The sequence below is a fragment of the Arachis stenosperma genome, chromosome 4 (assembly GCF_014773155.1).
Source record: "Arachis stenosperma cultivar V10309 chromosome 4, arast.V10309.gnm1.PFL2, whole genome shotgun sequence".
Classification (NCBI taxonomy): domain Eukaryota; kingdom Viridiplantae; phylum Streptophyta; class Magnoliopsida; order Fabales; family Fabaceae; genus Arachis; species Arachis stenosperma.
The window spans coordinates 39,341,535-39,413,623 of NC_080380.1; positions in this window are offsets into that span (position 1 = coordinate 39,341,535).

Sequence of the window (72,089 nt, forward strand, 5' to 3'; positions counted from 1 at the left end):
GTGGTGCAGAAAGAGGTCACTAAATTACTAGAGGCTGGGATCATTTATCCTATTTCTGATAGCCCCTGGGTGAGCCCTGTCCAAGTTGTTCCCAAAAAGGGAGGCATGACAGTGGTTCATAATGAAAAAAATGAACTGGTCCCCACAAGGACAGTCACAGGGTGGCGCATGTGTATTGACTACAGAAGGCTCAATACAGCCACCAGAAAGGATCATTTTCCTTTACCATTCATAGACCAAATGCTAGAAAGACTAGCTGGCCATGATTATTACTGCTTTTTGGATGGCTATTCAGGCTACAACCAAATTGCAGTAGACCCTCAGGACCAAGAAAACAGCATTCACCTGCCCTTCAGGCGTGTTTGCCTATAGGAGAATGCCTTTTGGTCTGTGCAATGCACCTGCAACCTTTCAGAGGTGCATGCTCTCTATCTTTTCAGATATGGTAGAGAAATTTCTGGAAGTCTTCATGGATGACTTTTCAGTATATGGAGACTCATTCAGCTCCTGTCTTAACCACCTATCACTTGTCCTGAAAAGATGCCAAGAGACTAACCTGGTTTTAAACTGGGAGAAATGTCACTTTATGGTGACTGAAGGAATTGTCCTTGGGCACAAAATTTCAAGCAGGGAATAGAGGTGGATAAGGCAAAGGTAGAGGTAATTGAAAAATTACCACCACCTGCCAATGTTAAGGCAATCAGAAGCTTTCTGGGACATGCAGGATTTTACAGAAGGTTTATCAAGGATTTTTCGAAAATTGCCAAACCTCTGAGTAATCTGCTAGCTGCTGACACTCCATTTATCTTTGATAATGAGTGTCTGCAGGCATTTGAGACCCTGAAAGCTAAGCTGGTCACAGCACCAGTTATCTCTGCACCAGATTGGGCATTACCATTTGAATTAATGTGTGATGCCAGTGATCATGCCATTGGTGCAGTGTTGGGACAGAGGCATAACAAACTTCTGCATGTCATTTATTATGCCAGCCGTGTTCTAAATGATGCACAGAAGAATTACACAACCACAGAAAAAGAATTACTTGCAGTGGTTTATGCCATTGACAAGTTTAGATCCTACCTAGTAGGATCCAAAGTGATTGTGTACACTGACCATGCTGCTCTTAAATACTTACTCACAAAGCAGGATTCAAAACCCAGGCTTATCAGATGGGTGTTGCTTCTGCAAGAGTTTGATATAGAAATAAGAGACAGAAAAGGGACAGAGAATCAGGTAGCTGACCATCTGTCCAGAATAGAGCCAGTAGTTGGGGCGTCCCTCCCTTCTACTGAGATTTCTGAGACTTTCCCAGATGAGCAATTATTTGCCATTCAGGAAGCTCCATGGTTTGCAGACATTGCAAACTATAAAGCTGTGAGGTTCATACCCAAAGAGTACAGTTACATGCAGAAAAAGAAATTAATTGCAGATGCCAAGTACTACCTTTGGGATGAACCATATCTCTTTAAGAGATGTGCTGACGGAGTGATCCGCAGGTGTGTACCCAGAGAAGAAGCACAGAGGATCCTATGGCACTGCCATGGATCACAGTATGGAGGACATTTTGGAAGTGAGCGAACAGCCACTAAAGTCCTCCAATGTGGCTTCTACTGGCCTACTCTCTATAAAGATTCCCGAGAGTTTGTGCGTAACTGTGACAGTTGCCAAAGAGCTGGTAACCTGCCTCATGGATATGCCATGCCTCAACAAGGGATATTAGAGATAGAGCTGTTTGATGTATGGGGAATTGACTTCATGGGGCCATTCCCACCATCATACTCAAACACTTACATTCTGGTGGCAGTGGACTATGTATCTAAGTGGGTAGAAGCAATTGCTACACCCACTAATGATACCAAGACCGTGCTGAAATTCCTCCAGAAAAACATTTTCAGCAGGTTTGGCGTCCCCAGAGTGCTAATCAGTGATGGGGGCACTCATTTCTGCAATAAACAGCTATACTCTGCTATGGTTAGATATGGAATTAGCCACAAAGTGGCAACTCCGTATCATCCACAGACAAATGAGCAAGCAGAAGTCTCTAACAGAGAGCTAAAAAGAATCCTAGAACGGACTGTAATGTCCCGAAGAAAGGATTGGGCAAGGAGCTTGGATGATGCTCTGTGGGCATACAGAACAGCATTCAAGACTCCTATAGGTACCTCCCCATACCAATTGGTGTATGGGAAGGCCTGTCATTTGCCTGTGGAACTGGAACATAAAGCCTATTGGGCAACCAGATTCCTAAACATGGATGCACAGTTAGCTGGTGAGAAAAGACTGCTCCAGCTAAATGAGCTAGAAGAGTTCAGACTCAATGCCTTTGAAAATGCAAAAATTTATAAGGAAAAGGCAAAGAAGTGGCATGACAAGAGATTGTCAACCAGAGTCTTTGAGCCAGGACAAAAAGTTCTGCTCTTCAACTCTAGGCTCAAACTGTTTCCAGGAAAGCTCAAATCCCGGTGGAGGGGTCCGTACGTGATTACAGGAGTATCACCATATGGATATGTTGAGCTTCAAGATATTGATTCTGACAAGAAGTTCATTGTTAATGGACAAAGAATCAAGCACTATCTTGAAGGAAATTTTGAGCAGGAATGCTCAAAACTGAGACTTGAGTGATTCTCAGTGAAAGTCCAGCTAAAGACAGTAAAGAAGCGCTTGCTGGGAGGCAACCCAGTCATTAGAAAGTTGTATGATTAGTTCTTACAGAGGCAAGTATCAAAAATGAAGGAATTCACAGAGTTACAGAAGGATTCAGCTCAAAAAGCAGAGAAAATGAGCTTACTGGCGAAAAAACGCCAGTAAGGGGCATTTTGGGCGTTAAACGCCAGAATGGGTACCATTCTGGGCGTTTAACGCCAGGAATGGTGCCATTTTGGGCGTTAAACGCCAGAATGGGCACCATTCTGGGCGTTTAACGCCAGGTGTGCAGCATCACTGGGCGTTCAGAAAAACGCCCAGTGAGGAAGGTTTTCTGGCGTTTAACGCCAGCCAGGGTACCTGGCTGGGCGTTAAACGCCCAAAAAGGGTGACAAGTGGGCGTTAAACGCCAGAATGGGTGCCATTCTGGGCGTTTAACGCCAGAAAGGTGGGGGGACCACATTTTTGTTTTCAACTCAAATTTTTTTAAACTTTCCTCTTTTTACCCATAATCTTCTACATAAATGCACTTCAACCTTTCATCATTCACTTTCAAATCTTCACAAATCAAAACCATTCTTCAAATCTATTTCAAAATAATCTCAAATCTTCTTCAAAAACTCACCCTTTTCTCAAATTTTTTTCAAAATCTTTTCAAATTTCCTTTCAAATCTCTCTTTTGTTTTCGAAATTCTAATCCCCCCCACTCTATAAATGAACGTTCCTCACCCCTCCTTCCTCACACCATTCGAATTTCCTCTCTCTCTTTCTCTCTCTTCTCTTCTTTCTTTTCTTTTTGCTTGAGGACAAGCAAAACCTCTAAGTTTGGTGTGCTTTTCCGTGATCACTAAGCCAAAATCTATCAAGATCATGGCTCCCAAGGGAAAACAAACCAACTCAAGAGGAAAGAAAGAGACTAATCCAAAGAATCTTTGGAATGAAGAGAAGTTCTTAACCAAAGAACATGAAGACCATTATCACAAAATAATGGGTCTGAGGTCAGTGATCCCGGAAGTTAAATTTGATCTGAAAGAAGATGAATATCCGGAGATCCAAGAGCAAATTCGAAACATAGGTTGGGAAGTTCTGACCAATCCTGAGACAAAGGTTGGAAGGAACATGGTTCAGGAATTCTACTCAAATCTGTGGCTAACAGATAAGCAAAGAATGACTGGAACCGCTTACCATACCCACAGAACCATGGTCAGAGGGAAAGTTATGTACTTCCATCTGGACAAAATAAGAGAAATCTTCAAACTACCTCAACTACAAGATGATCCTGATTCCTTCAATAGGAGGATGGTGAGAGTAGATAAGGGGTTGGATCAAGTTCTAGAGGACATATGCCTCCCTGGAACTAAGTGGATAACCAATTCTAAGGGTGTCCCAAACCAACTCAAGAGGGGAGACCTCAAACCAATTGCAAGAGGTTGGCTAGACTTTATTGGGCGTTCCATATTGCCCACTAGCAACCGTTCTGAGGTCACCATCAAGAGAGCAGTGATGATTCATTGCATTATGCTTGGAAAAGAAGTGGAGGTTCATCATATGATTGCCTGTGAGATCTACACAATTGCAAATAGGAATTCCACTGTAACCAAATTGGCTTACCCAAGCTTGATCTCCTTGCTCTGTAAAGAGGCTGGGGTGAAGATAGAAGAAGATGAATTCATACCCATTGAACATCCAATCACCAAGAAGACAATGGAAGGAACAAGAGAAGCAGGGGCGTGAACTCCAAGAGGTTAAACGCCAAAAGCTCTCCTCTCAAGCTGAGGGAGCATCCACTTCTCAAAATCAAGGTTGTTGAGTTCTAACTCTGTGAAAACCTCTATCATTAGGAGCCTCTGTTTTTTTCGTTTTTTTATTTTCCTCTATTTTGTTTTTATTTTTCGTTTTTCTAGTCTCATTCTATATCTATTTTTGAGTCTTGTTTTTAATTCATAATTAATAAAATTAAAGTTATGCCTTAAAGTTATGAATGTCCTATGAATCCATCACCTCTCTTAAAAGAAAAAATGCTTTAATCACAAAAGAACAAGAAGTACAGGATTTCGAAATTTATCTCTGAAACTAGTTGAATTAGTTTGATGTGGTGACAATACTTTTTGTTTTCTGAATGAATGCTTGAACAGTGCATATGTCTCTTGAATTTGTTGTTTTTAAGAATGTTAAATTTGTTGGCTCTTGAAAGAATGAGGAAAAAGAGAACTGTTATTGAGGATCTGAAAAATCATCAAATTGATTCTTGAAGCAAGAAAAGCAGTGAAAAAAAAAATTATTTCGAAAAAAAAAGAAAGAAAAAAAGAAGAAAAGAAAAAAAAAAGAGAAGGAAATAAAGTTGTGATCCAAGGCAAAAGAGTGTGCTTAAGAACCCTGGACACCTCTAATTGGGGACTTTAGCAAAGCTGAGTCACAATCTAAAAAGGTTCACCCAATTATGTGTCTGTGGCATGTATGTATCCGGTGGTAATACTGGAAGACAGAGTGCTTTGGGCCACAGCCAAGACTCATACACTGGCTATGTTCAAGAATCAACATACTTAACTAGGAGAATCAATAACACTATCTGAGTTCTGAGTTCTTATAGATGCTAATCATTCTGAACTTCAAAGGATAGAGTGAGATGCCAAAACTGTTCGGAGGTAAAAAGCTACTAGTCCCGCTCATCTAATTGGAACTATGTTTCTTTGATATTTTGGAGTCTATAGTATATTCTCTTCTTTTCATCCTATTTTGATTTTCAGTTGCTTGGGGACAAGCAACAATTTAAGTTTGGTGTTGTGATGAGCGGATAATTTATATGCTTTTTGGCATTGTTTTTAGTATGTTTTTGGTAGTTTTAGTTGAGTTTTTATTATATTTTTATTAGTTTTTAGTTAAAATTCACTTTTCTGGACTTTACTATGAGTTTGTGTGTTTTTCTGTGATTTCAGGTATTTTCTGACTGAAATTGAAGGTTCTGAGCAAAAATCTGATTCAGAGACTGAAAAGGACTGCAGATGTTGTTGGATTCTGACCTCCCTGCACTCGAAGTGGATTTTCTGGAGCTACAGAAGCCCAATTGGCGCGCTCTCAACGGCATTGGAAAGTAGACATCCAGGGCTTTCCAGAAATATATAATAGTCCATACTTTGCCCAAGATTTGATGGCCCAAACCTGCGTAGCAATCCGGCCTCAGAAATTCCAGCGTTAAACGCCGGAACTGGCATAAAACTTGGAGTTAAACGCCCAAACTGGCATGAGAACTGGCGTTTAACTCCAGAAAACGTCTCTACACATAAAAGCTTCAATGCTCAGCCCAAGCACACACCAAGTGGGCCCGGAAGTGGATTTTTCTGTCATTTACTCATTTCTGTAAACCTTAGGATACTAGTTTACTGCATATAGGACCTTTTGACTTTGTAATCGGGACGGAATGCGACCTTATGACATTGTACACGTTTTCTTCCACAGCATGAGTCTCTAAACCCCATGGTTGGGGGTGAGGAGCTCTGCTGTGTCTTGATGGATTAATGCAATTACTACTGTTTCTCATTCAATCATGCTTGCTTCCATTCTAAGATAATACTTGTTCTTAATCCGGATGAATGTGATGATCAGTGACAATCATCATCATTCTCAACTATGAACATGTGCCTGACAACCACCTCTGTTCTACCTTAGACTAAGTAGTTATCTCTTGGATTCTTTTATCGGAATCTTCGTGGTATAAGCTAGACTGATGGCGGCATTCAAGAGAATCCGGAAGGTCTAAACCTTGTCTGTGGTATTCTGAGTAGGATTCAATGACTGAATGACCGTGACGTGCTTCAATCTCCTGAAGGCGGGGCGTTAGTGACAGACACCAAAAGAATCACTGGATTCTACTCCGGTCTGATTGAGAACCGACAGATGGAATGCCGTGCCGTGACAGGGCATTAGGAATCGTTCCAATGAGAGGATGGGAGGTAGCCACTGACAATGGTGAAACCCTACACACAGCTTGCCATGGAAGGAGACTTGCGTGTTTGATGAAGAAGACAGTAGGAAAGCAGAGATTCAGAAGATGGAGCATCTCCAAACCTCAACCTATTCTCCATTACTGCAAAACAAGTAACCATTTCATGTTCTTTTGCTTTTCACAATCAATCCTGATAATTTCTGATATCCTGACTAAGATTTACAAGATAACCATAGCTTGATTCAAGCCGACAATCTCCGTGGGATCGACCCTTGCTCACGCAAGGTATTACTTGGACGACCCAGTGCACTTGCTGGTTAGTGTGCGGGATTGCAAAAGTGTTATTGCAATTTCGTGCACCACCCACACTTAAATCATGAACACTTTTACTAGTCTAAGCTAACCAATGATTCAAATTAAGGACATTATTGTTTTTCACTTAGAGTTAATGATGTGCTAAAATAAAGAACAAATGGGGGCTCAAATTGGTTTGCAAAGGATAATGAAAGGTAAGGCCATATGGGTATGTAAGCTTAGTGAAATAAGGCCTCAATCATATAAGTGCATGCATACATCAAATCATGAAAATATAGAATCAAGCAAGATATAGATCATAATTTTAGAGAGAACAACACACACCAAAAATAAAATATTGGTTGATAAAATGCAACCAATCAAATAGGCTAAAAAATCTCACAGGTTGTGTGTTCGAGCTCTAAACCATGTTCTAGTATAATATTCCTTCAAACAAGTATAATAAAAAGTTTTAATTTAAATTAGTGAAATACTCTAAAAAGTTTCTTGAAAAAAAGAAAATATTACTTTAACCAAGTGGTAAAATATGCAATTAAACATGCAAATGCAACAACTAACAAGGAAAATAAACCATTGGTATTGAGATAGAAGAGTAACTAACCCATGGAGATCGGTATCAACCTCCCCACACTTAAAGATTGCACCGTCCTCGGTGCATGCTAAGATGTACAAGTGGATGGGTTGCTTCAACTGATACTTTTCTCCAAGGATTGTGCAGATGGACTTGTTTGTCTCCCCATTAAGAAGCTTTTTTCTCTCCTTTCGTGGTGGCCATCCTGAAAGAAGAGAAAAAAGAAGGAAAGTAACCCAAAAACAAGGATAGGAAACAAATAAAATATGGTTGGTTTAATGCCAAATAGTGAGAGTCTCAGTTACATGGTAGCTACAACATGCAAGTGAGAAAACAATAAAAGCACATGGCATACCAGTGGTGCAAAATTTGCAACAAATAGGGGAAGAGATAGTAGATAATGAAAGACAATATAAATTCATGTCAATGCAAAAGGAATACAGGGATCATAAAAGATTGATATTGACAGAAAAATAATATCACCCAACATTGTAAAACAAGTTACTAAGCACCAAAATAATACCAGAAAAGATACAACAGTTGAAATAGAAAATTTAACACCAATAGAAAAATAATAAATTTAAAAAATAAAAATATGTAGAAATTAAAATGCAATGAATGAAAGTATGCAGATAAATTAAGTAAAATAGAATAAAGGAAAAGAAGGATGAGGAGTTAAAGAGATGAAGAAAAAGAAAGTAAGAAAGGAGGAAGAAAGAAATAAGAAGGGAAAGAAAAGATTTAGATTTGGGGAAGAAAAGATAAGATAGTTGGCACTGATCTGGATAAACCGTGCGTCGCATGTGATGCGGACACGTGGAGCACGCGTTCGCGCGGTTGATGCGATTTTTATGTGACGTGGACGCGTGGGTGACGCGTATGCGTGATGGGGTTTGCGCTTCCAGCACCATTCTAGCCCCACTCCATCATAACTTTCTGCCATACACCCCTTTATGTCGATTTCGCAGGGTCACGCGTCCACGTGGGTGACGCGCATGCGTGGAGGGCTGGTTTCTCAAGTGACTCACGCGTTCGCGTGGGTGTGTTTGTGCCTAAGGCACGTCTCTAGCCACGCTTTCGCGTGACTCTCTGCTTCTTTTCTTCTCGTATCCAAGGCACCTATGACGCGGATGCGTCGGCGACGCTTGCGCGTCGCGTGCGATTTTTTTTATGCAATATGCAAAATGCAGAATGCAGAATGCAGATGACTATGCAGAAATTATGAATAAACACGAATGAAAATAAAATAAAATAAAGCTAAGAACAAAAAGGAAAGAATATACCATGGAGGGTTGTCTCCCACCTAGCACTTTTAGTTAAAGTCCTTAAGTTGGACATTTGGTGACCTCCTTCTCATGGTGGCTTATGCTTGTACTGATCCAAGAATTCCCACCAATGTTTGTACTTCCAATAGCCTCCGGGATCCCAAACTAGGTGTAAAGAGCCTTCAAGCAAGTTGAATCAAGTGACAAGGCCCCAAGAGTGTTGATTGCTGGACTGAATTATGGGATCCCAAACCTTGCTTTTGCACCCGTATTCTTGTTGACCATATTTGTTCCAACCGGGTGGTAAGCAATCCGAATTCTCACTGAGGCATCCAAATAGCTTCCTAGACCCATATAATTTAGTATTCTTCCAACCATGATAATTCAGCCGTGAGCTTCCTACCACAATGAACCTAGGATTGTGTTGCCAACCACTGACCATCTCCCTCTTACTCTTATAGCCACAAAGAGCTCTAAGTTGCCCATCCGTCTCAAGCAAAGCATATCCAAGTGGGCTAATTAGGCTTAGAGATGAGAGATTTACCCACTTGAATGCAGGGATGGATGGTGATGGCTTTGGGGGAGGGGTCTCCAAAAACCTTGGCAAGGTGATCTCCAGCTCCATTCCCTTGGACTCCTCTTTGACAACTTCCACCTCTTTGCAAGCTTCTTCAATATCAACCTCTTCCTCTTGGTAGCTTTCTTCCAATTCGATCTCTTCTTCATTGTTCACCAAGGGTATGGGAGGTTGTGCTTCTTCTTCTTTAATCTCCATGTCAAGTCCAATGGGAGAGAATTCAAATGTAGATAAGAATTCATCAATAATTGAATCCATCTCTTGATTATCCCCTTCAAAGTCTTCAACCATGATATGCCTTGGAGGTTGTACACCCTCCTCAACATCAATTTCGAACATCTTGGAAGAAGGCTCTATGACTTGAGGTTCCCATGGAGGTTCAGCGTCTCCTAAGTCTTCAACCAATTCTTCTTCTTCGATAATTTCGGCTCCCTCCACTTGTTCAAGTACAAAGTCATGCTCCTTATTGTCCACTGGAGTTTCTAGTGTCTCCTTCATGCTACGTTCTTTATTAGATTCCCCACATGAAGCCATGGGGGTTCCTTGAGTGTCCAGATGTCAAGAATCTAGTCGAATTATCGCTTGGCCCAGTTGTTGAATGGTTGCATTGAGTCGATCCACTGTCTCCTTGAAATGATCCTTTGACTCTTGTTTTGCTTGGATAGCATAATTAGGACCATATGGCTCATAGGGTGGTTGGCATGATGGATATGGGTTAAGGTCATACTGAGGTGTTTGGTTATAGGGGGCTTGTGAGTATGGTGGTTTAAAGGTGTGTTGGAGAGGCGGTTCATAAGCATATGGTGGGCCTTGTTGGTAACCACAAGGGGGTCCATCATATCTATCATCTTGGTATGCACCTCGGAATGGCTCTTGACCATAGTGATTTGGTGGGTGTTGGTTGTCACGAAAGGGTCCACCATAACTATTGTCTTGGCATGCATTGTGGAATGGTCTTTGTCTGTGGTATTGTGGAAGATGTCGCTGCCGAAAGGGTTGATCAGATTCTCGTGGCTCCTTCTATCTCTGATTGTTTTGACCTTGATGCATGTTCCTGTTATAATTTCCATTCCTTACAACAGCATTGGAACCAAACTCATAGCGACAGGGGTGAGAATTCATAGTAGCTAATAAAAATTAAAAACAAAAAACAAAAACAAATAAACAAGCAAAAGAAAATATTTACAATAACCAATAATAAGGCACACGTTTGCAATTCTCCGGCAACGGTGCCATTTTGATGAACTGATTAATTGATGATAAAGAATTTCACAAAAATAATCGCGTTGTAAGTATAGTTTCTAAACCAGCAAAGAATCCTTTCGTACAAAAATTTGGTTGTCACAAGTAACAAAACCCAATAAAATTTATAACTGAAGTATTCAAACCTCGGGTCGTCTTCTCAAGGAATTGCAGGGAAGTATGATTTATTATTGGTTATGGAAAAAGGTATATTTTTGGGTTTTTGAAATAGGGAGCATGTAATTTAAATGGCAAGGAAGTAAATTAATTATCATGAACACCAGTGCAAGGTATAAGAACTGGAAATCCCATCTTAGTTATCCTTATCAGGTGTGATGAGAATTGTTTATTGCTCCCACTTAGTTAACCCATACTAAATAAAGGAAAGTCAAATGGACTAATCAATTTGATTTCTCAAGTCCTAGTCAACTCCTATGGAAAGACTAGCTTTAGAGGGATCCAAATCAATCAGCGATTTCCAATTTTCAATCAACCATTGAGTTTGATAACTCAAGTGTTACCAATTACTTAGCCAAAGCAAAGGGGGGAAAATATAAATTAAATTAAAAGCATTAATAACATAAATTTGAAGAAAGCAATCTTTAGATTTGAAATACCTCAATTTATATTAAATAAGAAAGTCAATTCTAACATGAAAAGTTCATAAGCCAAATTGAAAAGATAAATAATAATTAAAGTAATAGAAAATAAATAAAAGAAACATTGAACCTGGAATGAAGAGAAGTAGCCTAATCATATTAGAAATCCTAAATCCTAATCCTAAATCCTATATCCTAAGAGAGAGGAGAGAGCCTCTCTCTCTAAAAACTACATCTAAAACCTAAAATTGTGAATTTGAATGTTGTATGAATGTTCTTCCATGAATGGATGCATTCCCCCACTTTATAGCCTATAATCTGTGTTTTCTGGGCTTGGATTTGGACCGAAAAAGGGTCCAGAAATCGCTGGGGGCGACTTCTGCAATTTTCTACACGTGAGGTCCGTCACGCATTCGCGTGGGTCACGCGTCCACGTCATCTGGAGATTTTCTCTTTCACGCGTCCACGTTAGTAACGCGTTCGCGTTGTTCACGCATTCGCGTCGCTGCCAATTCTTCAAAAACTCCATTTGTTGCGTTCCTTCCATTTTTGCGTGTTTCCTTTCTGTCCTCTAAGCCATTCCTGCCCTGTAAAGCCTAAAAATACTCAACACACAGATCACGGCATTGAATGGTAATAAAGGGTAATTAAATTTAACATTTTAAGGCATAGGAAACATATTTTCACATATATCATAAAATAAGGAAGGAATTGTAAAACCATGCAATTCATATGAATAAGTGGGTGAAGAAAATTATAAAATCACTCAATTGAGCACAAGATAAATCATAAAATAGTGGTTTATCACCTCCCAACACCAAACTTAGAGTTTGAATGTGGGGGTTCTGTTTGACTTTGTATTGAGAGAAGCTTTTCATGCTTCTTCTCCATGTGTACAAAAGGAGATCCTTGAGCCTTAAACACAAGGTAGTCCTCATTCACTTGAAGGACCAACTCTCCTTTGTCAACATCAATCACAGCTTTTGCTGTGGCTAGGAAGGGTCTACCAAGGATGATGGATTCATCCTTATTCTTTCCAGTGTCCAAGATTATGAAGTCAGCAGGGATGTAAAGGCCTTCAACCTTCACTAAGACATCCTCTATAAGTCTATAAGTCTGTTTCCTTGAATTGTCTGCCATCTCCAGTGAGATTCTTGCAGCTTGTACCTCAAAGATCCCTAGTTTCTCCATTACAGAGAGTGGCATAAGGTTTACACTTGACCCTAGGTCACACAGAGCCTTCTCAAAGGTTATGGTGCCAATGGTGCAAGGTATTAAAAACCTTCCAGGGTCCGGTTTCTTTTGAAGTATATTTAGCTGAGCCAAGGCATTTAGTTCTTTAATGAGCAATGGAGGTTCATCCTCCCAAGTCTCATTACCAAATAATTTGGCATTCAGCTTCATGATTGCTCCAAGGTACTTAGCAACTTGCTCTTCAGTAATATCTTCATCCTCCTCAGAGGAAGAATACTCATTAGAGCTCATGAATGGCAGAAGTAGGTTCAATGGAATCTCTATGGTCTCTGTATGAGCCTCAGATTCCCTTGGTTCCTCAGAGGGGAACTCCCTAATGGTCAGTGGACGTCCTATGAGGTCTTCCTCACTGGGAATCACTGCCTTTCCCTCCTCCACAGGTTTAGCCATGTTGGACGTGGTTATGGCCTTGGACTCTCTCTTGGGATTTTCTTCTGTATTTCTTGGGAGAGTGCTAGGAGGAGTTTCAGTAACTCTCTTACTCAGCTGACCCACTTATGCCTCCAAATTTCTAATGGAGGATCTTGTTTCATTCATGAAACTTAGTGTAGTCTTAGATAGATCAAAGACTATGGTTGCTAAGCCAGAACGATTCTGCTCAGAGTTCTCTGTCTGTTGCTGAGAAGATGATGGGAAAGGTTGCTATTTCCAAACCTGTTTCTCCCACCATTATTGTTATTGAAGCCTTATTGAGGCTTCTATTGATCCTTCCATGAGAAATTTGGGTGATTTCTCCATGAAGAATTGTAAGTGTTTCCATAAGGTTCTCCCATGTAATTTACCTCTTCCATTGCAAGATTCTCAGGGTCATAAGCTTCTCCTTCAGAGGATGCTTCTTTAGCACTGCCAGATGCAGCTTGTAATCCAGTCAGATTCTGAGAAATTATATTGACTTGTTGAGTCAATAATTTGTTCTGAGCCAATATGGCATTCAGAGTATCAATCTCGAGAACTCCTTTCTTATGGGTTGTCCCATTGTTCATAGGATTTCTTTCAAAAGTGTACATGAACTGGTTATTTACAGCCATTTCAATAAGTTCCTGAGCTTCTGCAGGCATTTTCTTCAGATGAATAGATCCACCTGCAGAATGGTCCAATGGCATATTGGATAACTCAGACAGACCATCATAGAAGATACCTATGATGCTCCATTCTGAAAGCATGTCAGAAGGACACCTTCTGATTAATTGCTTGTATCTTTTCCAAACTTCATAGAGGGATTCACCTTCCTTCTGTTTGAAGGTTTGAACTTCCACTCTAAGCTTACTCATCTTTTGAGGTGGAAAGTATTTAGCTAAGAAGGCATTGACCAGCTTTTCCGAAGAGTTCAGACTGTCTCTAGGTTGTTAGTTCAACCATATACTAGATCTATCTCTCACAGCAAAAGGGAAGAGCATAAGTCTGTAGACCTCGAGATCAACTCCATTGGTCTTCACAGTGTCACAGATTTACAAAAATTCAACCAAGAATTGATGAGGATCTTCCAACGGAAGTCCATGAAACTTACAATTCTGTTGCATCAGATAAACTAATTGAGGCTTAAGCTCAATGTTGTTTGCTCCAATGGCAGGAATAGAGATGCTTCTCCCATAGAAGTCGGGAGTAGGTGCAGTAAAGTCACCAAGCACCTTTCTTGTATTGTTGGCATTGTTGTTATTTTCGGCTGCCATGTCTTTTTCTTTTTTGAAAATTTCTGTCAGGTCCTCTCTAGAGAGTTGTGCTTTAGCTTCTCTTAGCTTCCTCTTCAGAGTCCTTTCAGGTTCAGGATCAACTTCAACAAGAATGCCTTTATCTTTGTTCCTACTCATATGAAAGAGAAGAAAACAAGAAAGTATGGAATCCTCTATGTCACAGCATAGAGATTCCTTGATGTGTCAGAGGAAAAGAAGAATAGAAGGATGAGGTAGAGAATTCAAACTTATTAAGAGGGAGAGAGTCCGAATTGCTAATAAAGGAGAAGTGTTAGTCTTTAAATAGAAAGAGATGAGAGAGGGAGTTTTCGAAAATTAAAAAGATTTTTTGAAAAAGTGGTTAGTGATTTTCGAAAAAGATAAGAAATAGTGATTAGTTGAAAAATATTTGAAAATAATTTTAAAAAGATAAGAAGTTAGAAAAAGAAAGTTTGAAATCAAATTAAAAGAGATATGATTGAAAAAAATTGATTTTTAAAAAGATATGATTGAAAAACAAATTTTTGAAAAAGATTTGATTTTTAAAATTTGATGTCTTGACTAACAAGAAATTAAAATATATGATTCTAAAATTCAAATATTGAATCTTTCTTAACAAGAAAGTAACAAACTTGAAATTTTTGAATCACAACATTAATTGTTGGCAAGGATTTTTGAAAATATTAAAAGAAAAATAAAAAAGATTTGATTTTGAAAAAGATATAATTGATATGAGAAGATATGAAAAAGATAAGATTTTGAAAAATCAGTTTTAAAACTTGAAAAATTGAAAAAGATATGATTTGAAAATAAAATTTTCTCCTTGGTGCTATCCTGGCGTTAAACGCCCAGAATGGATACCATTATGGCGTTTAACGCCCACTTGTCTACCTTTTTGGGCGTTAAACGCCCAGCCAGGTGCCCTGACTGGCATTTAAACGCCAGAATTCCTTCTTCACTGGGCATTTTGAATGCCCAGCTTTTTCTCTGTGATTCCTCTGCTGTATGTTCTAAATCTTCAATTCTCTGTATTATTGACTTGAAAAGACATAATTTTTTTTGAAAATTTTAAAGAAAAGAAAAACATGCAAGAGACCAAACTTAGAAGTTTTCACACTAGGGACACTAACAATTTGAAGATGCTTATGAAAAACAATAAAAGACACAAAACAGGAGAATTTAAAGATCAGAACAAGGAAGATCATCAAGAACAACTTGAAGATCAATGAAGAACACAATGCATGAGTTTTCTAAAAATGCATGCAATTGACACCAAACATAAAAATTGACACTAGATTCGAACACAAAATATTTTTGATTTTATGATTTTAGAGTTTTTTTATATTTTTTTCTAATTTCTTTTGAAAAACAAAATAAGAAACTCAAAAATTTTTTATAAGAATTCCAGGAATCATGCAATGTTAGTCTAAAGCTTTAGTCTAAAAAGATTAGACATGGTCAGCCAAGCTTAAGCAAGACATTGCATACAAAAGCCAAATTGATGGGAATCAACTAGCTCCTGTGATGATAAAAACATCATCTGAAACTCTAGAATTCATTCTTAAAAAATTTGAAGAAGAAAATAAAAAGAAAAATACCTAATCTAAGCAACAAGATTAACCGTCAGTTGTCCAAACTCAAATAATCCCCGGCGACGGCGCCAAAAACTTAGTATACAAAATCGTGATACACAACTTCGTGCAGCTGACCAGTAAGTGCACTGGGTCGTCCAAGTAATACCTTACGTGAGTAAGGGTCGATCCCACAGAGATTGTCGGCTTGAAGCAAGCTATGGTCACCTTGTAAATCTCAGTCAGGCAGATTAAATTGGTTATGAGGTTTTGATAATTAAAATGTAATTAAAACATAAAATAAGATAGAAATACTTATGTAATTCATTGGTGGGAATTTCAGATAAGCGTATGGAGATGCTTTGTCGCTTCTGAACCTCTGCTTTTCTACTGCCTTCTTCCAACCATGCGTTACCTCCTTCCATGGCAAGCTGTATGATCCTCTCGGATGAAAACAAATCCATCTGCACTGTCACTGCAAGGCTGATCATCTGCCGGTTCCTGCTAGCATCGGAATAGAACCATTGTCCTTTTGCGCACTGTCACTTGCGCCCAACATTTGCAGGTTTGAAGCTCGTCATAGTCATCCCTTCCCAGATCCTACTCGGAATACCACAGATAATGTTTAGACTTTCCGGATCCCAGGAATGCTGCCAATGGTTCTAGCCTATATCACGAAGATACTAATCTCACGGACTCGGTCCCCTGTATTAGATATCCAAGAGAGTATACTCCAGCTGGCGTCCAATGACTACGTTGAACATCATGTAGACCGCTTTTGTGGTTGTCAGGCACGCGGATCTTGGCTAAGTGAGTAACAAAGATTGGGTGATTGTCACGGGTGACCCCTTCATTCTAACTTAATTGAATTAAGAACAAGAGTATATCTTGGAGAAGAAGTAGGCGTGAATTGAAGGAAAAACAATAGTACTTGCATTAATTCATGAGGAACAGCAGAGCTCCATGATGACATGTCACCATGTCATGTTTTTCTATGTTTATTCATACAAGAAATTGATAATTTGTGCTTGAATAATGAATGCTTTGGTGCTTAAATGTTATATTTTTTTGATCTTTTAATTTTATAAATCTTGTAGGAAATAAGAAGAAAAAGAAGCACAAAATAAGCTAAAAAGGGAAAAAAAAAAGAGCTTTGGGGAACACTTTGAAGTTGGAGCACACTTTGGAGCCTTAGGCCACGCTTTTAAAAGCGTGGCCCATGACAAAATTAAAGGAGAATAGGCAATCAGCATACAATGCTCCGCTCTTGCCAAGAGCAGAGCATTACCCTGATGCAAAGATAAGCTTGGAAGCAAAATTTTGGCTAAGTTAAAATCTGGGCGCTCACAGCATGACCATGCCTCCTTCAAAGGGCTATAACTTGAGCTACAGATGTCCGATTGTTGTGCTTCCAGTTGCGTTGAAAAGCTGACATTCATAGCTTTCAAACGATGTATGGAAATCCATATTTGGCATGAAATTGAGGCACGAGTGAAATGCATCTTTAAGAACCAAAAACAAGTAAAAATTGACCAAAGTGCAACCACCAGGATTCGAAGAGGGAGACCAAGGGAAGCCCATCAAAGTAGCGCTCACTTGGATAGCGCTCCGCTCACTTGGAGAGCATTTTCGTGCTCTCTTCACAAAAATTCAAGGAAAATCTTTTCTCCAAATGCTTCCCTCAAGTTTCGAACCAAGGACCTCCCTTGGAAGCTCCAATGCTCAGCTCACTTGGAGAGCTGAGCGCTACTCCTTGGTGCATCACACAAGAGCTTGACATGGTCCAGGGAAGGAAGGCGCGCATCATGACACGGCCAAGGCACGCTACAAGGGATCTCCAACATAAGCTCTAATGCTCTGCTCCCCACTTGAGCTGAGCATCCTCCTGGGAGCAATTTTCACATGGGCCAAAAATTCAATAAAAATCCAATTTAATTCAATTCTTCTCCAAATTGAATCAAGGCCAACCAAACCCATTTCTCCTCAAATACAAAGCAAGTAAAACCCACATCATCACTCAAAGGCACAAGAACAAGCTAGAATTAGGATTTTCATTTAATTTGTTTTTCATTTCAATTTCATTTTCATTTTTTCACTTTGTAAAAAGCCTATATAAGGCACCATTTTCATCTTTGTTAAAAGGGGGGAGTTGGCTCTAATAGAGAGCATTGGTAGGCTAGTTCCACTAGGGAGTAGTAGGATTAGAGAACTCTCTCTTTAATTTTCATTTCTGTTTTAAATCTTAGATTGAGAGTGGAAGGAATTCTGTTTTCATTCTCTATCTGCAACTTCTCGTGTTCTTCTTCTGTAATTTACTTTTTCATTTTCATTTTGAAATTGTTCTTGTTGGATCAAGGAAGGATTTGAGATCTAGACTTGTTTTCTAGTCTCTTCCACTCCTGAGATCTTCAACATTCTTTTAAATTGCTGCAATTTAGCACCAGTCATTTTCTGTTTTTAATTCTTCAAGCAATTTTACTTTCTGTTTCATTCCTCTTCAATTTCCTCTCCTGCATTTTGCAATGTCACATTTCTGTTCACATTTAGCTTGGTTTAATTTCCTGCACATTTACACTTTCCTGCAATTTAAATTTCCAGTTGCTTGATCTATTGCTTTCTTTAATTTCCCTGCACCCAGCCCCCTCTACTTTTCATGCAATTTACTTTTCTTGCAATTTAAGATTCTTGCAATTTACATTTCTTGCTCTTTAAGTTACTTGCCAATTTACATTGTGCAACTTTAAATTCATTGTCATTTACTTTCTGTTGGCTACAATTTCACACAATTCACTTCAATGTTAGCTTGACTAAACTAATCACCCATTAAAGTTGCTTGATCCATCAATCCCTGTGGGATCGACCTCACTCTAAGTGAGTTTTACTACTTGATGCGACCCGGTACACTTGCCGGTGAGTTTTAGGTGTTTTGGAAATTTGTTTTTCCACAAAAATACCATCAAGTTTTTGGCGCCGTTGCTGGGGATTGATTTAGATCAACAATGATTAAGTGGGTGAGAAGTCTAGATTAAGCATTTTTTTATTTTTGCTCTCTGTTTTAAAGTGAAACCAAGGTGTTTGAGTTTTTGCCTCACTAAGAAAATCTCATCTCTGATATGAGTAATTTCAATTTTCATTGGTGTTGTGTTTTACAAAATTCAAATAGAGTTCAACTCATCTTGTGATCAAACAAATTTTCTGGGATATCACCCACTGTCACAAATCTCTAATGGTAGCTGGGAATATCACCAAGAATTTACAGATTCTAAGCACTCCAATCCATGGAGATGCACTTCAAAGCCACAAGATGAACAAGATAATCATATGGGATATTTCTCACCACCACAAAATGATTCAAGTCATTATTCTAATGGTGGTTGGGAGTATCACCAAGAATTAAAGGAGTATGAATAATCAAGTGAAATGAAATATTTCCCAGAGCCACAAAGTGACTCATACTATTATGGCACGTACATAAATGATGGTTGGGAAGGGAAATGCAATGATTCACATTCTAATTATTTAAGGACATTATCACTTGATTGTGCTGCCAGAGCATACTTGGAAGAGTGTTCATCATTTGATTATGCCTCAACACAAAATTCCCTCCAAGATCCATACAACTCATCTCACCAACCACAAAATTACTCTCAACCTTCATCTTTTGAGCTAGTAGCTGAAGATCCCCTTCAAAAGTTCATAAAATTATTGGAAAGACAAGAACAATTTATGGAAGAACAAAAACAACGCTGGACAGAACAAGAATTCCTCCTCAAGAAGACAGAAAGACATGTAGAGCAAAAGAGGATTCATTCAGGATCACCAAGTGTTAAGGATGAGGAACAATCTGTGAGTGAAGAGCAGGATGAAGAGGCCACTGTATCAAGTGAAATTGTAAAGAAGAAAGAGGCAGTGGAAACATTTGAACTTGAAACTGCACTTGAGATGACAAGAGAACCTGAACACTCACAACCTTCTCAAACTCCCCTGGACCAAAGATGCTCAACACTGATTGAAAGATATGAAGAGGAGATGAAGAAATCATGGGAAGAACAACAAACCTCTTCTATGAAAGTGCTATTAAAACAAATGTTGAGTGTAAAAGAGGAAGTGGAAGAACAAGAAAGTGAGAAGAACAATCAAGAGGAGTCACACTCAAGTGAAGCAGAGAAGTGCAAAGAGGAAGGGATCATGGAACCACCAATTCAAGAGGCTCTTAATGAAGACAAAACTCCAATATTCACACAACAACCAAGTCTTGAATCCAAAGAAGTGAAGGCAATTGACAAAAGCACCAAGAAGAGGATTGTGACCAAGACATCAAGGACAACATTCAAGAAAAGGTCAACTGCAAACAATCCTCCCCCTGATCAAGTAAGCAAGCTCAATCAAGCCAATTTCAAAAAAAAGCTTGCTGAAAGGAAACCAAGAAAGGGGACAATAGCTGAAACTTCTCCTCCCTTGAAGTCATTCCTCTTAACAAACTGGAAGAAGAGGAAGAAAGTGAACAACACGTCAATCGTAGGTATAATTTCTCTTCTCTGCTTTGTTTTCGTTCTTTGTTTTGTTTAAATTCAATAAATTGGCATATGGTTACATTCTAAGTTTGGTGTTTCCTTGCAACAAATTGTTTTCAATCTTTTTGGATGATTGCATCAAATCAAAAATGAAAGTGACACACCAAGATTCTAAGTTTGGTGTGCCACTTATTTTCTATGCAATTCATTCAAGCAACACTACTTGTCTGCATAATCATAATGCCTCTGCAGTTTTATTTTTTTTTCTTTTAATTTGACACTTTTTCATTCTACTTTCTTTAGTCATTTTTCTGTTTTTAAATGCTTTCATTTTAGTTTGCTTATTTACTGTGTTTGTTAATACATTACCAAGAGAGCTTTATTCATGACAGATTTTTGGCTTGGTGATTGTACTTAACAAATAACAGTTTCACCTGCTTAGTTTTAATTCAAATAAATTGACATATGATTGCATTCTAAGTTTGGTGTTGCTATGCAACAAAATTTGGTTCCAATTCTTACAAGATACTTGCATAGATTCCAAGTGAAAGTGTCACACTAAGTTTGGTGTGCCACTTATCTTTTATGCAATGTATTGTGTACACCTCCTTATATATGCAATCAAAAAATGTCTCTGTCTCTTGTGCCTTGATTGTTATCTTTAATTTTGCTTTCTTAAAACACATGTACTACTAACATTTCATTGTATAAGACATTCATGATCCATATCAGCCCCATAGCCATTGTTCTAATTGTTGCTTGAGGATGAGCAAGCATTTTGAGTTTGGCAAGGGAAAGAGGAAGAATAGAGGAAAAAGGACAACAATAATGAAGATGAACTACAAGGTTGTAAAGTTCCTTTTCTTCTCATTTGTTTCCAGCACTCAAATTGCATGATTGTCTTCATCTTTTCTGTTTACATGTGTGTATGAATAAAGCATAGCTTGAATCTTGATTTGTAACATGTTGCTGTGGCATTATGACTACCAACTTGAGTTTTGTGAGATCAAAAGCAATAAAGCATCATGATCATAAACAAACAAGGAATTAAAGAAGATTTTAGCATGTGCATACAAGTATTGGAAAGCTAGTATGATTAATTGTTGCTCAATTGCATTGGATTTTATTTAGTTGAAGTCTTCATCTAGTACATTTTGTGAAATCTTTTGAAATCATGAAAACCTTGAAAAAGCAAATACAATTAAAGCAAGAAAAGAAAAAGGGAAAGAATGAGAAAGCTGAAGGTTCTGAGTACCAATGACAATATGTTAAGTACTTGTGGTGTTTATGTATCAAGCCAAATGCTTGAAAACAAAACACTTAGAAGTCAAGGCTAGGCTCAAGTGCAAAAGCACTCCCTCAAAGCTCAAGGCTCTGAGCATCAATGATTAGAGAGTCAAGAAAAGAAACAAATGAGTTTAATGAAGTCCTCTAATTAAATGCTTGTGGTGCTTATGTATCAAGTGGTAATACTTGAAAACAAAGCATTTAGAAGTCGTAGCTTTGTTATCAACTCATGGGGCAAAGCACCCAAAAGGAGAAGCTAATAAGAAAATCAAAAGCTTGTTGCAAGGAAGAAATACAAGAAAAAGATTTCATAAAATGAGCTAGATAGAAGCATCAATCATTTACATATCTTTTGTGATTGTAGCATGCTTAGAAAACTAGCTAACCATGAACATTGAGTTGCTATTCTTCTTACCTTGGATTGTCAATCTTTAATGCATGATTCTTTTCTTGCTTGGGGACAAGCAAGGTTTAAGTTTGGTGTTGTGATGACATGTCACCATGTCATGTTTTTCTATGCTTATTCATACAAGAAATTGATAATTTGTGCTTGAATAATGAATGCTTTGGTGCTTAAATGTTATATTTCTTTGATCTTTTAATTTTATAAATCATGTAGGAAATAAGAAGAAAAAGAAGCACAAAATAAGCTAAAAAGGAGAAAAAAAGAGCTTTGGGGAACACTTTGAAGTTGGAGCACACTTTGGAGCCTTAGGCCACGCTTTTAAAAGCGTGGCCCATGACAAAATTAAAGGAGAATAGGCAATCAGCATACAATGCTCCGCTCTTGCCAAGAGCAGAGCATTACCCTGATGCAAAGATAAGCTTGGAAGCAAAATTTTGGCTAAGTTAAAATTTGGGCGCTCACAGCATGACCATGCCTCCTTCAAAGGGCTATAACTTGAGCTACAGATGTCCGATTGATGTGCTTCCAGTTGCGTTGAAAAGCTGACATTCAGAGCTTTCCAATGATGTATGGCAATCCATATTTGGCATGAAATTGTGGCACGAGTAAAATGCATCTTTAAGAACCAAAAACAAGTAAAAATTGACCAAAGTGCAACCACCAGGATTCGAAGAGGGAGACCAAGGGAAGCCCATCAAAGTAGCGCTCACTTGGATAGCGCTCCGCTCACTTGGAGAGCATTGTCATGCTCTCTTCACAAAAATTCAAGGAAAATATTTTCTCCAAATGCTTCCCTCAAGTTTCGAACCAAGGACCTCCCTTGGAAGCTCCAATGCTCAGCTCACTTGGAGAGCTGAGCGCTACTCCTTGGTGCATCACACAAGAGCTTGACACGGTCCAAGGAAGGAAGGCGCGCATCATGACACGGCCAAGGCACGCTACAAGCGATCTCCAACATAAGCTCTAATGCTCTGCTCCCCACTTGAGCTGAGCATCCTCCTGGGAGCAATTTTCACATGGACCAAAAATTCAATAAAAATCCAATTTAATTCAATTCTTCTCCAAATTGAATCAAGGCCAACCAAACCCATTTCTCCTCAAATCCAAAGCAAGCAAAACCCACATCATCACTCAAAGGCACAAGAACAAGCTAGAATTAGGATTTTCATTTAATTTGTTTTTCATTTCAATTTCATTTTCATTTTTTCACTTTGTAAAAAGCCTATATAAGGCACCATTTTTATCTTTGTTAAAAGGGGGGAGTTGGCTCTAATAGAGAGCATTGGTAGGCTAGTTCTACTAGGGAGTAGTAGGATTAGAGAACTCTCTCTTTAATTTTCATTTCTGTTTTAAATCTTGGATTGAGAGTGGAAGGAATTCTGTTTTCATTCTCTATCTACAACTTCTCGTGTTCTTCTTCTGCAATTTACTTTTTCATTTTCATTTTGCAATTGTTCTTGTTGGATCAAGGAAGGATTTGAGATCTAGACTTGTTTTCTAATCTCTTTCACTCCTGAGATCTTCAACATTCTTTTAAATTGCTGCAATTTAGCACCAGTCATTTTCTGTTTTTAATTCTTCAAGCAATTTTACTTTCTGTTTCATTCCTCTTCAATTTCCTCTCCTGCATTTTGCAATTTCACATTTCTATTCACATTTAGCTTGGTTTAAATGGAGCGCTCCACTGGAAGTATGCATCCGGACCCACTTCAAACAAGTACCATTTTGATCCACTTCTTCACAGGCCAAAAAGCCCACTCTAAGTGCTTGATGAGGGAAATAGAAAGTGTATAAATAGGAACAAATTTGAGTTGAGAAGGACCTTTTTTGCTCTCTTTTAATTTTCCTTTTAGAATTTTAGAGTCGGAGATTAGATCTAAGTTTACCTTCTTTTTACTTTTCTTTTTTAATTTTTCCTTTCGAGAGTATGAGAATTGAGATCAGATCCGGGTTTTCTTTTCTTTTTTGTTTCATTTTCTCTCTTCTGCAATTTCTTCTTTCTGATTTTGTTACTTCACTGAAATTGTCAATTTATCTTTAGGATTTCAGAGTTGATCTAAGTTTTCTTGCTATTTTGATTCTTCTGCAATTTTCCATTTCTATTTTGCTACTGAGATCCTGATCTGAATCTCTTCGTCTCATAATTCTCTGTTTTACTGCAATTTACAATTCCAGTCTTGTTCTGAATCCCAGTACCCAAATTCTTTTATTCTTCAAGCAATTGAAGTTCCCTGGCACTTTAGATTCAGCAATTTAAATTTCTTGGACTTTAAGTTTCAGTCATTTACCTTTCTTGCAATTTAAGTTTCAGCTCATTTACTTTCTTGTACTCTAAGTTTCTGCAATTACTTCTTCTGCACTTTAAGATTCTGTCAATTTTCATTCTGCACTCTACTTCACTTGCAATTTTACTTCGGTTAATCAAATTTCACTCAATTTATCAAATATTCGCTTAACTAAATTCATCACCATACTAAAATTGCTCAATCCATCAATCCATGTGGGATCGACCTCACTCTTGTGAGTTATTACTACTTGATGCGACACGGTACACTTGCCGATGAGTTTGTGTGGAATCGTTTTTCCCTCATCACATGCCTCAGCAAGGAATCCTAGAGATTGAGTTATTTGACGTACGGGTCATAGATTTCATGGGACCCTTCCCGCCTTCATACTCAAACACCTACATCCTTGTGGTAGTAGATTATGTGTCTAATTGGGTTGAAACAATAGCAACACCCACTAATGACACCAGAGTAGTAATGAAGTTCCTCAAAAAGAATATCTTTAGCAGATTTGGTGTCCCTAAGACACTAATCACTGATGGAAGTACTCATTTCTACAACAACAAGTTGGATTCTGTCTTGAGCCGTTACGGAGTTTGCCATAAAGTAGAAACACCGTATCATCCCCAAACAAATGGTCAAGTTGAAGTCCCAAATAGAAAACTAAAGCGAATCCTAGAGAGGACAGTAAGTGCCTCTAGAAAGGATTGGGCTAGAAAGCTTGATGATGCTCTATGGGCATACAGAACAGCTTTCAAAACCCCTATTGGAACATCACCATACCAGCTGGTGTATAGGAAATCCTGTTATTTTCCAGTGGAACTAGAACATAAAGCCTATTGGGGTAACTGATTTCTCAACCTTGATGCTAAAGCAGCAGGAGAGAAATGGCTGCTCCAGCTAAAAGAGTTGGACAAATTCCGCTTAGATGCATTTGAGAATGCAAAGATCTATAAGGAAAAGGCAAAGAGGTGGCATGACAGGAAGATAGCTCCCAGAGTCTTTGAACCAGGACAGGAAGTCCTGCTCTTCAACTCAAGGCTCAGATTATTCCCTGGGAAACTCAAATCCCGCTGGAAGGGACCGTATGTGATTACAAGAGTATTACCTTACGGACACATAGAATTTCAAGGTAAAGATCCTGAGAACGGGTTCACTGTCAATGGACAGAGAATTAAGCATTATCTTAAAGGAGATATAGAGCCAGGAGGCTCAACACTGTTACTAAGCTAAGTACAGTGAAGTCCAACTAAAGACATTAAAGAAGCGCTTGTTGGGAGGCAACCCAATGATTCCTTATATGTTATTAATTCTCTAATTACTTCTAGTTTGATTAGTTTTCTTTTTAATAAGTTTTTTATTATGTTTTCTTTTTCTATCTTTTTCAAATATCTTTATCTTTCTATTATGATTATTTTCGAAAATCCCTCCCCACTTCCTCTATATATGCATGTCCGTGCCCCTCTCCCTCACTCACCACCTCTCATTCAAATTCTACTCTCTTTTTCTTCATCTATTTCTCTCTTCTACTTCTTCCTTTCTTAACTTTTGCTCGAGGACGAGCAAATCTTCTTATTTTTTGTTTTCTTCTTCAAATTTTCGAAAAAATTAAAAACATTTTTCAAAAATATTTTTCTTTTCTTTGTTTAATTTTTGTTCTTGTTTTGAGTCTTTTGTGTTTGTTCTTGCTTGAATTTTTCGTTTTCTTCAAAGCTTTCTTTCAAAAATTTTCAAAAATATTTACTTTGGTTAAATCTTGTGTCAAATTTTTAAATTTAGTGTCTTTTTTGTTTATTTTCTTTCAATTTTCGAAAATTGTGTTTTGGTTTTCTAAAACTTTTAAGTTTGGTGTCCTTTTTATGTTCTTGTGTTCTTTGAGTCTTTGAATTTTGTTCTTTGTGTTCTTGTTAGTCTTCAAGGCGTTCTTGAGTTTTCCTTGTGTTTTGATCTTAAAATTTTTAAGTTTGGTGTCCCTTTGTGTTTTCCTCCAAAATAAGGTGCACTAGATCTAAAAATTTTAAGTTTTATGTCTTTTACTTGTTTTTCTCTTTCCTCATTAATTTCAAAAATAAAAAAATATCTTTTCTATTTTTATTTTAACATTATTTTGGAAAATTTTTAAATAAAAAATAAAATTTCAATTTAAAATTTTTTATCTTATCATATCTTAGTTTTTAAGTTTTCAAAAATCAAATCTTTTCAAAAATAAAAATTATATCTTTTTCAAAAATCTTGTCTTATCTTTTTCAATTTTAAAAATTTAAGAATCCAAATTTCAAATTTCAAAAAAAATTATCTTATCTTTTTCAAATTTCAATTTTCATTTCCAAATCTTTTCTTATCTTATCTCTTATCTTATTTTAATTTCAAATATTTTCTTAATTAATTAACTATCTTCTCTCTCTTCTTTTTCAAAAATTCCTAACTAACTCTAACCTCTTCTTAATTTTCGAAAACTTTATCCTTCTTCTCTCTCTTCTTTTTCAAAACTCCCTAACTAACTGTAACCTATTCTTAATTTTCGAAAATTTTCTCCTATTTCTCTCTTCTCTTTTTTGAAAATTCATTAACTAATTCAATTCTTTTTAAATTATTAACTTAATTTTTGAAATTTAATAATTAAAATTTTAAATTCTTTTTAATTAATTAATTATAATTTTGGATTAGTTAAATAAATAAAATAAAAACAAAAATATTTTAATTATTATTCATCTCTTCTATTTCTATTTCTTCTTCTATTCCTATTTCTTCTTCCTCTTCTTCTACGTTCATTCATTATGAACCCAAGTGAGAATGAAGAGTTCAAAAGAACTCTGGGATCCTATACAAATCCCAATGCTGACTTTTATGGAAGAAGTATTAGCATACCCCAAATCAGAGCAAGTAGCTTTGAATTAAACCTTCAACTCATTACCATAGTGCAGCAAACCTGCCAGTTTTTTGGATTTTCACAGGAAGAGCCTACAAAATTCTTAGCAGATTTCTTAAAAATTACTGACATTGTACACCATGAGGGAGTAGACCAAGATGTCTACAGATTATTGCTCTTTTCTTTTGCTGTAAAGGATCAAGCAAAGAGGTGGTTGGATAACCAGCCCAGATCTAGTTGGAAAACTTGGACACAGTTAGTAGACAAGTTTTTAAATCATTACTTTCCCCCAAGGAAGATGACCCAGTTGAGACTGGACATCCAAGGCTTCAAACAAGGAGATAGTGAATCTCTTTATGATGCTTGGGGAAGGTATAAGAGGATGCTAAAGAAATGTCCCACTGAAATATTTTCAGAATGGGTACAGTTAGACATCTTCTATTATGGACTTTCAGACATGGCTAAAATATCTTTGGACCACTCTACCGGTGGTTCCATACATATGAGAAAGACCATTGGAGAGGCTGAAGAGCTTATTAAGATAGTTGCCACTAATCAGCCTTTGTACTCAGCCACTGAGACCTCCATAAAAGGAGAGGTTAAGGCAATATCCACTGGACCTAACCCTCCAGAACAGGATGGCCCATTAACTCAGCAACTGCAAGCCCTTGCCCATCATCTATTGGAACTGCAAGAGGCCCTGCAAAAAACTCAGGCATCTAACAGAAATGTAGAAGTCCAGTTGAGTAAAAAAAGACAGCAGTTATCTAAGCAGATAACAAATGAATGCCAGGCTATTCAACTGAGGAGTGGGAAAACTTTGAACACCCAACCTCAGCACAATAAGAATGAAAAGCCCCTAGAGGATAACCAGGTCTCAGCACAAGATGACTCTGGGCATTCAAACGCACAGGAAGGTATCCCTCTTGGCGTTGAACACTGGGAAAGGGCATAGATTGGGCATTCAAACGCCCAAGGGGGCAACAGCGTGGGCGTTAAACGCCCAAGCAAGGGAGGTCAACCACTTATTGATAACAACCCTCCTAAGCAAGCTAGTAACCCCCATTCCAGCACACATGGCATTTGGCCTCCATCAACCAAGGCTGATGATTATAAGGCTAAGATGCCATTTACTTAGAAAATCTGTCAAGAGAAAATGGATAAATAGTTTGTCCGCTTTGCGGAGTATCTCAGAGCACTAGAGATTAAGATCCCTTTTACAGAAGCTATTGAACAGATACCTACTTATGATAAGTTCATGAAGTATGTCTTAAGTCATAAGAAGGATTGGAGAGAGACAAAAACAGTCCTCTTCACTAAAGAGTGTAGTGTAATCTTTCAGAACAGCTGACTAGAGAAACTTAAGGATCTTAGAAGCTTTATGATACCATGCACTCTAGGTGATGCTTGTACAAGGACAACTTTATGTGACCTTGGGACAAGCATCAACCTAATACCTACAACTTTAATAAAGAAGCTATGTTTGACTAAGGAAGTCAAACCAACCCACATATGCCTTCAACTTGCTGATGGTTCTATTAAGATACCATTAGGAGTAATAAAAGACATGATTATCAGGGCCCTTCGCTTTTTCCACTGACTTTGTGGTGTTGGACATGGAAGGGCACAAGAGTGCATCCCTTATCCTAGGAAGACCCTTCCTAGTTATAGGACGGACCCTCATTGTTGTTGAAAAAGGGGAAGTAACCCTAAGAGTCAATGAGGAAAAGTTCGTACTGAATGCTGTCAAGGCTATGCAGTATCCAGACATTCCTGAGGAATGCATGAGTATTAACCTCATTGATTCCCTGATGGAAGAGGTCAACATGGCCGAAAGCTTCAAGGAAGGGCTAAATGAGATACTTGATGGTACTCAACCTGATCCAGAGGAACCTCTGGAAACCTCTGAGCAAAAGGAGAAGCCTCCAAAGCTTGAGCTTAAGCCATTACCATCCTCCCTAAAATATGCATTTTTGGGAGATGGAAACAACTATCCCGTGATCATAAGCTCTGCCTTAGAGCCACATGAAGAAGAAGCATTAATCAAAGTGCTCAAAACACATAGGACCGCCCTTGGGTGGACTATAAGTGACCTTAAAGGAATTAGCCTTGCCCGATGCATGCATAAAATCTTGCTGGAGGATAATGCCAAACCAGTGGTGCAACCACAAAGGCGATTGAATCCAGCTATGAAAGAAGTAGTGCAGAAGGAAGTCCCTAAACTCTATGAGGCTGGGATTATTTATCCTATTTTTGACAGCCTATTGGTGAGCTCTGTCCAAGTTGTTCCTAAGAAAGGTGGCATGACAGTGGTTCATAATGAAAATAATGAACTGATCCCTAAAAGGACAGTTCTAGGGTAACATATGTTCATTAACTACAGAAGACTCAATGACGCCACCAGGAAAGATCACTTTTCTCTACCCTTCATTGACCAAATGCTAGAAAGACTAGCAGGTCATGCTTATTACTGCTTCCTAGATGGATATTCCGGGTACAATCAAATAGTAGTAGATCCACATGATCAAGAGAAAACAGCATTCACTTGCCCATCTAACATGTTTGCCTACAGGTGAATGCCATTTGGCCTGCGCAATGCACCTGCCAGCTTTCAGAGATGTATCTTATCCATCTTCTCTGATATGGTAGAGAAGTTCCTTGAAGTATTTATGGATAACTTCTCTGTTTTCGAAGACTCATTTGACTCCAGTCCTGATCATCTGACCTGAGTCTTGAAAAGATGCCAAGAAACAAACTTAATTCTGAACTGGGAGAAATGCTACTTCATGGAAACTGAAGGCATTGTTCTTGGACATAGGATCTCAAATAAGGGTATAGAAGTGGATCATGCTAAGGTAGAAGTGATTGAACGCTTGCCTCCACCTACCAATGTCAAGGCAATTAAAAGCTTCTTAGGACATGCAGGATTTTACAGGCGGTTCATAAAAGATTTTCAAAAATCGCAAAACCCCTGTGTAATCTCCTGGCCACTAATGTTCCATTCATCTTTGACCTAGAATGCCTGCATGCATTTAAAACTCTGAAAGCCAAGCTTGTCACTGCTCCTATCATCTCTGCACCCAACTGGGACTTACCATTTGAGCTCATGTGTGATGCAAGTGATCATGCAATTGGTGCAGTCCTAGGGTAGAGACATGACAAGCTTCTGTATGTCATTTATTATGCTATCCGTGTACTAAATAATGCACAGAAAAACTACACTACCACAGAAAAGGAGTTACTTGCAGTGGTTTATGCCATTGACAAGTTCATATCCTACCTAGCTGGATCTAAGGTCATTATTTATACTAACAATGATGCTCTAAAGTATCTACTCACTAAGTAGGATTCTAAACCCAAACTTGTAAGATAGGTATTACTCCTGCAAGAGTTTGATATAGAAATTAGAGACAGAAAAGGGACAGAAAATCAGGTGGCTGATCACTTGTCCCGGATTAAGCCAGTAGCAGAGACTTCTTTTCCCTCCACTAACATATCTGAATCCTTTCCAGATGAGCAACTCTATGCCATCCGAACAGTACCTTAGTTTATAGACATTGCAATTACAAGGCTATAAGGTTCATTCCCAAGGAATTCACCAGGTAGCAAGCCTGAAAACTCATGCATGATGTAAAGTATTACCTTTGGGATGAGCCATATCTCTTTAAGAGATGCTCGGTTGGAATAATCTGATGCTGTGTATCTGTAGAAGAGGCACAGAGAATTTTACAGCATTGCCATAGCTCAGACTGTGGAGGACACTTTGGAGGTGAGCGGACAGCCACCAAGGTACTCCAAAGTGGCTTTTACTGGTCCACTCTGTACAAGGACTCTAGAGAGTTCGTTCGTAACTGTGATAGTTGCTAAAGAGCTGGCAATCTCCCTCATGGTCACGGCATGCCTCAGCAAGGAATCCTAGAGATTGAGTTATTTGACGTACGGGGAATAGGTTTTATGGGACCCTTCCCGCCTTCATACTCAAACACCAACATCCTTATGGTAGTATATTATGTGTCTAAATGGGTTGAAGCAATAGCAACACCCACTAATGACACCAGAGTATTAATAAAGTTCCTCTAAAAGAATATCTTTAGCAGATTTGATGTCCTTAGAACACTAATCAGTTATGGAGGTACTCATTTCTACAACAAACAGTTGGATTCTATCTTGAGCCGTTATGGAGTTTGCTATAAAGTAGCAACACCGTATCATCCCCAAACAAATGGGCAAGCTGAAGTCTCAAATAGAGAACTAAAGTGAATCCTAGAGAGGATAGTAAGCACCTCTAGAAAGGATTGGGCTAGAAAGCTTGATGATGCTCTATGGGCATACAGAACAGCTTTTAAAACCCCTATTGGAACATCACCATACCAGCTGGTGTATAGGAAATCCTGTTATTTGCCAGTGGAACTAGAACATAAAGCCTATTGGGCTAACAGATTCCTCAAACATGATGCGAAAGCAGCTGGAGAGAAACGACTGCTCCAGCTAAAAGATTTGGACGAATTTCGCTTAGATGCATTTGAGAATGCAAAGATCTATAAGGAAAAGGCAAAGAGGTGGCATGATAGGAAGATAGCTTCCAGAGTCTTTGAACCAGGACAGAAAGTCCTGCTCTTCAACTCAAGGCTCAGATTATTCCCTGGGAAACTCAAATCCCGCTGGAAGGGACCGTATGTGATTACAAGAGTATCACCTTACGGACACATAGAACTTCAAGGTAAAGATCCTCAGAACGGGTTCACTGTCAATGGACAGAGAATTAAGCATTATCTTGACGGAGATATAGAGCCAAGAGGCTCAACACTGTTACTAAGCTAAGTACAGTGAAGTCCAGCTAAAGACATTAAAGAAGCGCTTGTTGGGAGGCAACCTAATGATTCCTTATATGTTATTAATTCTCTAATTACTTCTAGTTTAATTAGTTTTCTTTTTAATAAGTTTTTTATTATGTTTTCTTTTTCTATCTTTTTCAAATATCTTTATCTTTCTATTATGATTATTTTCGAAAATCCCTCCCCCTCCCTCTATATATGCATGTCCGTGCCCCTCTCCCTCACTCACCACCTCTCATTCGAATTTTACTCTCTTTTTTTCATCTATTTCTCTCTTCTACTTCTTCCTTTCTTAACTTTTGCTCGAGGACGAGCAAATCTTCTAAGTTTGGTGTGAAAGGAGCCCTATTCTCTCATCAAGAACTCAACCCCATGGCTCTAATAAGTGGCAAGACCGCTTGAAAGAACAAGAAAGAAGACAACTCAGCAATTGTTATCAAACCTATTCGATTCCTTACCAAGCAACATGAAAAGCATTATCACAAGATAATGAGTAAAAGGCCAATAATCCCTGAGGTGGGTTTCGACTTAGGAGAAGAAGAATACCCAGAGATCCCAGAGCAAATTCGAAGGAGAGGCTAGGAGATTCTGGTTGATCCTCAGTTAAATGTTGGATTCAACATGATCCGTAAATTCCATGCAAATCTGTGGATGACAGATAAGCAAAAGAAAGATGGAATAGCCTTCCATACTTTTCACCCCATGGTCAGTGGGAAGATCATGTATTTTCACCTTGACAGGGTGAGGGAGATATTCAAATTACCGCTGTAGAGGGATGACCCTGAATCCTACAACAGAAGGGTTATAGCCAACCGAAAGCTAGATCAAGTCCTAGAGGACATATGCTTGCCTGGAACTCAATGGATTCAGAATTCCAAAGGGGAACCATGCCAGCTAAAAAGGACAAACCTCAAGCCTGTTGCTAGAGGATGGCTAGACTTCATTGGGCGTTCTATACTCCCCACAAGTAACCGCTCTGAAGTTAATATCCTAAGAGCTATGATGATTCACTGCATCATGATGGGGAATCAGGTGGAAGTCCACCAAATAATTCCCCATGAGATTTACAAGCTAGCAAACAAGGTGTCTACTAATGCCATGCTGGCTTATCTAAATCTCATCTTTCACCTATGCCAAGAGGCTAAGGTTCTAATCCAAGTGGACAACTATATTCCAGTGGAAAATCCAATCACCAAACGGGTGATGGAGAGCTCCAAGATAGAAGATGATAACCTCAAAAGGAAGGCACCTGAGCCTTCCTAAGAGATCCCTTCAATGGAGTATTGGGACCAGCTGAAGGCATCTAAAATACACTTGCAGAGCACTTTAGATCAGCTCACAGAGGAGCAGAAAGATCAGACCAGCATGATTTGCAAACTAATCAAGGAGTAGGAGAAGCAAGGGGCGTGAGCTGGAGGAGCTAAAGCGCCAGAAGCTCTCCCCTGAAGAGTCCAGAGTCCTTCAAGTTGAAGGTTACTTAGTTTCAACCCTGTGACTGTTCCTATTCCTATGTATTTCCTTCCTAATTTAGAGTTTCATGATCACTAGTAGTATTTAAGTCTTTATTTTTATGTCTTTTAATTTTTAGGATTACCTTAGTATTAGTAGTAATTAATTTTATTTTTCCAATCAGCTATAATTATTCCTCTTATCATCATTAAACATGAATAAAATAGTGAATTGTTTTAGAAGAATTAAAGATGCATGAATTTTCGATTTTTACAGTGAAGAATAGTTGATTATTTTGATTTGGTGGCATTGCTTTAGTTTTCTGAATGTATGAATAAACAACGCATATTTGAAGTTGAATTTTAGGATGCTGGCTCTTGGAAGAATGATGAAAAAGGAAAAGTGTTATTGATAATCTGAAAAATCCATAAAATTGATTCTTGAAGCAAGAAAAAGTAGCAAAAAAAAAAAGAAAAAGAAGTAGAAAAAGCCAATAGCTCTTTAAACCAAAAGGCAAGAGCAAAAAGCGAGTAACCCTTTAAACCAAAAGGCAAGGGTAAAAGGGCCTAAGGCTTTGAGCATCAGTGGTTAGGAGGGCCCAAAGAAATAAAATCCTTGTCTAAGCGGCTCAAACAAAGCTGTCCCTAACCATGTTCTTGTGTCGTGAAGGTGTCAAGTGAAAAGCTTGAGACTGAGCGGTTAAAGTCACGATCCAAAACAAAAGGAGTGTGCTTAAGAACTCTAGACACCTCTATCTGGGGACTCTAGCAAAGCTGAGTCACAATTTGAAAAGGTTCACCCAGTTAAAGTGTCTGTGGCATGCATATATCCGGTGGTAATATTGGAAAACAGAGTGCTTAAGGTCACGGCCAAGACTCTGAAAGTTGTGTTCAAGAATAAAAAAGAACTATACTAGGAGAGTCAATAACATTATCTGGATTTTAAGTTCCAAAAGGGACTAGCCATTCTGAGTTTTAGTGGATAGTGAGATTCCAAAACTGTTCAGAAGCAAAAAGCTACTAAGTCCTGCTAATCTAATTAAAAAACTGAGCTTTATTGTAAATTCTGAAATTTACTGTGTCTCAATCTTCTTTTAATCCTATTTTATTTTTATTTGCTTGGGGACAAGCAACAGTTTAAGTTTGGTATTGTGATGAGCAGGTATTTTATACGCTTTTTGACTTAGTTTTGTAGTGTTTTTAATATGTTTTATGTAGTTTTGTTTAAGTTTTTACAGGTTTTAATGTTAAATTCACTTTTTTTTTTATTCTACTTTGAGTTTGTGTATTTTTGTACCATTTCAGGTATTTTCTGGCTGAATTTGAGGAGCATGAGCAGAAGTCCGATCCAAAGACAAAGAAAGCACTGTAGATGCTATCCAAGTCTGACCTCCTTGCACTCGGAAGAATTTTTCTGGAGCTACAAAAGTCCAAATAGAGCGTTCTCAATGGCTATAGAAAGCTGACATCCAGAGCTTTCTAGCAATGTATAATAGTTCATACTTAAATTTGCTTCGGATTAGAAGGCCCAAAACTGGCGTCCAACGCTAGCCTCTTGCCCCCTTTCTGGCGTCCAGCGCCCAAGGAACCGAGCCCAGCGTCCAAACGCTCAGAGAGGACCCCTAGCCATCATTTCATGTCCAAAAGACCTCATAGCGCATGGATCTCATCAAAGCTCAGCCCAAACACTCACCAAGTGGACCCAAGAAGTGGATTTTAGACCTAAAAAGATTGTTTTACTCTTACTAGTCATTAGTTTAGTATTTAAGAGTTATTTTACATAATCATTACTCTTTTTTACACACCATTCGTATTACACATTGTATTTTACCTTCAGTATGAGTTTCTAAACCTCCTAGGTTGAGGGGAGGAGTCCTGCTGAGTCCTATGAATTAATAAAAGTACTATTGTTTCTCTTCAATCCGTGTTTGATTAATTCTAAGATGTATATTCGTTCTTCATCAATATGAATGTGTTGAACTGGCATAAGGTTATCACATTCTACATGGGTTTAGAGTGCGTCTTTCATCAAACAATGATGAACCATCAGCTTGAATATACATCTCTCAGACGGCTAATTCACGACTTCATTGGTGACTTCTTGAGACATCAGTTCAGCCGATTTACGGGGAGATTAGGGTCTCTGTGGTAGAGGCAAGAACCCAAGGTGCAACATTCTCTGATCCGAAAGATCCGACCTTGTCTGTTGCGTTTTGAGTATGATCGTTAAGGAGAATGGACTGTATAAGCTTCGCCCTCAATTAGAGTGGTGATAAACCCCATTTGTAGGGTTTATCTTGTGCTTGATTTAGGGAATTTTATAACCTTTTACCCACATTTATCCATTGAAATAGCATGGTTTTATAACTTCTCCTTTAATTGTGCTTAAGAGTGAAAACATGCTTTTTAGGTCTTAAAATAAATAAATTTAATTCACCTTGATTCCATTAGATGCCTTGATATATTTTTTAAGTGATTTAAGGTTTAGGAGGCAAAGATTGGATCAATGGAATGAAGAAAGAAAGCATGAAAAGTTGGAGAACTCATGAAGAAATGAAAGAACCGGAAAGCTGTCAAGCCGACCTCTTCGCACTTAAACGACCATAACTTGAGCTACAGAGGTCCAAATAATGCGGTTTCAGTTGGGTTGGAAAGCTAACATCTGGGGCTTCGAAACCATATAAGATTTGCTATGGTTGAACCGCGCATGGTGACGCGTACGCGCATAGTACGCACATGTGCCGTTGCTGCCACCTGGTTCACTTAAAGCAAAACGTGGCCAGCGAATTCTAAAGCCTTGTGAGCCCAATCCAACTCATTTCTGATGCTATTTAACCCAAGGACTGAAGAGGGAAATAGAAGTTAGTTACCATTAGTTTAGTTTAGCATAGTTTAGTTTTAGAGTTAGTTTCTAGAGAGAGAAGCTCTCACTTCTCTCTAGAATTAGGATTAGGATTAGGTTTAGTTCTTAAATCTAGATTTTAATCTTTGCTTTCTTCTACTTCTACCTTTCAACTCTTTGTTGTTACATTCATTCTTCTTCCATTCTTTTGTTGTAATTTCCTTTATGTTGTTCTTATATTTTGTTGTAGATCTACTATTGTTCCTTCCATTTTCTTTCAATTCAATAAGAGGTAATTCATGTAGATCTTGTTTCCTTTAATTGTTGTTGTTAATTCTTTGCAATAATTGTTGTTAGATTTTTGTTCTTGTTGTTGATTTACTATGCTTTCCTTTTATGCCTCCCAAGTGTTTGATGAAATGCTTGGTTGGATTTTAGAGTAGAATTATACTCTTGGCTTGGAAAGGTAACTTAGGACCTCTTGAGTTACTAATGTACAAGTGATTGATGATTGGGAGCCATTGACTCTAGTTCTCACTAATTGAATTAGTGGAGAGTTAGGACTTATGGACTAGGATTGATATAGCTCATTTGACTTTCCTTTACTACTAGTTAGAGGATGATTTAATGAGATTAATCCTTGCCAATTCTCATATTGTGGTTAGTGATTAGGATAGAGATCCTTGACCACCAACCCTTGCCAAGACCTTTTTAGGCCTTAGTTTACTTTCTTGCCATTTATCTTTCATATTTCTTATTAAAACCCCAAAAATAACTCACAACCAATAACAAAACACTTCATTACAATTCCTAGGGAGAACGACCCGAGGTTTGAATACTTCAGTTATTAATTTTAGGGGTTTGTTACTTGTGACAAACAATCTTTTGTATGAAAGGATTATTGTTGGTTTAGAAATTATACTTGCAACGAGAATTCATTTGTGAAATTCTAAACCGTCAAAAATCCAAATCATCAAAATGGTGCCGTTGCCGGGGAGTTGCAATGGTGTTGTGTTATTGGTTATTGTATATATGTAAATATTGTGAACATATTGCCTTTTGCTTTATTTGCTAGCTGTAGAATTTTGTTTCTCTTGATTTCTATTAGCTTTTGAATTTTATTTTCTCTTTTCATTATGAATTCTTACTTTGGCTATGAGTATAGTTATAACTATGTTGTAGGTAATGAGAGCTTCAATGAGAATGTGTATCAAGAATGGGATAATCAAGAGTGGAAAGAGCCATATGCATATGATTAATCCTCTTGGCAACAACCTCCACCAATGCACTATGAAGAAGAGCCATTCCATGATGCATACCAATCAAATGGCTATGGTGAATCTCCTTGTGACTTTCAAGAACCACCACCATATGCCTATGAGTCATATCCTCAACATGAGCCTGAACCACACTCACAAGCCTATTTTCAACAAACACCTCCATATGACCATGATCCTTACCCACCATACCAACCTCCTTTTGAACCATATGAGCCATACATGGAACCACAATTCCAAGATTACTACTCCCAAGAACCACCTCAATACACACCACCACCTTACCAAGAAGAACCATCTTCCTATAATGAACCCTTTCTCCAAGACAATGAACCCTCTTATCCACTCCAATCCTCAATGGATGAAATTCTTAGCCTTATACTTCAAGGGCAAGGAGAAATGCAAAGGGAGACACTAGAATTTATGGCTACCTTGACCAAGGTAGTAAGCATTTTAGCCTCCCAATGCTTGAGCACTCAAAGCACTCCCATGGTCACATGTGGAGAATCGATTAAAGAGCATAGCATGAAGGAGAGATTGGAAACGCCGGTGGAAAATGAGGAATGCTACTTTGTGTTAGAACAATTGGAGGAACCTATGACCATTGAAGAAAAGGAAGAAGTGGTTGAAGACTTAGGAGATGCGGAACCTCCATGGGGACCTAGAGTTATAGAAAACTCCTCCAAGAAGATTGAAGTTGATGTTGAGGAGGAATGTGCACAACCTCCGAGGCATATTCTATATGAAGACTTGGAGAGAATGAAGCAAGAATTGAGTTCCCTTGGTGATGAAGATCATGCATCCAATCTTCTTGGTGAAGAATCCTTTGAATTTGAAGAACCTTCTCCCAATGAATTTGAAAGTGATGTGGAGGTAGATTTCTCTCAACCTCCCATTTATGACTTGAGTGATGGAGAAGAGTTAGATGAAGTTGATGAACAAAGGATTGAGAATGAAGAAGTTTATGAAGAGGTGGAGATTGACAAAGAAGCAAACAAGGGAGTAGAGCTTGCAAGCACATTGGAGATACCTCTCCCCAAGCTACCACCATCCATTCTCTCATTCAAGTGGGTAAATTCCTTATACTTAAGCTTTGTTATTCCCCTTGAATATGGTTTGCTTGAGATGGATGGTCAACTTAGAAAAATTAGTGGCTTTAAGAGTAAAAAGGAGATGGTTAGTGGTTGGAAGCATCATTCTAGGTTCATTATGGTCACATGTCCAAAGCTTGATAGCAAAGGTTGGTGTATAACTAGAGTACATGGGTCTAGAAGGATGTTTGGTCACTTTGTTGAGAATTCACCTTGCTCACTACCCACATGGATTAATGATAATCAACTTGGAGATGGGTGTGAAGACAAAATATGGGATCCGGGAACACATGAGGATCAACATTGGGAGCCCATGGTTTGTGAAGAACTCCATCAAAGCTTGGAGATATTAATCTTGAATGATGGAGCTTATTAGAAGTCCAAGCATTGGTGGAAGTTCCAAGATGAGTACAAGCACAAGCCGCCTTGAGAGAAGCTCCCCATAAGTCCAACTTAAGGACAATAAACAAAAGTGCTAGGTGGGAGACACCCCACCATAGTAACTTCTTTTCATTTTCTCTTTTTGTACATATTGGTAGAATTAGTTTAAATTATTGTTTTGATTGATTTGATGAGTTTAATTGGTATTTTAGTATGTTAAATAAGGTTTTATGGTATTTTGGTAGCTGTTTGGAGGTTTGGAATGCTTGGATTGGTGCAAAAACATAGCAAAAAATTTTTGAAAAACAGAGCACCATCCACGCGTACGCACACTTCACGCGTACGCGTGCATCAAGCGTTTTGGACCATCCACACACACGCGCCATCCACGCGCACGCGTGGATTGAGAAGTTCCACCTTCCATACCTTGACCCGAGAGTTGTGCCTGCGCCGCGCCAACGTTGTGCCTCTGCCACAAACCCCATTCGCGCGCACGCGCACATGACGCGTACGCGCCACTCTCGAAATAAGCCAACGACGCGCGCGCGCCATGCGTGCGTACGCGTGGATGCCCTTTCTTCCATTCACTACATTTCTTTTCTCCCCCTTTTTCCATTTCTTTCCTTCTCCTTCCTTCTTCCCTCCTCCTACCCCTCATCCAACACTTCCAAACACCATCGATAACTATTTATTTTAGTTAGTTATTAGTTAGTTCGTTAGTTGATTAGTTAGTTTTAGTTTAGTTTTCATTTTATTTTCTCTCTTTTCATCATAAGTGTTGGATTGATATTCTTGCTTACCATTAATTGCTGCTAAGTATTAAAAAGGGATGTTTTCTTAACATCATTATGTTTACAATCTTTTTTGGATTCTATGATTGAGGTTATATTTTGTTACTTGGTTTTGAGTTTTTCATGCTTACCTTTTTAGAATACCAAGTGATGAGAATTGCCTTCGAGCTTGTAACTCTTTTTGAATTGCATGATTTGGCCACCATGTGATTTGAGCCTTATTTTGTAATTAGGCAACTTCTTGATGGATGATGTTGTGCATTTACCGTAGTGCATGGTGCTTCATGATTATATGCATCCATAGGCTTAGCTTGAATGCTTTCATGCTTCTTTAATACTTGTTTTACCTTACAAGTTTACTTAAAGTATTTCAAGCACACTAGGACAAGTGAAGTGCATGCTTCTTTTGTGACATCACTTTTTATGCTAATGTGTGTTCTAAACCGCACAATTTAGAATTCACATACCTAATATTTCTTAATGTCACACTTTCACTCACTCATTCTAGTGATTTACCTCATTCCAACAATGTATGCTTCCTTGCTTTTGTATCTTCTCATCTTATGGTGTTATATTTTTGTTTTTTCATGACAAATGCACCACAAGCGATAACGGAAGCAAAACTAAGAACACGCAGCAATCCAGAGATTCGCCGTACCCCCTTGCTCATCTTTGAGTGCACCGAGGATGGTGCAAACTTTTAAGTATGGGGAGGTCGTCCGACCGGTCGGCGATTCTGGGTGACAAATTTCTAATCCCAACACTTTTGCATTTCATTCTAGGATTTTAGGGTTTTTACTTGCATTTTCTTAATTTTGTATATATATACACAATAAGCTTAGTCAAAATAATGAAATTTTTCAAGAATTCTATCTATAGGGCACCAATTGATTTGAGTGAAAACTTTTCATAGAACTTGCTTGAATTATATATATTGTGGAACATGAATTTTTGAGCTAAGAACACAAGCATGTGAGTTTTGAGCCTAATGGTGTGGTTACATCTTATAACCACTTATTTTTCCTTCTTGTGTGCATTATTCTCTTCCTATGATTGTAATCTTTGATTTGTTTGATTCTTTATGTCCATTATTTTGTGTATTCATGCATTTATATGATTGAGGCCATCATTTCATTTAACTCACTTACCCAAATAGCCTTACCTTTTATATTCCTTTGTTAGCCAATTTGAGCCTACGCTTAACCCACTTGTTCTTATTTTAGCACATTACAAGCCTTAAAGCGGAAAATAATAAATGTTCTTAATTTGGATCTTTGATTAGCTTAGGCTAGTGTGTGTGTATCATTCAAGTGTGGGAACCTTGGGACATTGGGTGAATAAAAGGGTAAGTTTTGTATTGTTATTGAAAATATTGGGAATTGATGCTCTTGTATATAAAAAAAATAAGAAAAAGAAAAAAACAATATGGAAAAGAAAAAAAATATAGAAAAAAAAAGAAAAAGAAGAAAAAATAATAAAAAGGGGACAAAATGTCCCAAAGCAAGCCCAATAAGGGTCAATGCATAAGTGTTGTGAAATGAAAAGAAAATGCATGAGTATGTGAAAAAGGTGAAAAATGGGTAGTTAGGTTAGAACTTAATTGAATAGGATGTCATAGGTTAGGTGGGAAGTTTAAGCTTATCAAAGATTCAAATTTCAAGCTCACTTAACCAAATATGCATCCTACCTTGACCCTAACCCCATTACAACCTATGAAAAGACCTCATGATATATGTATGCATGCATGAAATATTTGTTGATTGTTAGAAGAAGAACAAATCTTGGAAAGCATGATTAGGGGAGAATTAAGAGAATCAACCCTAAACACTTGAGAGAATAGAGTGCAAATACATCCGGTGAGGGTTCGATGCTCGATCACATGTTTCCACCTACAATCATCTCTTCATGCAAGTTTGTAAAAATATTTAATAACTCAATTCAATTGCGGATTAGACTTGCTAGTCCTTAGCCCTTGTGCGTATATGCTTCTTGGAATTTGATTTATTTTGACCAAGCAATTGCATTCATGTAGATAGTTGCATATAGGTAGATTGCATTTAGTTAGTTTCCATTGAATAAATGCCATGCCCCTTACTACATTCTTGGTTTAAGCATGAGGACATGCTTGGTTTAAGTGTGGGGAGGTTGATAAATCCTATTTGTAGGGTTTATCTCGTGTTTGATTTAGGGGATTTTATAACCTTTTACCCACATTTATCCATTGAAATAGCATGGTTTTATAACTTCTCCTTTAATTGTGCTTAAGAGTGAAAACATGCTTTTTAGGTCTTAAAATAAATAAATTTAATTCACCTTGATTCCATTAGATGCCTTGATATGTTTGTTAAGTGATTTAAGGTTTAGGAGGCAAAGATTGGATCAAGGGAATGAAGAAAGAAAGCATGAAAAGTTGGAGAACTCATGAAGAAATGAAAGAACCGGAAAGCTGTCAAGCCGACCTCTTCGCACTTAAACAACCATAACTTGAGCTACAAAGGTCCAAATGATGCGGTTCTAGTTGGGTTGGAAAGCTGACATCCGGGACTTCAAAACGATATAAGATTTGCTATGGTTGAACCGCGCATGGTGACGCGTACGCGCATAGTACGCGCACACGCCGTTGCTGCCACCTGGTTCACTTAAAGCAAAATGTGGCCAGCGAATTCTAAAGCCTTGTGGGCCCAATCCAACTCATTTCTGATGCTATTTAACCCAAGGATTGAAGAGGGAAATAGAAGTTAGTTACCGTTAGTTTAGTTTAGCATAGTTTAGTTTTAGAGTTAGTTTCTAGAGAGAGAAGCTCTCACTTCTCTCTAGAATTAGGATTAGGATTAGGTTTAGTTCTTAGATCTAGATTTTAATCTTTGCTTTCTTCTACTTCTACCTTTCAACTCTTTGTTGTTACATTCATTCTTCTTCTATTCTTTTGTTGTAATTTCCTTTATGTTGTTCTTATATTTTGTTGTAGATCTACTATTTTTCCTTCCATTTTCTTTCAATTCAATAAGAGGTAATTCATGTAGATCTTGTTTCCTTTAATTGTTGTTGTTAATTCTTTGCAATAATTGTTGTTAGATTTTTGTTCTTGTTGTTGATTTACTATGCTTTCCTTTTATGCCTCCCAAGTGTTTGATGAAATGCTTGGTTGGATTTTAGAGTAGAATTTTATACTCTTGGCTTGGAAAGGTAACTTAGGACCTCTTGAGTTACTAATGTCCAAGTGATTGATGATTGGGAGCCATTGACTCTAGTTCTCACTAATTGAATTAGTGGAGAGTTAGGACTTATGGACTATGATTGATATAGCTCTTTTGACTTTCCTTTACTACTAGTCAGAGGATGATTTAATGAGATTAATCCTTGCCAATTCTCATATTGTGGTTAGTGATTAGGATAGAGATCCTTGACCACCAACCCTTGCCAAGACCTTTTTAGGCCTTAGTTTACTTTCTTGCCATTTATCTTTCATGTTTCTTATTAAAACCCCAAAAATAACTCACAACCAATAACAAAACACTTCATTACAATTCCTAGGGAGAACGACCCGAGGTTTGAATACTTCGGTTATTAATTTTAGGGGTTTGTTACTTGTGACAAACAATCTTTTTGTATGAAAAGATTATTGTTGGTTTAGAAACTATACTTGCAACGAGAATTCATTTGTGAAATTCTAAACCGTCAAAAATCCAAATCATCAAGTGGATCTGCACTAAACCTGGGGTTCAGATCTGGAGGAGTATTGGCAACTGCTTAAACCAGTGTCAATCACATAGAACCTACCATTAAAAAAGTCACTCATAAGCAAAGGAAACAGTGCTACCAGATTTAATTCAGAAAGACAATGCAACTCCAGTCCTCAACTATTCTCTTTTTATAGTTTACATAACTTCTGAATTCTAATTACCCTCACTATTCATTCCTTTTAATGAAAATTTGACAACTCTTCCAACAACCTTCTTATCTGCCTGACTAAGACCTGCAAGAGAACTATAGCTTGCTTCAAGCCACAATCCTCATGGGATCGACTCTGACTCGCTCAGGTATTACTTGTATGACCCAGTGCACTTGCTGGTGCTGCTGTACAAAGGTGTGGGGATTCGTGTGCACCACACACCATGTGAGGCAGTGTTGGAAGGTTCATTGGCTTGTTGAGTGCATAATCTTGGCAACCCAGAGTAGGCATCATGTGTATCTAAGGCTCCTGACGGGAGGGGGTAGTAGTAGCAATAGGTGGTGGTCTCTCATTGGTCGGAGCAGTCGTGCCTCATAATGACCCAACAAGAGTGTATGGATCTGCATGCAAGTCAAGGGGGTGAGCGGTAGAAAGCCTAGGCCTCCCTTTTCGGCCTTGACCTCGGCCACGGCCACGATCTCCCTCTCTACTAACCATATCCTGTACACATTTTATTAAAAGGTAAAATATAAAATTAAAGAAAATTTATTAAAATGACATTCTTTAACAATTCATACTATATTCAGATACATACCTTAACTAAACTTATTACATTTAACTAAACTCGTTGAAAGATTCTCTTTGTTATACATCCAAGTCTTTTCATGAAAATCAGAGCAATAGCTTGTATAACCGAGCCGAACTGAACAAAGCCAAACCGATCCTAACAAGATAGTTACTAGAAGATAGAGGATGCAGAGAGGCACAGAGAACAGAAATGAATGTTCTAAAGGGAAATTAAAAAAGTTGAAGAAATGCCAGGTTGGTTACACTTTAAGCTAAAAAGTTGTAGCAATAGGATATTAGCATGCATTACTTTCCTTTACCTCACACCTCACTTACCACCCTTTCTTTTCTTAGTCCCATGGAATTTTTTTATTTTTTTATTGCTCCTTCCACAGTAGATGCTTACATGGCACCAGGATACCTAAGCCTCAGATTTTTTTTCAGAAAAAGAAAAAAGAAAAAAAAGCAAACTGTTTAAAATATTGAAATCATGTGTCTGTGGCTTGCAGCATGATCACTGTGGTGGGGCCATGTGGCTTAAGACATACAAAGAATGAAACCACCATCGCCCAGGTGATAATAGTTCACAATTTGTTCCTTTTCAAAATGTGATATTATTGTTTTTTTTATTTTAATAATTTTGGCTTTGATTTGGTATGATCTGTGTCTGATGTATTATATGGTAGTGAAGCAGTAGCATGAATAAAATAAAACAGCTGGTTTATTTTGGTGACTGTAATCACAAAGTTAAATTTTAAATTAATTTACTCATTGGTAAAGATTCATGCATAAATGATTATATGTCATTATCTAATATTAATATTCAACTTCAATCAGAAAACAATAATAGGTTAGCCAAACATCCAAAGATAATGGCTACAATTTTCAAATAAGATTTTTCTTTTTTTTAGATTATTTTAAAACAGAGTGAATATAACTAATAATGTTTCTGCCAGAAGCCAAATAAACATGAAAGACACTTTGCAGTCCATGCTACAAATAGACTTAGGTTATAAGTTTTAAGCTGAAAGGATATATATTTCTATCCTCTTTATAATATGAAAGCAAGAGGACTTGCCAAAAGAGTTAAACTATAATGTCAAATCTAACATTTTGAGCAAACCAAAGCATAGAATATAAAAAACCAGAAAGCATCATTTTAAGCAATCAACCAATTCATGCTTTTTGAAAGATCAGCTATATCATCATAAAACAATCATAAAATTAATACCTTCAAAATATGGCTGTTGCTGGTTACAGTAGTGAGTGTGACACCACCTTGGAGCACAAAGATTAATCTAATAGAATAAAACATACAAATGGCAAAAAATGCATTTAGAGCCAGAAGCAATGTCAGAAAAGTTTGGTGCATTACAGAATAACGAGTGCTAAAGTTTAAAATTTGAAAGCTGAAATCACAAATTAGAAACCTCTCAACATCATGCGGGGGTAATGCTAATCTAGTATTCTCTAAAAAGGGATAAAACATATAGATCAGAAGCATACTAAAAACAATCACCGTTGAGGATATAATGGTTAAGTGAAGTTGTGAAGAGAGTGTCAGAAAGCCTTTTATAAAGGGCAATTGCAATCCAATTGTATCACCATTCCTAAAAATAAAAGCTAACAAATGTGTATCATTGCAGAATATTTTTAAAAGTAAGCTAACACAAGAGATTGAACATTTATTTTGTATGCTTTTTACAGATGAAACAAAAGAAAAATAAAGAAAGGGAAGGAATGACGCCAACTTCGCAAATGGAATCCAGGGAATGAAAGTGGCGGGATTAGAACAGAACTAGAAATGCTGAGATCATAGCCTAGATGTTGCCAGCACATTCAATGGAACAATCCACTTCTCCATTGGTCATTTCAGCAATTATCTGATGAGTAGTATTAACATCTTAGTCTTTTTTCCCTGAAAATATAAATAATTATGCAGAAAAACTTAGAATGAACCTCTTGTATAGGTTTGTTATGATCTTTTGGGTTCACAAATTTATTAACCCCAAACTTCTTAGCTGCAAACAATAGTAAATGAGAAAATACCATTAATAAGTGAATACAATTTGTAGATTTAGGAATTTTCTCACATTATTACAGGCATAGAATATCAATCAAGATTCAAGAGCACTTAAATATATAAAGATGAATCTAAAATCTGAAAACTTCAATTCAATAGCAAAGTCAATACATTAAATTTGAATAATAGCGGAGAAACATGTGAGTTGAAGGTTAGCTACTACTCTTAATTCATTGAATGCAATTCATAAGTAATTCACTTTACAACATTATGGTAAATTAACAAGGAAAACAACGTCAATTCAACTAATAATAACAAAAAAAGGTTGAACAAATAGTGGAATAAATATAAGGGATTTGGTGTCTTGTAGATTTTCGAAACAAAGAACTTCAATTATAAATCCGTAAATCACACTAGTTCTTAAAATCAATAATCATAAAGTACTTCGCTTTCAAGCCAATATGCCTAGAAGAATCCACACGTGACTGAGAAAAATAAAGAAGCTGCCAATTTCGCATAATCCAATATCACAACAGCGTAAGACTTTGGAAGAAAATAGCTAAACCTAACAGCTAATAAATCTAAATAGTAATGAACTATCCTAAACAGATCTAACACAACAAGAGAAGCGAATTAGCATGAAGCAGAAACTGAAAATAAGAGAAAATCGAGGGGGAAAAGGGAATTTAGGGTTTAGGGGATACCTGAAGAGCAAAGGGGTCATCGGTGTGGAGAGGATCAAGGGGAATTTAGGAATTTCCAAATGAAACTGAAGTTGGCTTTGAAAAGAGTTCAGTAATAGTCAGAAAACAATACCTGGTTCTTGTGAGCTCCATTGAGAGAGAGCGGAGAAGGACCAAAGTAGGTCGAGCGACGGCGGCAACAGAGAAAAGGCACGGCAGCAGCAGAGCGACAGGCGGCGCGAGCAAATTGAGTGACGGCAGCACAACTGTGACACCGGCAGCAGAGAATGAGGGTTGGTGAGCAAATTAACAATATTGTTTCTGATACGCTCGAATGTAGAAAAGAAAAGGATAAAATTGTATTTCTGAACTTGGAGCGGGAAGTGGGTGCAGGGTTGGTGTTTTTAGCAATAAAAATCGATGGCATGTTTGTCGATTTTAATTTGAAACAAAGCAATGCCTTTAGCGTCTATTTTATACATTGAATCCACATCATTTATTTGATTTAAGAAAGCAATCTGGACGGTTCAATTTTATCGACGGAAAGGTTGTTGATATTTTAAATATAAAATAGATGTCATGTCCGTCGATTTTAAAATAAAAGTATTTTCAACCCCCAGTTTGTCGAAAATATGATGATAGTTAAAAGAGATTTAATGCATCATAAAAAAATCGATGATTACGCTGTCGGTTTTATTATTTTATTTTCAATTATCTTTTAATTAAAATATCGACAGCAAGCCGTCGAAAAATATCGACGGGAGAGATAGCCGTCGATTTTTTACATCAATAAATACGCTTTTTCTTGTAGTGTATTCCAGTAACATGGAAAAATTGTTCCAAAAATTAGATTGAATAAAAAAACACAACCTTTTTCAGAATGGTTGCAGAGTTGACGATGTCGCTCCCTCCGACGGCCTCTAGTGTCAATGATGGTGCCAACACGAAGAACGGTGTCACAGCAAGAGGAGCTCCAACACAAACAGATGGAGGATGGCCGTCCCAGCCAGCGCACTCCACGACAATGAGAATCCGACACAGGTTGGCCCGGCGCGGTGCACAAATAAGGTGCGGCAGAGGGCGCAACTTTGTGTGGTAGATGGTCAATCTCCACAGACAGCGACATGATCAGAGCAGTGTCAACGATGATAGTTACGTTCATGAACTTGTTCGTGTGTTACGTAGTAAAAATAAGGTTACGTCATAATCATATTTTTAACAAATTCAAAAACCTAATTTTTAAAAAGTTGTTTAAGTTGACTGGTAGGGTAGTTGGTTCCCTATACTTTCTCTTATTAAAAAGAACACGACATTAAATTAAATGTTATCTTTTTAAACATGTTTAAATATTTTTTAATATGTTTTTTATATAGTATTTTTTTAATACTATTAGTACTCTTTTTTAGTACGTTATAAGTTTTCACTATTGTCATTTATAATTAATTTTATGTTTAATTTGCTTTACGTAATGAATCAACAATTCATATTATAAAAAGATAACAATAATAAACATAGGACTTATTTTGGTGAGCTTCTAAGAAAATATCTTTTTTCGAGTTATCTCACTACCACAAATATGGGATTTAGCAATGCCAAAATTTGTAATGTCTTAAACCCGTTCTCTTAGATGGTTTTAGAGAACGGTTTTTTAAAGTGTTGCAGTTGAAGTTTAATTTTTCACTACTTTACAGCAACAAAATAAAACTGTTCTCTTTGACTATTTTAAAAAACGGTTTTATGACCGTTACAACGATTTGTTTTTAGGTAACAGTTTTTTTATTATTGTTTAAATATTTGTACAAAGGATACGTATAAAAACCGTTGCCAAAATTGTAAAACTTTAAAACCATTCTATTAAATAGTCTTAGAGAACAGTTTTTACAATATTGTTGTTGAAGTTCAATTTTTTACTACGTTATAGCAACAAAATAAAACCGTTCTCTTTGACTATTTTAAAAAACGGTTTTATAACCATTACATCCATTTTTTATTAAAAAATAATGTTCTAATGTTTAAATAATTTAACAAATATTATTTATAGAGAAAATAAATTTAAAACAAATATTAGTTTTTGTTTCATTCAATTCCCTCTAAAATTTAATATACAATATTTTTTTACACTTAAAAGAAAAATACAAAAAAATAATCAAAGCCCTAACACAGACTTCCCAGTCGTTCCTCCCACCATTCATCATCTTCCCTCCCTCTACCAGCAAACCCTAACCCACCACCATAACCCATCATTCATCATCGTATGTTAGCCATCATCGCAGAACTTCACACAGCCCTTACCGTACCATCGAGCCCCAACCCACGAAGGAAGTAATTCGTGGTGTGCCATTGCTGTGTCTCTGCCTCTCTCCTCGCCGCGTATACGTGGGTTATCTCTACCTCTCCCTTCTTCCTGGCTTACGTGGTCATTGTTGGTTCTGTCCTGGCCGTCGTTGCTTCTCTGCTCCTCACAGTGCATAGTCTGCCCCTGTCATCATTGCTGTTCATACCCTGGGTCGAGCTATCCGACCTGGGATGATTGGAGATAAAGCGACCGACCTCCTCTGGTCAGACTATCCGACCTCTTTTTCAAAGAGCTCGACCAAATCGACAGGAAAGCCCAATAAAGGGCCCAAATAGAGGAACACGACCCAAATCCTAAGGCAACCCAAGCCTATAGAGATAAAGGCGGTTCCATTGAAGATACGCTGACCTCAACTCAAAGATAAAGATAAGATAAGATAACTAACTTATCTTATCTAAAAGGTCACATCTCACCATTATAAATATACTGGAGCACTCAGGTATAACTCATACTCTGATTCTACTCAATACCTGCTTAATACCCTTGCTAACTTAAGCATCGGAGTCCCTTGCAGGTACCCCAACCCTCCGGGGACGAAGGATCAGCACCACCACCAAGTCCAACAAGTCGGACACGCCAGCTCCGGCCGCTGTACACCTACCAGACACGTCGGCTCCGACCAACACAGAAGGTCTCGTCCGAGATCGACCTACAGTTTCAGGTGACCCTCGGAACATTGGCGCCATTGCCGGGGAACCTGGAAGTCATCCCATTGACATGGCAGATGACCATGACAACGACCACGATTCAGGTCTGGAAGATAGAACGCCGCATAAAAACGCGGACACAATACTCAAAGATACTCCAGAAACCAATGGAGACAAAAATTCATCAAATCCAGGAATAATAGAAGCACTTCAAAATTGATTGGAGCAAATCGAGAAAGAAGCCCAACATCAACGCGAAAAGGAAGAAGATCTACGCCGGGAGATAAGGCGGCGCAAAGAACTAGAAGATAAGCTTGTAAAACTTGAAGCCGATCTTAAAACTAAAGCTACTCGATCATCCGTAGAAGATAGCTCTCAGAAAGATCAAGACCCATTCACCAGAGAAATTATGAAGACCAAAATTCCAAAAGATTTCAAGCTTCCGGATATGACTCTATATGACGGCACCTCGGACCCCAACCATCATCTCAGTAACTTCAGAAGTAGAATGTACCTCACAGATGCCTCAGATGCAGTCCGCTGCAAAGCCTTTCCAACAACTCTCACCAAGACAGCCATTAAATGGTTTGACAACCTACCTCCAAAATCCATCTCGAGTTTCGACGATCTGGCCAAGAAGTTCCTGGCCCGATTCTCCATACAAAAGGACAAAGCCAAACATGCACCTAGCCTCCTAGGGATCAAACAAGGAGATCGGGAGAGCCTTCGCAACTACATGGAAAGATTCAATAAAACATGCATGGACATACAAAGTCTACCAACAGAGGCTGCCATTATGGGCCTTATAAATGGCCTACGAGAAGGACCATTTAGCCAGTCTATATCAAAGAGATATCCTACATCCTTAGACGAAGTACAAGAACGGGCACAAAAATACATCAACATGGAGGAAAACTCTCGACTTGTTGAAGCCTCAAGGTTCGGCTCTACCTACCGAGATAAAGAATTTAAGAAAAAGAAAGATCGCTCCGGAGAGAAAATCAAAAAATATCATAACTATACTCCTCTTAGGGTATCCTTGGTGGATGTTTACAAAGAAGTCTGCCATACAGAGAAAATCCCTCCAGCTCGGCCACTTAAAGGCAAAAGAGGAGGAGGAAATCGGAATGAATACTGTGAGTATCACCGACTTCGGGGGCATTCCACCAACGAATGCTTCGACTTGAAAAACGTCATAGAAAAACTAGTAAGAGAAGGAAAGCTAGATCAATTTTTGGCCAATCGGGATGACGAACCAAGAAAAAGAAGAAGGGATGAGGATGTTGGACGATCTGAACGATCACCTCGCACACCGGAAAGACATGTTCATGTAATACACGGCGGATTTGCCGGAGGAGGAATCTCCAAATCATCCCGAAAGCGACATCTCAAAGAAGTATACCACGTCGAAGGAAAAAAGGAAGTCCCAGACATCCCAGCAATCACGTTTACCAAGGAAGACGCATCCGGAATCATCTCGGGACACGACGACCCCATGGTCATTACGATCATACTGGCAAACGCCAACCTTCACCGTACATTAATTGACCAGGGAAGCTCTGCAGACATCTTATTCAAAACTGCCTTCGACAAACTCGGTCTAGACGAAAAAGAGCTAAGAGTATACCCGAACAGCCTGTTCGGACTAGGAGATGCCCCAGTTCAACCGTTGGGATACGTATCGCTGCATACAACCTTCGGAAAGGGGAACCAGTCCCGAACACTCAAGATAGATTACATCGTGGTCGACGTAAGCTCAGCCTACAACGCCTCAATAGGTCGGACAGCGTTAAATCAACTCGGCGCAATAGTTTCAACCCCACATCTATGTATGAAATTCCCAACTGCCGAAGGGATAGCTACGATAAAGGGAGATCAAAAAATGTCACGTCGCTGTTACAACGAAAGCCTAAACCTCCGAGGTGAAGGAGGAGAGTTCCACACAATCGAGCTCGGTGGAGTTCAGAGGTGGGAAGAATTCCGACCACAACCCGAAGGAAAAGTAGAAAGAATCCAGATCGGAGACACCTCAGATAAAACAACTAATATTGGCACGATCCTGAAAGGAGACGTAAAGGAATCGCTAATACGGTTCCTACGAGATAATGCTGATCTCTTCGCATGGAAAGCTGCCGACATGCCAGGTATTGATCCCGAACTAATGAGCCACAAATTGGCAGTCTATCCGGGATCCCGGCCGGTACAACAAAGACGAAGAAAACTTGGACCAGAACGAGCTCAGGCTGTAGAAGAACAAGTACAACCGCTACTTGAGGCCGGGTTCATAAGGGAAGTCAAATATCCACTATGGCTAGCAAACGTCGTCTTAGTGAAAAAGTCAAATGGGAAGTGGCGAATGTGCACCGACTACACCGATCTCAACAAAGCCTGCCTAAAAGACCCCTACCCACTCCCAAGCATCGACGCTCTAGTGGACGCTTCATCAGGATATAAGTATCTCTCATTCATGGACGCATATTCATCTGTACAACCAAATCCCCATGTATCCACCAGATCAAGAAAAAACCTCGTTCCTAACACCGAAAGCAAACTACTGTTACATCGTGATGCCTTTTGGTCTCAAGAACGCAGGAGCTACTTATCAAAGACTAATGAATAAAGTTTTCTCAGATCACATCGGAAAAATCATGGAAGTTTATGTAGACGATATGTTGGTAAAAACACAAAGCGAAGATACATTGTTATCTGACGATTGGATTTTTGACGGTTTAGAATTTTACAAATGAAATCTCGTCGAAGTATAGTTTCTAAACCAACAATAATCCTTTCATACAAAAGATTGTTTGTCACAAGTAACAAACCCCTAAATTTATAAACCGAAGTATTGGACCTCGGGTCGTTCTCCCTAGGATTTACAATAAAGTGTTTTGTTATTGGTTGTGAGTTATATTTGGGGTTTTAGATGAGAAACATGAATAGTAAATGGTAAGAAAACTTTATTAACAAAATGGTCTTGGCAAGATTTGGTTGTCAAGGGTCTTCATCATTATCACTAGCCACAAGTATGGTAGTTGCAAGGATTAATCCCACTTAGTCATCCTTAAATCAATTAACAAAGGAAAGTCAAGTGAGTTATATCAATCCTAGTCCATAAGTTCTAGCTTTCCACTAATTGGATTAATGAAGGCTAGAGTTAATGGCTATCAACTAGCAATCAATTGGACACTAGTGACTCAAGAAATCCTAAGTTACCTTCTCAAGCCAAGAACATAAAATCCTACTCGAACATCCTCTCAAGCATTTCATCAAACACTTGGAGGGTAATGAAAGAAAGCATTTTTATTTGTAAGAATAAAAGGAATCAACAACTAACAATTACAAAGAATTAACAAAACAACAATCAACAACATCACAATCACATGAATTATCTCAAATTGCATTATTAAAAGAAAACAAAAGAACAAGAATATCTCAATTACAAAACCTAGAAACAAAATAAGAGAAATTACAACAAGAGGATAGGGATAGAAAGAAGAACCAAAGTGTAGCAATCACCACTTGAAGGTAGAAGTAGAAGGAGACTTGAATTAAACCTAGAACTATGAGATCCTAATCTAACCCTAATTCCTAATCCTAGAGAGAAGTGAGAGCTTCTCTCTCTAAAACTAACTCTAACTCCTAAAACTAAGCTAATGATCAAAAGTATCTAAAGTATCTAAAAGTATGTTGATTCCCCTTCAATACTTGACTTAAATAGCATCAGAAATGAGTTGGATTGGGCCCACAAGGCTTCTAAAATCGCTGGCCACATGTTGCATTAAGTGAACCAGGTGGCAGCAACGGCGCGTGCGCGTACTATGCGCGTGCGCGCCACTATACGTGTAGCAACTATGGCAAATCTTATATCGTTTCGAAGCCCCGGATGTTAGCTTTCTAACCCAACTGGAACCGCATCATTTGGACCTTTGTAGCTCAAGTTATGGTCGATTAAGTGCGAAGAGGTCGGCTTGACAGCTTTCCGGTTCTTTCATTTCTTCATGAGTTCTCCAACTTTTCATGCTTCTTTCTTCATTCCCTTGATCCAATCTTTGCCTTCTAAATTTGAAATCACTTAGCAAACATATCAAGGCATCTAATGGAATCAAGGAGAATTAAATTTAGCTATTTTAAGACCTAAAAAGCATGTTTTCACTCTTAAGCACAATTAAAGGAGAATATACAAAACCATGCTATTTCATTGAATAAATGTGGGTAAAAGGTGATAAAATCCCCTAAAATCAATACAAGATAAACCCTACAAATGGGGTTTGTCATTATCCGACCTGACTCAAGTGTTTTCTACTATCAGGAAACACAACATGCGGCTCAATCCCGCAAAATGCACCTTCGCAGTAGAAGCCGGCAAATTCTTGGGCTTCATGCTCACACAAAGGGGGATTGAATCAAATCCAGACAAGTGTCGAGCCATACTCAACATGAAGAGCCCAACCTGTATCAAAGAGGTACAACAACTCAACGGGAGGTTAGCCGCTCTATCTCGATTCTTAGCAGGAGCTGCGATAAGATCTCTTCCCTTCTATGCTACCTTAAGAAGAGGAAAACAGATCGAATGGACGACAGAATGTGAGCAAGCCTTCCTAGACTTCAAGGAGTTCTTAGGACGGCCACCTATCTTATCTCGGCCACGAGAAGGAGAACCGCTCATATTATATCTCGCAGTAGGGAGCCGGGCAATAGCTTCAGCACTAGTCAGAGAAGACGAACATGGGAAAAAACCCGTCTACTTCATTAGCAAAGCACTACAGGGATCCGAGCTGAACTACCAGAAAATAGAAAAGTTTGCCTACGCTCTGATCCTCACATCCCCACGGCTTCGCCCATATTTCCAAGCGCATACCATTAAAGTTCGAACCAACCAACCCATAAAAGGAATATTACAGAAAATAGATCTAGCAGGAAGAATCCTACAATGGGCAATCGAGTTGTCTGAATTCGACCTCCAATACGAGGTGCGTACAGCAATCAAATCGCAACACCTGGCTGACTTCATCGCAGAATTCATAGACGTCCCGAAAATCCCATAGAATGGAACATATACGTAGACGGATCCTCGAATAAAACAGGAAGCGGTGCGGGTGTGATAGTTGAGAACAACCAAGGAACTCAATTAGAGCTCTCCCTCAAATTCGGATTCCCGGCCTCAAACAACCAGGCAGAATACGAAGCACTATTAGCTAGTCTGAAGCTGGCTAGGGAGGTTGGAGCTCGGAAGCTCAACATCTACAGTGACTCACAAGTCATCACCTCACAAATAACAGGAAACTACCAAGCCAAAGATCCGACCATGAAAAAATATTTGGATAAAAACAAAGAACAGCTCAGACAACTCGGGGAATATAGGATCCACCACATACCTCGTGAGCAAAATGCCCGAGCTAACGCCCTTTCAAAATTAGCCAGCACCAAACCAGGGGGCAACAACAGAAGCCTCATCCAGGAGGTATTACATAACCCGTCAATAGCGGAAGAAAAAAGAATCCTAGCCATAATAGGTCAGGATCAAGGATGGATGACCCCCATAATAAACTACCTCAAAACAGAAGAACTCCCTACAGATGAAAAGGAGGCAAAGAGGCTGAAAAGGGAGGCACAGTACTACACTATCATAAACAACACGCTGTACAAAAGAGGGATATCAACACCTTTACTAAAATGCGTACCAACTTCCAACACAAAGGAAGTCTTGGAGGAAGTACACAGTTGCATTTGTGGAAATCATCTCGGAGCGCAAGCTCTCACCAAAAAGGTACTCCAGGCGGGATTCTATTGGCCAACTCTATAAAAAGAGGCTACAGAATTTGTAAGGACATGTCCACCATGCCAGAAGCATGCCAACTTTCACATTGCCCCACCAGAAAAGCTCATCAGCGTGACCTCACCCTGGCCATTTGCGAAATGGGGACTCGACCTACTCGGACCCTTCCCACAGGGATCGGGACAAGTAAAATTCCTCATAGTAGGAGTAGACTATTTCACAAAATGGATCGAGGCAGAACCCCTGGCCAATGCCACCGCTCAAAGAAGTCCAAAATTCCTATATAGGAACATTATTACGAGGTTCGGGGTACCATACTCCATCACCACGGACAACGGTACCCAATTTACAGAGGCAGGCTTCAGAAAACTGGTGGCCAACTTGAAAATAAAACACCAGTTCACCTCCGTCGAACATCCCCAAGCCAATGGACAAGCTGAAGCGGCCAACAAAGTCATATTGGCCGGATTAAAGCGGAGGCTACAAGAAGCAAAGGGAGCCTGGGCCGAGGACTTTCACAAGTCCTATGGGCATATCGAACAACACCCCATTCTACTACAAACGAATCACCATTCCGACTAGCATACGGAGTGGAGGCAATGATTCCAATAGAAATCGAAGAAGGATCTCCCCAAGTAGTCTACTATAATGAACAAGCAAACTCCCAACTTCAGAGAGAAGAGCTCGACTTGTTACCCGAAATCCAAGAAAGAGCTCGGATCAGGGAAGAAGCTCTAAAACAATGAATGGCTTCCAGATATAATCAAAAGGTAGTGCCGAGAAGTTTTGCAGAGAATGATCTCATCCTAATCAGAAATGACATTGGAACAACTCGACCCGGAGAAGGAAAGCTGGCAGCAAACTGGAAGGGACCTTACCGAGTCATTGAAGTACTGGGGAAGGGCTACTACAGGCTGTCCGAGCTTGATGGACGAGAGCTTCCTCGATCATGGCATGCCTGCAACCTAAGAAGGTACTACAGTTAGAAAAGGTAAAGGATCTCACTAAATGGATGCGCTCTTTTTCCTGAAAAGGTTTTTTAATGAGGCACCATGTCGAGATCTAGGAACAAGGAAATTCCCACATGTATATATTTGCATTTTTTTTTGAATAAAGTTTATTTAGATATTCTACAAAGATTCCAAGACGCATTAATCTGAAGTATTCATCGTCCGATTATAAAGCAACAGGTCGGCAGAAAGTGAAAAACAAATTCACTGCGCGACCACGATAAAGACAATCGTCCGATAAAGGTGAAAACGCGATTCACCCAAAAGACGATCTAAAGACACCAACCATTTTCTACAAATCGGCAAAGATGAACACAGAAAAATGTAAGAAGTTATCGAAAGCAATCCAAAAAAAGAACCTGACGAGGTCTTACGGATAGCTAATATAATAACTTAAAAGACTGGCCGACGTTCAGAAATCGGACCAAGTCAACCCAAGTTATAAGTAAACCCTGGAAAGAGGTCTGGCCAACCCTATTAAAGAGGATTACTTTAACTTAGAAGGGCCTGACATAACGAAGTCAGCCCAAAACTAAAAAGTTATACAAGTAGTCCCTAAAAGAGATCTGACAAAGATCCAAGAAAGAGGACTACGAGAAATAACTTAAAGGAGACCGACATAACCAAATCGGACTCCTACCATTAAAAAAGTTATACAAGTAGTCCCTGAAAGAGATCTGACAAAGATCCAAGAAAGAGGATTACAGAAATAACTTAAAGGAGACCGACATAACCAAATCGGACTCCTACCATAAAAAAAAGTTATACAAGTAGTCCCTGAAAGAAATCTGACAAAGATCCAAGAAAGAGGATTACAAAAATAACTTAAAGGAGACCGACATAACCAAGTCGGACTCCTACCATTAAAAAAGTTATACAAGTAGTCCCTGAAAGAGATCTGACAAAGATCCAAAAAAAAGGACTACGAAAAATAACTTAAAGGAGACCGACATAACCAAGTCGGACTCCTACCACTAAAAAGTTATCAACATAATCCCTGAAAGAGACCGAGTAAAGGCCCAGAAAAGGGGATCACGAAAATAGCTTTTGAGGGGGAACAACATAAAGAAATCGGTCATAAGAGCGAGGAAACTGAGAAACAAGTCGGACCCCCCACAGGCACGGCATCAAAAGGATCCAAGCTACAAACGATAAAGCACGCAAACAACCTAAAGAGGCCAGAACAGCAAAATTTCAACAGATACCATGCATAAAACGATAAAAGCTTCAAGAGGTCACCACAAAACCAACCTCGGAAGCTACTTTTGTTTTTCAAAAAAAGAGTTGCAAGACAGACAACTAGAAGCGTTAAACAAAACAAAGTTCAAAAAGCCCACACACCGGGCTATTTACACAAAATATCCAGAAAAAGATCAGCTAAAGATCAGGAGCTTTCCCGGCAGCATCAGTATGAGGAGAAGGAGGACGAGTCTGAAAGGGCACGGCATCTACGGTTCCATCATCCCGGTTCAGAATCTGGCAATCCGGATCAGATGTAACGGGAGGAACAGAGGAGGTCGACACCTTGAGAGAAGGCACTGGGGGAGGATCAGTCTCTTCATCATCCTGGTCATCATGGACAATCTTACCATCTCTCACGACATTATCCAGGCTGATAAGAGTCAAGTCGGCATCAGGAGCAACAACTCGGAATTGCTCCATCAGGTTCTCGGAGGCATCAGTTACACTACCCACAAGGTGACCCTGAAGCTCACCATAATTAACCCGAGCTGTTTTCAACTCCTCCCGAAGACGCATCAATTCCCTATAAACCGAGACATAGCTATCCTTATGTTTCAAAGCCATGTCTTCGGCCAGCTTCAGAGAAGCAGCAAGGGCAATAGAGCTGGCCTTCTCACCCTCCAGTTCCTTCTCCACCTTGGCCAACTTCACCTCCAACTCCTCCTTCAGACCCTTGATTCGATCAAACTCTGACTTGGCCTCCTCCATAAAAGATTTGGTAGCATGAACCGGAATCCCCTGAATTCTTCAAAAAATAGCCGCACCCATATGGGCCATCTTCACACTATTTTGGGTAATAAAATACAAATGCTTTAACAGAGACACGTCGTCCATGGAAAGCCCACCATAGGGGGCAATTTGCTGGTCAACAAATTCAATGGCATCAAAGTCTGGAGCATCCAAGTTAAAGGGTTCGGATGTTTTTTGCTTTTTCAAAGGTGGGGCACCAGAAGCAGCAGCAGAAGTTTGAGGAGGATCGACCTGATGAAATTGGGGAGTAGGAATTACTTTCCTCGGCCCAAGGGAACTCGGCACCGGGGGCTTCAGGGGGACCTGTGAAGATCCCTCGCCGGCCACCTTGGCCGAGATGTTCAGAGCAGCAGTTGCCTTCTTTGCCCTTTTGAAGGCCTTCATAGAGTCGTTATTCTTTGACATCTCTACAAAACACAAAAACAGTCACGACAAAGAGCTACAAAAGAGGAAAAAAAAGGAAATAAGTACAGAAACAAGTCAGACAAATACCCAAAACAGTCCGAACCAAGGATAGGTCATTCAAAAACCTTTTTGTATCAAGATGGGGAGGTTTCCCCCATAGATCCTTAAGAACAACAACAAAAGCACGCTCAACATCATCAAGCATCTCCCAAGTATAACGAGACACTCTCACATCCCTCTGCCACTCTAGAGGAAAAGAAGGCTCATCATTTTCGTCAAGAAAAAAGGGGCGGGCCCCCTCGACAGCACGAACCTTAAAGAAGTAATTCTTGAAATCCTTAAAGGACTCATCATACATAGCAAAAACTTTGTGGCCCTGGGCGGACCTGAAGGAAACCCAGGAAGCCTTCTTTTTTGAAGAACCGCCAGGCTTGGCAGAAACAAACAAATAAAGAAACAGAGTCTGGGAAGGTGTTACATCTAGTTCACGGCAGAGAAGTTGAAAAATTTTAATAAAACCCCAGGAATTAGGGTGAAGCTGGGATGGAGCAATATTACACGACCACAACAAGTCGGTTTCAAAAGCAGTAAAAGGAAAGGTAACATTCAACTGGCTGAAAAAGTATTCATAGGCATAAAAGAAGGGACGTTCCCTCTCAATGGAAGTCGGAAAGCAAACCCTTTCATCAGAATCAGGAGCAACAAGCTCGTAATCCCCCTCGCGAGCATTGTTACCACAAATCCTATGACGCTTCCTCAGCTCTGTGCAAAATTCAGCGTCCACAATGGAAACACACAACAAAACATGGAAGTCCAGCCAATCGGACATCCCCTCGGGAACTCTGGAAGACATCTCTACAATGATATTGCGAGAAGATATGAGGCCAACTAAATCCTACAAGTAAGAAAAGAAAATGAGGTTACTACAAACATCTCGGACAAAAGAGAAAACAACTCGGTCAATACTTCTCAGGCAATGAAAAGTAAGAAAAGGAAAACCCCAAGACTCAAACCAAAGTCCTGGGGCATCCTTTGGAGGCAGAAACAAGGCAAGGTTTCCAGAAAAATAGTGTGAAGTTCGCATCCCAGCATTTTTCAAACAAGAAAAAGACCTCAAACAAGCAAGCATTTTCAGAAGCATAAGTCATCACAGTGTACCAAACAAAAAGCATTCCCAGAACGTCAAAACGCGCCAAGTAAAAATTGCTAAAGGTATGAACTTTCTCAAAATAAAAAATAAAAACGATCAAGCAAAGCAAGGAACAAGATGCAGATTCTCTATCAGAAGCAACAACAAAACCCTAGAAAGCCTCGACGAAAAATGTCAAAAGAGCGCACGAAAGAAAGCCAAGGAAAACACGTTTACAGTGACAAACAAACGCAAGATCATGAAAAGGTTCAAACTTTCAAACATGCAAAATCAAAGCTTCACCAAAAAACTAAAGGTAAAAGCCGCGAAAGAAGCAAGAAAGTTAGTACCAACCTGAAAAAGCAGCCGGCTTCGAGGAAGTTGAAGAGGAAAGGCGAAAATCTGGAATTGCTCTCTCAAAAGTAAAAGAGAAGACACGAGAAAAAGCAACGTCGCTGGGCTGAAACGCGGAAATGCAAAACTCCAGGCAGAGGCTTCAGAAAAATCAAACAACGCCGCAACACGAAAAAAGTTGAAAGCGAGAGAAATGCGATGAAGTTACGAAAAGGGCGAAGGAAAGAAACCGTTTCTGGGTTTTCAAAATCAAGATAAAAGAGCCAAAGGGAAACGGGGCAATAAATGTTAAAATTAATGTAGACATTAAACCCTCGCACGTTTCCAAAGCGCCGATATAAAAGCGCGTGCTTTTAAGAAGAAAAACGTGCTACATTCAAAAGCTTATACAAAAGGAATCGACAAAATGCTTGAGTTCGGCTTCACTAAAGAAGGACCGAAGTCAAGGACTCGACCTCAAAAAAGAAGACCGAGCTCAAGCAGGGGCACTGTTCATACCCTGGGTCGAGCTATCCGACCCGGGATGATTGGAGATAAAGCGACCGACCTCCTCTGGTCAGACTATCCGACCTCTTTTTCAAAGAGCTCGACCAAATCGACAGGAAAGCCCAATAAAGGGCCCAAATAGAGGAACACGACCCAAATCCTAAGGCAGCCCAAGCCTATAGAGATAAAAGCGGTTCCATTGAAGATACGCTGACCTCAACTCAAAGATAAAGATAAGATAAGATAACTAACTTATCTTATCTAAAAGGTCACATCTCACCATTATAAATACACTGGAGCACCCAGGTATAACTCATACTCTGATTCTACTCAATACCTGCTTAATACCCTTGCTAACTTAAGCATCGGAGTCCCTTGCAGGTACCCCCCACCCTCTGGAGACGAAGGATCAGCACCACCACCAAGTCCAACAAGTCGGACACGCCAGCTCCGGCTGCTGTACACCTGCCAGACACGTCGGCTCCGACCAACACAGAAGGTCTCGTCCGAGATCGACCTACAGTTTTAGGTGACCCTCGAAACAATTGCTGCATCTGAATTGCGTCCTGTCTTGCGGTCCTCTGCCTCTTCAGCTCATTGTGGCTCAACCTCTGTTTAGGTAATTCAAGCCTCTTCTTATTAATAACTAACCTTGTAACTCTCTCGATCTGGAATAAATGTCCCAGTCCCAACTTTATGTCTTGGATGCTCACCAAAACCAAATGGAAGCAAGGGACTAAGAAAACCCTTATTTGTTGTAATGTCTTTTTTTAAAAGATCTTATAGAAAAGTAAAAGTAATTTTATATTTAGATATCTCATGCAAAAAGATTTTTTTATTTATCAATTATGTTTAGGTATAATAATATAAAAGTACTTTTTTGTTTATTTATTATGTGAAAAATATCTTTTTTTAGGAAAAAATATATTTTTAAAAAGAGGTAAATTGTAGCTTCTCAAAAAGGATATATTTTTTTAATTTTTCTAATACTTTTACTTTTACTATTAAAAATCTATAAAACACGCTAAAAAATAAAAAATAGATTTTCTATTAAAAAATATATTTTTTATCAACTTAATAACACCCAAACAAGCACATAATACACAAGAATCACAATCATAAACATAATACACCTTTTTCTAGAAGAGGAGAAGAATAAAAACATAACAAAAACGAGAAGGACAAATACATCAAATAACTAGCAACTATTTGTATCCCTTGCTGGATTTACTGTAATGGCTTTTACTCTATCAATACAAACTAACCACGAATTTGTTGAAGAACATATGAAATTCTTTCTAGAAGAACTTGTGGTAGAGCTCACTAAGATAAGATGGTGGTTAGGTTTCTTCAGAGTTTTCTTTAATTTTTTCCGGTTTCTTGAAAGTTCTCTTCAGTTTTTTCCTCGTTCTTGAGGGGATTTGCATCAAGATCCATCAATTAACAACAATATTGTACTCCTATTGTATGTCCAACTCAAGATTTCTTCACCGTTCACTACTAAATCTTAACGACAAGAATCTGGAACTTTTTCGAAATTACGAAATAATTTGATTGAGTACAGCAACTATTGGAGTGACTAAATTCCAGAATGATGCAAGACCAAAACTTCATAGTGAATTAGATGACATCCAGGGATTATGTTGAAATGGACAATTGGTGGGTGATGATGTACACCATGAACTGTGAATCCGAGTTGAAACTGAATACAATCAAGAAGTGGATCAGGCATTGCAACATAGTATTGAAGATACTAATTCCTAAGGAGCAGATACTCTGTCAACAAGTCTTTGGCGAATCCTCTCCCATCTCCAACAAGTGTTTTAAGTAGTTTTACTCGTAAGTCAAACAAGCTTTTTTGAGTTTCATCCAAAATGATACCTGCATACACCTACACTCATGAATTATTATGTAATAGGTTATGTAAAAAAATAATATAACTATAAACAATTAAACTATTTTTTGTGTACTCTTCAAAAGTACTATTTGTGTTGTTAGATTTTATTAAAATCTTAAGCATTTATTATTTTAGTTAATTTTATAATTATTATTTATTAAAAAACAAATATAAAAGTCAAAGTGTTCCACTATATATACATGAAAAGAGAACAAATATGTATCTAATGTAAGACCTATGAAAAATATTAACAAATAAACAAATAACTAATAAATTAAATAAGAACAAAAAATGGTTAAAAATTGAAAATTTTTAATTTGGAAAAATTCCGGTGAGAATTTAACTTAGAAAATAAAATTAAACACAAAGATATAATTGATTGCGGAAGAATGTGTACCGGCGCTAAAATCAATTGTACCAGCTTAAATCTGTCCGGTGCTGCATGTGAAAAAATTAAAATTGTAAAGATGAAAAGAAAAATATTTGGAACGAAAACCTGAGCACTTATTTTAATAAATTTGGCCCAAGGTGAGCCAACGGACCAAAAATCACAAAACGAATCTATGTTGGGCCAAAGCAATGAAGAGGAAGAGAAAGGGAAGAGAGGGTGCCTTAAGTTCACTATTCATCTTATCACTAAAATGCATATAACTTTCAAATCGAAGCTCCGATCGAAGATTCATTTGCAGCCAAGCGTGGCTCTCACTGTGATCTTCGATTCTATACCATTTTTGCGATGAGCACACCCAAGAACCTTGAACCATTTTCAAATTCTTCTTCAAATTCGTGTTTTGGGTATATTGGTGTTGAGATTTTGTGACTTTGATACAATATGGGAGCTCTAGCAGGGATTGTAGTTGGGTTCTACCCAATTTTCAAATAGGATCAAGTAAGGTGATCTTTTCCCTCTCTAAACCTCTATTTTATATAAGTCCTAGTTTGAAATTGTATGAAATTTGGTGAATTTAGAGTTGCTTGGTTAATTTTGGGTGCTTAGTGTGGTTGTAGTGCTTGTGTTGAGGCTTGGATTAGTGCTTGGGCTGTTTTTGGGTCACTTGGTGGAAGCTTGGTACCATTGATTAAGGCTTGAGTATGATCGAGAAGAGAATTCAAGTGTTGGAAAATTGCCATCAATATAGTACGGGTTTTTATTTCAGGTAGACATTATGTAAGGTTATGTGAAAACGTAGGTTAATTGCCCTTAGGATAGGGTTGAATGGAAATAATGGTTGTTATGAATAATATGGATGGATTAGTGTGAATAATTGATTATGTGATGTGGTATAAATTTTAAAATGAGTTTTGATAAGTTATATGTATGAATTATGATTGAAGGTATATAATGGCTATTGGTATGAAAACTTGGGCGGGAGGCCATGTTTGGAGTGAGACACACCCTTTTGGTAAGTGATAAGCCTCAATGGAGGTAATGATTATGATGGATGAAGTTGTGATTGTAAGAACTGGCGTTTTTATGTAAAACCGCTTTAATAAAATAATAATTTTGAACCGCCCAGAATAGGTTCGAAAATATAGAAATTATCTTTTGAAACTAAAAAGGTGAAATTTGAATTCAATGAATTTTTCTGAGTGAAAAAATGTATCTTTTACAGAAAATCTTTGTAAAAATGTGTACTGCCACTTAAGCCGGCACTACCAGCTCTAGTCTGGCCGGTACCGTGTATTGAGAAAAATAATATTTTGAAAATTGAACTTAATGTTTTGAAAGGACAAAAATAAATTAGAATTGAAAACCGAGCACTAAATTTAAAGGTTTGGCCCAATTTTAGGCCAAATGGACCAAAAATACTAACGAGTTGGACCGGGCCCAATTTGACCCAATCCCAACATATAAATACAATCAAATGAGCCCCATTCAGCTCATTCACAATATAACACAACACACATCCAGCTGCATTGAGAGGAGAAGGAAAAGAGAGAAAACACTATTCACATACAACATCCGGTAGCCATAACTCGAGCTACAGTGCTCCGATTCACGTGCAGTCAGTGGCTATGTGAAGCTCTCGCCGATCCCGTTAGTTCTATCTAGATTGTGTAGGTGAGATCTCGAAATTTTCTCTCCTTTCCTCTGCCCTAAGAAATTCGAAATTCAAGGCTTGAGTTTTGAGTGGATTTTTTGTGTTTTGATTGTTTAGATACTAACTATTAATGAGAAATTGTTGGGTCTCATCCCCAATTTCTGTGGAAAAGGTGAGATTTCTCATAAAACATTGTAGTTCAGTATATTGTGAATATTAGGTTTTGATTTTTGATATATATATATATATATATATATATATATATATATATATATATATATATGATGTTAGTTTGAGCTTTGGTGCTTGTTGGAGTTGCCTTGACTTTTTGGAAGCTTGTGGAATTCAAGCTTTGGTGTGTTGTGTATATTAAGGATCAGCCAAGGTATGGTTTCAGTTTTCTCTATATAATATGTAATATTTCTAGACACTTAGACTAGTAGACCTTAGGATAGGATTGAATTGATGTTAATTGTTGGTTGTTATTGATTATTGTTGGTGTCGGTGAGTATTGATGGTGATTGGTTATAATGAGGAATCATGAGGATTATGAATATTTATGTTAATAGGTAAATGTACAATGTTGGTGATGGTTTGGAATGATGGGTATGTGATTTATTGATGTTGGATGGATGGTTAATGAGAATAGAGGTTTGTGAGTAGAAATTGTGGGAAAATAGAGGATTTGAAACTAAATGTTTTAAGTATGGTGTAGTTGAATAATGATAAAAGTGCCATTGGTAATGTGTAGGAATGAGTAAGATTGAGTTTAGGTATGGTTGAAATGAAAGAGACTTGTGAATTTGGAAGATTTGAGGTTTGGTGCCTTTTTGGGTTTTGAATCTTGTGGTTGGTGTTGAACTTGAATGGTGGTGGAAGAAATTTGATGTAGGCTTATGTTGAATTTAGAGTTGGATGAAGTGAGTATTAAATGGTTTAGATGATTGAATGATTGATATGGTTGAGAAATGTTTGGTATGGATTCTTGAGTGATTTTGGTATTGTTGGGTTGTGAATAATTGGTTTTGAATTGAGAGATTTGGTGAAATTGAGTCTTTAAGGTTTTTGGTAAAAATGGATTTTAGGCCAACTTTGGCGGATGATATCTTGAGCTATAGTTTTTGAAATCGATTGAATTTTATATCAAATTAAAGATCAATCAAAGAAATTTAAAACGGTATAGATTTTATAGAAATCGGAATTTTGTAGAAAAATATATGATAATTGGAAATTGGTGTTAAAAATCTTATTTCTGTGATGTTGCAGAAATTGTAGGTTATGGTATGTGTGCGCATGCATACTGCTGTGCGTGTGCTCTAAACAGGGGCCACATTTTCATTTGTGCGTAAGCACACCCTTGTGCACTTGTACACCCTGTGATTTTTAGAAAACGTGCGTACGCACATTCTGGTGCGCACGCACACACAGGGATATGCCTACTATTGAGAGCGCTCACACACTCTAGTGCGTGATGCACGAAAACTTGTCTCCCAACAAATTTTCCTTCGGCAAGTATACCGAATTGTCATCAAGTAAAAACTCACAATAGAGTGAGGTCGAATCCCACAGGGATTGATTGGTCAAGCAACTTTAGTTGAAAAGATGTGCTAGTTGAGCTAACAGAAATTGAGTTGATAATTGCAGAAAATTTAAATAGCGGAAAGTAAAGTGCAGAAAGTAAATTGCAGAATCTTAAATGGGGATTTGGGGAAATGAGCATGAAGATAAATGGCAGAAATTAAAGAGAATGGGTAAGATCAGAGATGGGGGATTCATTGGGCTTAGGAGATGTTGCATTCTCCGGATCAAATTCATTCTCATCTCTTCCTCAATCAATGCATTCATTGATCTCCTTGGCAATCTTAGGTGATTGGATCCCAATTCCTTGGCAACCCAATCTCTCTAAGCTTGAACAATTGCCCAATTCCTTGATTTAATTGCTCATGGGAAGAGATGAAGTATGGTCACTGATTATACCACATGTATTTCTAAATCAAATTGTTGGGAGGATTACATGTCACTATATCCGTCCAAACCCCAATTTGGTCCAGAGAAAGTATTTCTAGCATGATCTCCTCATCTCTTTTCCAAGGCTCAGAGGAGATCCAATTATAGAGAGTTTCTCTTCCAAGACAATTAACCAATTGAATTAAGATCGAAAGCTTTCTAGTAAATCAAGAGAAAAGAAAAAGGAAGAAGAATGTAAACTATAATTGATCCATCAAATTACAACAGAGCTCCCTAACCCAATGAAAGGGGGTTTAGTTGTTCATAGCTCTGAAAATGGAAAATGGTAGAAAAGAGTACATTATCTCTAGTAACTAGAAAAGTGCAGAAAAGTAAATATACAAGGTGTAGTTCTCCAAATTGCCAAGCTCCTTTCTAGTTCAAAACTACTCCTATATATACTACTCCTCTTGATCTTCTAGTTAGTTCTTCAAGTCTTGGATATGGGCCTCTGATCTTGAGTTGAAGCAGTTATAACCTTCAATGGGCTCAGCTTTGCTTGCAAAAAAGTGTGAGTTAGGCATGGACGTTAGTTAGGACGTTAGTGGTGTTAACGTTAAGTGAGAATGTGGGTTTGAGAACGTTAGTGACGATCACATTTTCCACTAACGTTTCAACCCACTAGTGATCCACGTTAACTTCAACGTTAGTGGCACTAACGTGACCACTAACGTTGCCATCTTGGTCCTTTGCAAACGTTATTGGCGTTCACCTTTTTCAATAACGTTGGCTCTTGGGTCTTCTCCCCACGTTAGAGTTCACGTTATTGTAACTAACGTGACCCGTAACGTGGGCATGCCTAAGCTTCGAGAGCATTAGTGACACTTACCTTCGTCACTAACGCTCCAAACGCCCCTCCTTCCCATGTTAGAGTTCACGTTAATTGGATTAACGTGACCCCTAACGTGGTGGTGATTGCCATCTCCAACGTTAGTGACAAAGGTGAGTGTCACTAACGTTGGCCCATCATGCTTAGCTCCACGTTACTCTTCATGTTAGTGGTCTTAACGTGACCACTAACGTGGGCACTCTTGGCTTAGTCCAACGTTAGTGACAAAGGTGAGTGTCACTAACGTTGGCGATTGCTTTCTCCCCCCACATTAGAGTTCATGTTAATTAGATTAACGTGGCTCTTAACGTGGCTAAATGTGCCTTTGTGGAACATTAGTGGCATTCACTTTTACCAATAACGTTGGAACTTCTCTTTTCCTCCACGTTAGCTACCACGTTAATGTATTTAACGTGGCAACTAACGTGGGCTATGATGGCATCGAAAGCGTTATCAGCGATCACTTTTTCCATTGACGTTACAAGCTTGTCCCCATTCCATGTTAGTGGTCACGTTAATTAGCTTAACGTGACAACTAACGTGGCTCCTTCTTGCTTCCTTTGTCCTGAAATCAAGCAATTAAATTGCATCAAAGCTCTGTTCCAAGTCATGAAATTATGCATCATCAATCATATCATTCAATTCTTGCCTAATTCTCATGAAATCATGTAAAGTTCACAATATTTGCTTGAATCAAGGTGAAAGTGTATTTTCATCTAAAACTTGCTTATTTACTAAGAAAATGCATGAAACTACCCTAAAACAGTAAAGAAAAGGTTAGTGAAACTGGCCAAGATGCCCTGGCATCAGTGCGCACACACATTCTGTGAAATTTGCACGTTGTGCGTACGCACAACATCATGCGTACACACAAGTTGGGAAAACTCTTCTGGGCGTGCATATGCACAACCCTACACGTACGCACACTGCCCTTTTTTAATGAAAACCTTGTTTTTAACCGTTTTACCATCCCAGAAAGCTTGCAAACTTTCGTAACACTTGTTTAAAACCGTTTTGATAGTTTTAGGGTCTTGAATCAAGGAAGAAAATAATAAAGGAATAAAAAGGGTATTTTAGTTTTGAGTTTAGAGCCAGTGACATAGGTCTAGAAGGTCTGTGTAAATCCTAGCTTGAATTGGTGAAGGCTGAGTTGTGAAGAATATGGTTGAAGAGATCTTTGAGAAATGGGAATGCTTATGATGAATTTGAGAAATTGAAAATCGGTGATGGTTATGATGATTTGAGAACTTGGAAAGGAATGATAAAATTATTGGATTATTTGGGAGTGTGTGGAGCCTATATCTCCGGCGTGGCAATTTTTCTGCTACATGAGTGTGCCCAACACTATATCTTTGAAAGTTGGTGTTAAAAAATCTGATTTATGTGACATTTCAGAAATTGCAGGTTCTGGTTTGTGTGCGCACGCACACTGCTGTGCGTGTGCTCTAAACAAGGGTCACATTTTCATTTGTGCGTACACACACCCTTGTGCGCACGTACACCCTGTGATTTTCAAAAAACGTGCGTATGCATATTCTGGTGCGCACGCACACCCAGGGATATGCCTACTATTGAGAGAGCTCGCACACTCTGGTGCGCACACACATTCTGTGAAATTTGCACGTTGTTCGTACGCACAACATCATGCGTACGCACAAGCTAGGAAAACTCTTCTGGACGTATGTACGCACAACCCTATGCGTATGCACACTGCCCTGTTTTTCAATAAAAACTTTGTTTTTAACCATTTTACCTTCCCAGCAAGCTTGCAAACTTCCGTAACACTTGTTTAAAACCTTTTTGCCAGTTTTAGGGTCTTGAATCAAGGAAAAAAAATAAAAGAATAAAAAGGGTATTTTAGTTATGAGTTTAGAGCTGGTGACATAGGTCTGGAAGGTCCGTGTAAATCATAGCTTGAATTGGTAAAGGCTGAATTCTGAAGTATATGGTTGAAGAGATTTTTGAAAAATGGGAATGCTTATGAAGAATTTGAGAAATTGCAAACCGGTGATGGTTATGATAAGTTGAGAACTTGGAAAGGAATGATGAAATTATTGGATTATATAGGAGTGTGCGGAGCCTATATCTCTGGTGTGGCAGTTTTTCTACTGCAAGACTGTGCCCAACACTATATCTTTGGAATGATTTATGATGAGACAGTTGTCATTGTTTCCTTCCTTGCCGCATGAGTGTGCAGAACCTATATCTCTGACGTAGCAGATTCCCTGCTGCATAAGTGTGCGGAGTCTATATGTCTGGCGAGGCAGATTTCTCTACTGCATGAGTGTGCAGAGCATATATCTCTGGGCATGGCAGGAAGGCTACATCCGGGAGGATGTGTCGGGTTAGCATTTATGGATCCACAAGTGATATCATGAGCCAATAGGAAAGGCGTTCATCATATGCATCTTCTACCTATTTGTATGCTTTGCTTAATTTCTATTATGCCTAAATGAATCACATGTTTACTTGCTAATTGTTCTATTTGTTGTACATGTACTTTACTTGTACTTTACTTGTTTGCCTTACTTGTGTTTTCTGCTGGGATTGAGGAGGCTCAGTAGGCGATGGCGATGGGATCGCACAGAGGTTAGGTTGGCGAAGGCTGTGGGATACAACAGTGTGATTAGTATTAGTTAAAAATCCACTAACTTTAGATGACCCTGTTTATTATTTATGGTTTACATTATTTATTTTGCTAATCTTAGATATCTGTTTGGTATGAAGCTCTAGGATTGCCTCTAGCATCCCAGGGTCTTATATCTTACATAACTGGGCACTATTACTATACTGAGAACCTCTGGTTCTCATTTCATACTTTGTTGTTGTTGTTTTTCAGATGCAAGTCACAACCCACCTCGGTGAGTTGTGTGAGTGATAGAGTGGAGGATCTTTATCTCGTTTTGGAGCTATTTTGGTTATTTTGATTAGTTCTCTCTCTTTTGTATTTATATTTGCCTTAGAGGCTCACATTGAAAGAAATATTGTATATGTTGTTTTACTTTTCAAAACTCTGTGTTGTCTGTATGTAACTAGCCAGCTTAAACTCTGCGGGCTGCGACTAGTACTTTATGACTATTCTACTTATATATCTATATATGTCTTGATATCTCGTATCTATATCTTGTGCCTGGATTCGTGTAACATTTTTGTGCTTTTGTATCTCGTATTGAGCTTATTTCTTCATCGGGCTTCTAGAATTATTATTCCTTCTCTATATATATATGTGTGTGTGTGTGTGTGTGTGTGTGTGTGTGTGTGTGTGTGTGTGTATAAATCTTAGAATTGTCATAACCTTTGATTAACCTTCGCTTTACAGCATGAGGTAAGGCTTAGGGTAGTTAGGGTGTTACACTGATTTTTGAATTGTAAATGGTATAGCTAAATGATTGTGATGGAATGGATATTGTAAATTGAATTACCTCTTAATGATTATTGAGTGGTGAGTTGGGCTGAAGGCCATGATGAGAAGCATCCTAGTAAGTTGATTGAATATTGTCGAGTGAATTTTGTGGTCGGAGGCCTTAATTGACTAAATTGTGTGAATTGTTATGTTTGAGTATTAGTTGATGTTGTTGTTGAATAATGATAGGGTTAATTGAATTGGAAATGGTAGTTTGGGTTTGAATTGTTATGAAGTGATTGATAATTTATGTATGAGTATTGAGGATACTTAGAAATGGTTTGGGTTGGCATTGAAATGAAATGAGTTGAGAATTTGTAAAAATTAACATTATGCAGAAATTTTGTAAAAGTGGATTTTTGACCAACATCGACGGGCCATAACTTGGCACTTAGAGCTTGGGTTTGGGTAAAATCTTTCTTGAATTAAAATTCTTAATGATAGCTTTAAAACCTTTTAAGAATGGATGAAAAAATAATTTTGTAGCAAAAGTTTTGAATGTTTAAAAATTGGGATTTGAAACTAAACATTGTAGATTTTGCAGAATTTGAAGCAGAGGGAGGTTCCGCACGTACGCACGCATGGTGCATACGCATGACCCTGGATTCGTGGTACGCACAAGGCATTCGTACATTTTGTAGCAAAAGTTTTGAATGTTTAAAAATTGGGATTTGAAACTAAACATTGTAGATTTTGCAGAATTTGAAGCAGAGGGAGGTTCCGCACGTACGCACGCATGGTGCATACGCATGACCCTGGATTCGTGGGTACGCACAAGGCATTCGTACACAATTGTGAATTTTTGCGAAACCAGACTCATGTTCTGTGCGTACACACAACTACCCAATTTTTGCCAAAATTCTATTTTTGAACTATTTAACCTTCCCAACATGTTTATAACCCCTTTTAACCTCC